Genomic DNA, 71,928 nt, shown 5'->3' with positions numbered 1-71,928 from the left:
ACCAGTCGTCTATTCTCAGGCACTTAAGTTGTTTTCAGATTCTGGCTATTATGAACAGTGCTACAATGAGCATACAGGTGCAAATGTCTTTTCTACTGTGCTTTTTTGCAAGGGGCAGGAAAATATTTTAAGAAAGCATGGCTGTACACGTCTCAAATTTACTGAAAGCACTAATCTACAAATCCAATAGCCCCAATTAATACCTGTAGGGAAAAATATTTTAAAATCCTCACTTAATCAAGTCCAGTGGTTTAAAGTAAAAAGAGAGATTTAATATTGAAAACTGTAAGAAACTTGAACTGCTGTAAAAACTTAAAGCTGCAAGAGAAAAATATATAGGGAGACACCAGTATGAATAATGACAAATTCTCAGAGAAACCAATGAAATGATGCTAAAAGAAACAATGTCAGCTGAGAATTCTTTAACTAGCAAAATTACTCTTAAAAATTAAAATGATAATCATTTTAAGGTAAATAGCAGGTATAACTCAAAAGACTGAAAAAATTAAAAGATAAAAAGTAATTTAAAAACAAAAGCATATATGCTTTCCTCATTCCTAAGAAGCATGATACTGAATGATTTTGATTTTGTTTTGTTTCAGGGCCATGCCCAGCTGTGTTCAGGACTTCCTCCTAGCTCTGTGCTTAGGAATCACTCCTGGCAGTTCCAGGGATCAAACTGGGTCAGCAGCTTGTTAAGTTAGAACTTGAACCCCTGTACTATCTGTGCAGCCTCATACTGAATGCTTTTAATAGCACAGAAAAAAAGAAAGGGCCCAGAAGATTACTCAGTGACTAAAGAAGTACTTGTTTATATGCAGAACAAAAAAGGGCCCAGCTTCAATTTCTGACATTTTCCACCAGATTCCCTATCAACTAAATTGTTTGCAAAGTCCTGGCTTCAGAGCTGAATAGAATAAACCTGCTATGCGGCTCACATCCCACTCCAGGAAAACAGAACCACTAAGTTCTGTTCAACCAGTGTTTTGAGAAGGCAGTAGACTTTCAGCCTACATTATACATAAAACAAAAGAGTAGAAATTAAATATCACATGATTTTCAACCAATGCAAGAAGGCAATAGTTCCAGATACAAAGTAGGAAGAAGAGAAATGACATTAGCCCACATTTGTACAGGAACTTAAAACTGGAGAAGGAAAAAATACCTCTGCTCCTGCCTAAATAAGCCAAGAAATTTAGAAGGGTTCTTCCAGATGAGTCAGATATTTATTCAACCTGAGTGTATAGTGAGCCTTGGAGACTCCTGTTTGCCAAATAAGGTGTTTTCCTCCAGACACCTTTCAAAAGCACATGATCCTTACTCAGGACCACACACAAAAGTTCCTAAAGAAGGACATAGACATCTCAAAGACTCACAGTGATACAGGTGCTGCTGGCTGGTCACTCTATTTTCCCCTGCCCTGTCTCTTCATTCCCGCAGAACCTAATGGGTCCCTGTGGCCATTTCCCAGCATTCTTTGCAATATTGTTGTAATATTGGTGACCTGCAATATTGTTCTACCCATGAAAGACTCATTAAGAATAGCCAGACTGGGGCTGGGGCGATAGCACGGCAGGTAGAGTGTTTGCCTTGCACGCGGCCTACCCAGGTTCGATTCCCAGAATCCCATATGATCCCTGGAGCACCGCCAGGAGTAATTCCTGAGTGCATGAGCCAGGAGTAACCACCCCTGTGCAACGCTGGGTGTGACCAAAAAAGCCAAAAAAAAAAAAAAGAAAGAAAAGAAAAGAAAAAAGAATAGCTAGACTCTGGAAACAACCCAAGTACCCAAAACAGATGAGTCGACAAAAAAAAAAAAATCTATGGTACATCTACACAATCGAATACAGCACAGCCACTAAGAAAAATTAAGTCATGAAATTTGCTTAAATGTGGATGGACATGGAGTGATAGTACAGCGGTAGGGCGTTTGCCTTGCATGCATCCAACTTGGCTGACCCGAGTTCAATTCCTCTGCCCCTCTCGGAGAGCCCAGCAAGCTACCGAGAGTATCTCGCTCGCATGGTAGAGCCTGGCAAGCTACCCGTGATGTATTTGATATGCCAAACACAGTAACAACAAAAGTCTCCAAGGGAGATGTTACTGGGCCTGCTTGAGCAAATCGATGAACAACGGGAGGACAGTGACAGTGGATGGACATGGAGAGGACCATCCTGGGTGAAATGAGTCAGAGGAAGAGGGACATATATAGAATGATTGAATTAATTTTCAGGATATGAAAATACATAGTATGAGACTAATATGCAAAGACAGTAAAAATGAGGGCCAGGAGAACTGGCTCACAGTTGGAAGTTTGCCACACTTGTGTGTCGGGAGGGGCAGGGCAGTTAGGATAGAAAAGGGACCACTATGACAATGATAATTGAAAATGATCACTCTGGACAGGAACTGAGTGATGAAAGGAAGTAAAGGGATATACATGATAACCTTTCAGTACCTGAATTGCAAACCACCATGCGAGAGAGAGAGAGAGAGAAAGAGAGAGAGAGAGAGAGAGAGAGAGAGAGAGAGAGAGAGAGAGAGAAAGTGTCTGCCATAAAGCATAAAGGCAGCTGGATAGGAATGGGAGGGAAACTTGTGGTGGCAATTGTACACTGGCATAGGAACAGGTGTTGGAACGTTGTATGACTGAAAACCAATTGTTCACGATTTTGTAATTGTGTATCTCATGGTGATTCAATTAAAAAAAGTTTTTTTTTGTAGGAGTACTGCTATTTATTCAGCCACTGATTAGGCTGATTGAATTGTGCGTGAATTCCACATAAAATTTTTTTTTAAATTAAAAATTAGAAAAGGAAAACAAAGGCACCCATGTTCTATCCATAAAAAAAGTTACGTTTTTTTCTTTTCCCAAGCAATTACTCTTTGTCTGTTGTCACATGGCTGATAACAATAGGCATTTTTATCTCCAACCTTTATCTTCTTTCTGTCTGAGATATGAATATGCTTTCTGGAAGCTATCCTGTGAGCCCAAGGGAGAAAGGAGTGCCACACACAGTGGCTCTGCCTGTCTGCCTCGGGCCTTCTTACTCCCTCTACATATTGCTCAGAGAAGAATATTATCACGGCAACTTCTGTAGCCTGTGTTCTCGATAGTATGGTTACTGCAAGAGCAAGGCAAACAAGAGGCCCATTCTTAGAAAGCTCATTATTCTTCAACAAATGTTGAGACAATTGGCTCTCTGGCTCTCTGTATGCAAAAGAAAAAACAGACACCTATAACTATATAAAAATTAACATCAAATGAATTATAATGTAAAAGTAAAATCAAAAACTACAAAATTTCTAGGGGCTGGAGCAATAGCACAGCAGGTAAGGCGTTTGCCTTGCATGCAGCCGACTGGGGTTCGATTCCCAGCATCCCATATGGTCCCCTGAGCACCACCAGGGGTAACTCCTGAGCACAGAGCCAGGAGTAACCCCTGTGCATTGCCGGGTGTGACCCAAAAACAAAAACAAAAACAAAAAAAAACCTACAAAATTTCTAGAAAAAAACATTGCAGAAAATCTTTGGGACCTTGGTAAACAGTTCTTAGATATAGTACAGAACAAAAAAACACAGTATGATACCAACGGAAGTAATTAATAAATTTGGATCCATCACAATTAATACCTTTTGCTCCTTAAAAGGTACTATTAAGAAAATAAAAAGGGTGGTGGAGAAGAACCTTAGAGAGAGCTAACTCTGGTGGTGAGTTCAGTGTAGGAACATTGTATATTTGGAACTTCATTAGTAACAGCCTTATAAGTTGTGGATGAGTAAATAAAAATTATTTTTTAAAGAAAAGAAAAAGACAAAAGTCCATAAAGAAAATACTTGCAAATCTATGTTTGATAAAAGATTTATATGGAGAATATATATGAAACATTTATAATTCAATAACAAAGACCAAACAACTCAATTTTAAAGTGAACTAAAATAGATATTTCACCAAAGAAGGTATTCAAATAACTAATAAGTACATGAAAACATATGTCATGCAGGGGCTGGAGAGATAGCACAGTGGGTAGGGCGTTTGCCTTGCACGCGGCCGACCCGGGTTCGATTCCCAGCATCCCATATGGTCCCCTGAGCACCGCCAGGAGTAACTCCTGAGTTCAGAGCCAGGAGTAACCCCTGTGCATCACCAGGTGTGACACAAAAAGCAAAAAAAAAAAAAAAAAGAAAGAAAAAAGTAAAAGAAAACATATGTCATGCAAAGACATCTGTGTTTATAAATAGTGGGGCCTTGGGGGCTGACTATGACCCTGTTCTTGCTTCGAGAATTTTCTGACACAGAAGAAGATATTTGAATTACTTTCTGTGCTTGAATTGATCTACAATGCACATACCAAATCAATCATAAAAAAATAGAGCAACGATGATGGGAATAACCCTATTATGTGATATATGCCTTGCTGGCAGCCTGGTGCTCTGTCCAAATATGGGTACATTGATGATCAAGGCACATGAACAGCCACTATGTTATCTGTGCTTTCCTCTGTGGGTAAAATTCTCTCCCCAAGACTGCCTGCCTTGCTGGGATAGAGAAGGGATCACTAAGTCTGTGATGGTTGGAGGGATCGTTCGGGATGGGAGATGAGTGCTGAAAGTAGATAAAGGACCAAACATGATGGCCTCTCAGTAACTGTATTGCAAACTAATGCCCTAAGGATAGAGAGAGAGAGAGAGAGAGAGAGAGAGAGAGAGAGAGAGAGAGAGAGAGAGAGAAGAAAGAAATTGTCTGCCATAGAGGCAGGGGTGGAGTAGGACAGGGGAAGAAGCGGAGGGTGGGGGATGGGGGAGGGAGGGATACTGGGGACTTTGGTGATAGAAAATGTACATTGGTGGAGGAATGGGTGTTCAATCATTGTTTGACTGAAACTCAAATGAGAGCTTTGTAACTGTAGCTCACGGTGATTTAATAAATACATAAATAAATAAAAATTTTTAAAAAAGACTGACTTGTCCTGACCACCTAGAAATCAGTTCTACTGGGTCATCTAGGTACCTCTTCACAACACAACTATAACCCTGAGGGTGATGGCCTGAGCTCTCTGATCTGTGATTCCTAACAGGCTGCATTTTGCTGGTTAAAACTGAGAAGTCTTATTCTCTGGATCCCTACCGCTTTGAAACAAAAAAGATCTGACATGTCTTATAACGAAAAGTAAGAAAAGAGAAATGAGGGCATCGAATACGACTGAGCACCATTTCTGGGACAAAAAAAAATAATAGTAATAAAAACTCAAACCACAGTAGTCAAGGAAGGAGAAATGTGGTTTACTGAGCTCTGCTGAAAAGAAGGAATTTCTCTCGTGGGACAATTTGCTTGGAAATAGAAGGAGCTAAAGTTTAGACATGTGATTCTTGTTACCAGCTACATCTTTTCAAACAGGAGGTAGATATAATTGGATCCGTTTCTATTTTAATTGCAATTCCTCGGCTTTAAAGAAATTGCCAGTGGAAATTCGCAAGTCACCACAAACACCGCCATTTCAAATTCCCTGGATTTTACTGCGGCCTGGCTTCCCTTCAGCAGGGCTGAGGCCACTGCCACGGCGGAGGTTTATGGTTACAACCCTAAAGTTTTTCCCAAAGATGAACTGATCCCCCTGCCCCATCTCCCTTCGCACCTCCCTCCTTGTTCTAGTTTTCCTTTTGAAGAAAGGACATGAGGGATCTTTCATATTCTGCCAATCGCTCCCCCACAAAATAATAGATGGAAGAAAGGCGGCCCTTCATGTCGAATGGCAGTAGGGCTCATGCAAACAGAACTGGGAACTATCATTTCCCCAGCAATGCACTGGGGCTCTCCAGCGTTTTGAGAGCCTCAGATTCAGAAAAACGTACAAGTCCTGAGAAGTTCTTAAAATTCCCTACAGGCTTCTCACAGAGTCAAACAACACAACCAAGATTTGTGAAGTCCCAGCAATAGTCAGCTGCCCGAGCCACTTCCCATTCATTTTGTTCCCTTCAGTCTTGGTTTCTAAGACATTCTTGGCAGAGTAAGAAAGGATCCTTGGCAAGATCAAATCCAAGGGTAAGGTAAGTGCTAACGGCTGGGGTGAGGTGCCATGTAGCATCCAAGGCCCTGAGAAAAGAGAAGGCAGGATGTCAGGGTCCCTCTGCCTACCATTTGACATTGGGGCCATGAGTGGTCGGCCACCAATGAACACTGCCTGCACTGGACTAAGGTTTTACTCATCTTTCTCCTGAAACTGACCAAAGAAAAGAAGCCCAATTGATGCTGTAGCCACAGTTTTGTTTCTAACTAAAGTTCCGTTAAAATGAGTGTTCTGCTCCAATGTTCTGCTTTTTCAAATTTACCCTATACTCAAATCGTTTGTTCAAATTCATGATAACATAATTTACAAGACTTAAAAAATCACTTTAGCATATAAGCAGCACAGTGTTTGGTGGGTTTCTTGGTTAACTGGTTGGTTCTTTTATACTCATATGCAAATAAGTGGTTACAGACATACATGCATCTCATGAAACACAAATAGCAGAACAGTGCTACTAATAAAATAAATGAGGATTTATTATTGTTTACACACATCCCAGGAAACACAAATAGCAGAACAGTGCTACTTAATTAAACAAATGAGGATTTATTATTGTTATGACCACATTAATAATATAATTTCAGAAAGAATTTGAGTGAGAAATATTAAAGTGTAAATATTTGGAAATGGTTTCCAAATTAACCTCACAATCAAGAAATATTAGCCAATGAGCAGAAGCTCTGTTGTGTGAGTGTGCACATACCAGTAATTTCTGAGAGGGCTAGAGTGATGATACAATGGGTAGGGCTTTTGCCTTGCACACAGCCAACCAAAATTCAATCCCTGGCATCCCACATGATTCCCTAAACACTTCCAGGAGTAATTCCTGAGTGCAGAGCAAGGAGTAACTCCTGAGTATGGCCAGATGTGGTACCCAAACCAAAAATAATAGTAATATTGATGATAATAATAATTTCTGAAAGTTTTATTTGTTTGTCATGATTTTGGCTTGAGGGCCACACCCAGCAGTGCTCGGGGCATACTCCTGAACTGACTGAGCTCAGGAATCACTCCTGATCACAGCCTTACCCACTGTATCATCTCTTGAGTCTCACAATCAGTTATCTTAAAGCAAGGAAGGCTTGGAGGTCAAAATTGTCTGACAAAAATTCAGCCAATGCTTAGAAACTATATCCAAGGGAGAGATGTAAGCCAACAAGGAGAGGATTTTTTTCTTGTTTTTTTTTTGTTGTTGTTGTTGTTTTAGTTTTCCCCTCTTCCATATAACCTCTAATAAATCTGAGCAAACCAAGTCTGGCATTTTCGAATGTTTCAAAAGAGAAGTTTGAGATATAAAATATGTTGTTCAGTCGTGTTCTTTTCTTGGACTTGTGTTCATGCTACACCCGCTGCTTTTATTACATCCACGTCCCAGAGTTCACTTTCATCCTGATGGCCCCAAACCTTTTTGGCAAAGCAGATCAGCAGAGACTGCCAGCACCTCACTGATGGGCCACGAACGGCTCATCAGCATCATCACTGCTTTATATTCCTATAACTATAAAACAGGCCTCGGTGGTCTCTCCAAAAATAAAGCCCTCTTTAGAATAAGAAAATTCCTGTTTGGAGAAAAGGGCTTCCGCAAACAAGACCAGATACAACATCAGCTGGTAAATCGGGCAACGGAATTTCTCAGTTTTCCTTGGCTCTCTCCCAGCAGCTTCTGTCTCTTTTCCTCATAACAGGAAGACTGAAATGTTTCTTATTCTTCTCTGTTGGCTGTCCAAACTTTTCCAGGTCCTCTTCAAAGGAGATATTTTATTCTAAATAGGCTCTAAGGTATTTTTCAACTGTTTTATTTACAGTTCAGCTTATGAGACTCCATTATTTACATTGCCGGTGCGGGAAAGGCTTTCTGGGGCTCTGGATTCTTGATGTTGATGCTTTTCCTAGACAAGAATGAAGAACCTCATGCAGGCTGTGCTCATCTGTTCTTTGTCTTCCTCTCTGACTCCCGCAGCCGGGCAATGAGGACAGTCAGTTGGGGTCCCCCATGGTCAGTCATTCCCAGCATCCCATATGATCCCCTGAGCACCGCCAGGGGTAAAATTCCTGAGTGCAGAGCCAGGAGTGACCCCTGTGCATCACTGGGTGTGACTTAAAAAGAAGAAAAAATTTAAGAGCATAGTTGATCACTTACATGAAAATAAAAAGGGACTTATAAATAAAATTTATGTCAATATATATATACAGAGGGACAGAGAGATGAAAGTATACTATAGTAAGTTTTTTGTATATTAAGTAGTGTAATATTACTTGATACATTATAGATACTCTTAAGCCTAAAACACATGGAAAAGTGCACTTCTACACATACTTCACACTGTATACAAATATATTCAAAATGACCTGTGGTATGAAACAGAATTATGTTCCTGAAGGAGAAACTTTTTGTGTGTAGAATGGGGGGTGAATTTGGACCCACCCAGTGGTACTCAGGGGTTACTCCTAGTGGTGTTTGCTTCTGGTGCCAGGGATCTAACTGCTTTGGTTGCATGTAACTTACAATTTTACTACTTTAAGATTCTATGATTCTATGACCTGATCCCCGGGCATGTGAATAGGTTGCATAGCTAAAGGAACTTATAATTTGGGGGGGGGGGGGCGCAGGGGAGTAAGGGGGCACACCCACTAGTGCCCAGGACTTACTTCCAGCCTTGCATTCAGGGATCACTCTTGGCAGGATCAGGGACCACATGGGGTTCTGAGAATTGAACTCAGGTCAGTCACGTGCAAAGGCAAGCACCCTACTAGCTGTACTATCTGTCCAGCCTCAACTAAAGGAAATTTTATAGTTAGAATTAAGTTTATTAACCAGTGGTCATAAAAGTGCTAAATTGCCCTAGATTATACATATGGTCTCAACATGATTACAGGAATCTTTAAAGGACAAGACAAAGAGCAAAGGGAAGTAAAGAGATTCAAAGTATGAGAAGGAATCAAAACCCCATTATGAGGTGATTAAGATGTAAGAGCAAGGGTGGTTTTCATTTTAATTTTCCCAATTGTTGTGATATCGAGAACCTTTACATATATTTGATGAAAATCCAAAGATTCTCTTTGGTTTTGATTCAATTTGGGGGGCTATTCCCAGCTGTGCTCAGAAATTGCTCCAGGCAGTCTCAGGTGGATCATGTGATTTGGGGATTGATTTGGAACTGTTGCCTGTGAAGTATGTTGAAGTATGTGCCCCACTCCTCTGAGCCATCGTCCTTTTTCAAAAGCTGAGAATTCTTAAAGGAAATAGATTACAAACTAAAGAATATCAGGACATTCACTGAGGCATATACTGGGAAATTGAGTGTTTCAGTTCAGTAAGTCAGGTGATAGACTCCTAAACTCACAATGCCATTGATGTGATTTCCTAAATGCAACTGTAATGAATATTTAAATGTAAAGCAACATCGTAAATTCAAAATACTTATTAATTTAAGATAAATATAAATTAAACACCAAATACATAAAGGTTAGACTGGGAGAGGGAAAATAGGAATGATACTCTGAGGTGAGGAAAACGCAAAGCCAAGTGGGACTCAGATAGACTGAGACCATATGATTTATAAGGAGTATCTTCCTAAAAACAGAGAAGGAAGCAAAAACTATATGGAAACAGAAAGTACAAGAATACAACTTAAAGAAGCATGGTGTTTAGAAGAAGAGAAAATAAATCAAAAGTTCAGCCACATGGAAACTACTTTATTTGCCCCCTTTCTTCTTCATTTACTGTCTCTCTCTGACTCCAGTGGAACAAGACTAAGAGGAAATGAGATTTGTTGCAATTGGATTCTTGGAAAAACATTAATTCAATATTTCCTCTCAAGGGAGTATAAAAGCACAGTGCAGATTGAAGCAGGCACTTATCTCAATTTTATTTCACTCACAGTAAAATAGCAAGAAGGAGTATGATTTATGCCTGTATCAAGAAAATGTAAGATGGGGAGCAGCATGGTATCCTACCAAGAACTTAGGCAGGAGTGCCACAAAAACACTTTCAGTATTTCCCATAGACCGGAGAATGACATCACTCACCAACATGTTCCTGCTGACCTTTTCTAGACTCAATTTCCATCCCACCCTAGGTAACAGAGCTCAGCTTCACCCAAACATACCGACTCATTGTTCCCCCAATACACCTTGAATTCCTAGCCAACCCCTCCTGCAAAACATCCCTTTTAATGTTTCTTCAGTGACCTACACAATCCTTAGCCATTGCCTGTGAGTTGTTCATTTATTTCTTGTCTTAAATAAGTGTTTCATTCATGCTAAGAATCTTTGTTGTCCACCCAAAAGGAGAGAGAGAACAAAAGGGAATGCCCTGCCACAGTGGCAGGGGGGGATGGGGGGATGGGGAGATGGGGGGGGGAGGGATATTATCCTGGTGGTGGAAAATGGGCACTGGTGGAGGGATGGGTATTTGATCGTGGTATGACCGAGATCCAAGCACAAAAATTTGTAAATCTACAACTGTACCTCATGGTGTTTCACTAATAATAAAAAAAAAAAAAGAATCTTTGTTGTCTAACCATTCATAGGCTGTACCATTGTCATTTTCATTTAAATTTTGGAATACATCATTCCATTGTCTTCTAAGCTCCATTGTTTAAGAAGTCTGCTATAAATTTATTGTTTAGTATGTCTAAATAACTTTTGAAAATTCTCAACTAATATCTTTTCAGACACTGCCTCTCTATCATGTATTCTTTCCTCTCCAAAGGGACTTCTTCCTTTCATGCTTTTGTCTCTTCTGTTTTTATTTTTTATTTTTTTAATCAAAACTAAATTGTGGCTGTTGTTTTCTAATTCATAAAAAATAAAAAGTTATCCTTTTGAGGCCAGAGCAATAGCACAGCAGATAGGGCGCTATCCTTACACACAACTGACCCGGGTTTAATCCCTAGCATTCCATTGGTCCCCCAAGTCCCACCAGGAATGATACCTGAGGGTAGAGCCAGGAGTAATCCCTGAGCACTACTGGTGGAACCCAAAAACTCAAAAATGTTTAAGTCATTCTCTCCTCAGCTATTGCTTCTGCTGTTCATCCACTGAGTTACTAATTTTGAGTATTTTAGTTTAGAATTTATAGTTTAGTTATTTATAGTTTTGAATTTCCCATGGCTTTTTAAAAATATTTTTTCTGTCATAATACTCAGATTTAAATTCCATCTTTCAGTGAAATGACAAGCATACTTATTTCAAAGTTTAAGTTTTATCATTTCACTCTTGAGAAAAAAGAGTGTGTCTCCACTTTTTATTGGTTGTTATTTATATTGTGCTATTCCCTTGTGTACCTGACTAGTCTTTTTTCCATATGAAATTCACATGCCATCAAAATAACCACTTTAAAATGTGTGTTTCAGTGAAGTTTAGTATATTCACACTTTTCTAGCATTCCCTCTATCTAGTTTCAGAAAGTTTTCTTTACTCAAAACAAAACTAAAACACTGTGTTCCCAATAAGTATCTGCTTCCTAATTCCCCTCTCCTAGTTCCTTCTCCCAGAGAAGAAAAATTATTTTTATTTCTGTCTGTAGTTTTGTGTTCACATTGGAATGGATTTGCCTATAACCTATTTAGCAAGACGCACTGTAATCCCAGTTGGGTTTTGCAGTGCTTGAATCTCTGTCCTTTTACTTCATATTATCTGACACATTTCAAAACAGAGCCAATGCATTTCTTTTTGATGTCTGGTTTCTTGAAAACCATTGTTCTATGGATTGTATTCATTTTTCTTTTCTTTTTCTTTTTTTTGATTGTTATATATGGCCATATAAATATGACCCTGTTACCCCATATTAATTAGGAGAATCTTTTAAAACATAAAATCAAAAAGTAAATCTCAGGGCCAGACCTATTGTACAGCAGGTAGGGCCCTTGCCTTGCATACAGCTGGCCAGGGTTCAATCCCCAGTACCAAATATGGTTCCCAGAGCCTTGCCAGAAGTGATTCCTGTGTGCAGAGCCAGGAGTAAGCTTTGAGCACAGCCGAGTGTGACCTCCTTTTTTTTTCCTTTTTGGGTCATACCCAGCGATGCACAGGGGTTACTCCTGGCTCTGCACTCAGGAATTACCCCTGGCGGTGCTCAGGGGACCATATGGGATGCTGGAAATCGAGCCTGGGTTGGCCCCGTACAAGGCAAACACCCTACCCACTGTGCTATTGCTCCAGCCCCATTAAAAGGACAAAGTAAAAAAAATAGCAACAATTTGACATAACAACTTTTAAATGTATAATTATTATACATTCATTTAGTGGTTAATGTGTTTTATTTTATTTTTATTTTAGTATTTTTGAGGCATGTCTTTTTTTTTTTTTTTTTTTTTTTTTGCTTTTTGTGTCACACCCGGCGATGCTCAGGGGTTACTCCTGGCTCACACACTCAGAAATCACTCCTGGCGGTGCTCAGGGGACCATATGGGATGCTGGGAATCGAACCTGTGTCGGTCATGTTGACTGCGTGCAAGGGAAACGCCCTACCTGCTGTGCTATTGCTCCAGCCCTGAGGCATGTCTTTTTTTTTTTTTTATTACATTTTAACCGAGACACTCACCATCCTAAAATTTTTTCCTGACAGTTTGTACTGTATAAAAGATGCCCATGTCTTTTTTTAAAACTTTGATTATTTGGGTGTCTTGGGAGCTGCACCCAGCTGTACTCAGGGCTTACTCCTCACTCTGTGCTCAGGGATCACTCCTGCTGTGAGATACCTATTTCTTTCAAATAAATCTCCTTCTCCTATAATCAGCAAGAGCCCAGCTCTCTTTGCTCTGAGAACTGGTGCAAGCTGTCCATTTAGGAACTGCTGAAAGTGTCTGCCACTCTCCAATACTCTAATGAGAGCCACTTTTGCTCTGATTGCTGGGCGTATGCCCAACGCCCCTGCATGTGCACAAAACCTTTGGACTCCCGACAAGTCTCTTTGAGCTCTGAGGTTTTCATATTTGTTTATATTTCCAAAATATTTAACTTTTAGGTCAGAAGATCTTTTATTTAGCCATAAGCTATATTCACAATTTTTAGCAATTTTTCTAATTCTCATCCTCTTTCTCAGAATATATATTTTTCTTCTATCACCCTGTAGCATTGTCTGATGTGGCTGCAGTCAGCTCCCCAATCCAGGCTTTTTCTGGGGTGCAACATGAACAGTGATGCTGTATTTCAGATGTGATCAGGTACCTTCAGTCTTGTCTGAGGCAGATCTGAGAGTCCTTATGACCGAGATACTGCATCCATTAAATACCCTTAAAATGGGGGGGAGGGGAGCCTCGACAGTGCTCCCAATGCCTGAGGGTCACTCCAGGCTCGAAATTCAGTGCTTGAGCTCAATGGTGCTGTTCTTATCTGGCCCCGTGGTACTAGGGTCCACCAAAGCTATATCCAGTGGCGATGGAGGACCCAGTGCTGAGGCTGAGGATCAAACCTAAGGCAAAGTGCACGCAAGACAAGTGCTCCAGCCCTTTGAGGGACTCCCCGGCTCTAAATATACAAGAAACTCAGGTTGCTACAACTAAAGGACATTTAAACACAAAACGGACTTTTTTTTGCCATGCTCACTCCTCACCCTGCATCAAAGCACCCTTCTCACAGTTCTTGCCTCAGCCCTCCCTGCCCGTTCGCAGCCAGGCTGCTGAAGACAAGTATCTGCACTTGTTCCCTCACGCCTGGCCCCACTGCAGCCTGGGCTCTGCCTGAGCACTGTGACCAGCTCCCAAGATGCCCACCCCGCCCTTCAGCTCTCATCCTTCTTGCCCAGGCAGCCCCACCCTGCTCTCCCCCTTCCTCCCTGCCACCCCCCTCCCCTCTGTGCCCTCACTTCGTGCCCTCCCAGAACTGACAGTCCTGGCGGCTTTACCTGCCATCTTCCCTCTTTTGCCAGAAGAATCCATGTGCTCTCTGGCTCCCCAGACCCGTGGAGAGTTGGCGACAGACCAAGACAGATAAGACTTTCTGAAAGACTTTGTTCCCAGCCTGCGTGTTCCCGGAGGAGAGCTGAGGCAGCTGCTGCGCAGGTGGGAACGCTAAGGGCCTGGCTGCTGCTTCCAGGTGTGGCGGCTCAAACTGATGAGTCAGTGTCACCTGTGAATCCTCTTGGAAGAGGAGAGACGGAGCACACGTGGGAGGAAGTCCCACAGACAATTCTTTAGCCCTGCTCATGCCAGGCCGATCCAGTTTCATTATCTCCAGCTGAAACTCCCGCTGCAGGGATCAAGAACCATTCCCACGGGTTTGTTGCCTTTTGCTTGACACGTGTGTTTGACAAACCCGACTATGACGGGGGCAAACACAGTGAGCCACGGTCATGTCCACGTGCCAGCCTCCCTCCATCCTAAGTCACCTTCCTGGCTGAGCGAGCAACTGCCTTTGCCAGAAAGCCTCCCCCCCCCCCCCACCCCCTTGGCCCTTGCACATGAACTTGTAAGCTGTTCATGCCTCCTTCTGCCCTGGAAGCTTCACACAAATCCGTCTTCGTCAGCCAGTCTGCAGGCTGGGCCTGAAGCCTGAAGCATCCCACTGAGCCCCCACCTCGCCCATGCACTTGGTGTGTGTGACTCGGTCGAGACAGCCTGAAAATACCCCCTGGAGGGCAGGGCATGTGATGCTCACGCCACCAGCCCCAGAGCCGCTGGAGGATTCCGATGGCTGCATGGCAGCCCCTCAGTCGGGGCAATAGTCCTCTACCCTGAATGGCGAGGCGGGCAGAGGGAAGGCGCTGGGCGCATCCCCGTCTCACTCTGCAGTACTCAAGTTCTATCCCTGACCTCAACTGTCCTACTCAGTTCCCCTGCCTGCTCAGAGAGCGATCTGCGCATCCAGCTGACCTGTCCCCTGCACCCTGCTCCTGGGGCTTCTTGAGTGGGTGAAGCGTCAGTCCTTCACCATCTCAGGACCATCCTCTCCTCCTCCAGAGGCTGCTGCCCAAGCCTCGTCCCAGAAATAGGTGCTGCCTTCAGGCTTGCTCAGGAGCCTGCTGTCCCTGCACCCCCAAACCCCGCGCTCTCCTTTCTGCAGAACCCCATCTCGGATCATGGACTCAGAGGTGTCCGCAGAGCCAGCGTCTCCTGTCTGGCTCCTCCGCCTGAGACTTTGTGGATGCCACACAAGCCCGTGACCTCTGATCTTCTTACTACCTCATGGCACTTTCTTTCCACAGGGAGAAAAGCCCAGTGTTGGTGAATGAGAGCCCTCTGACCCCCAGGCCTGAGGGGCAAGTACCAAACGGACAGACAGGGCTGTCACCACTGGGAAGACTCCTCACAGGTCCCCAGTGAGCGCCAGCCCTGGGGCCAGGCTCACCACACTCCTTGGACCAATCCTATCACTTTAACTCCATTTCACACCCTCTCCCTTTTTCTTCCCCTTTCTCCTCTTTCCCCTCTCAGGCCTTCAGAGAACGAACTCTTCTGGGGGGGATACCTCTGCTCCTGGGGGCCCCAGGAACTCGTTGGACTCAGAATCCTGCACCAGAGAGAGCCCAAAGCTGCTATAGTAACTCCAGGCCACCCAGGAGCGCTTGACCCTGGCATAGGCCTCCCCTGGCCCAGCCTTCACGTGGATGACCTCCTGGAGAGAGACCTCCTGGAGAGAGACCTCCTGGAGAGAGGCTGTCAGAGAAGCATCCTCCCCTCCAGGGGCCCCTGTTCTCCCGGCCCGGAAGAGGAAATTAGGCAGCCCCCATGACTGCTCTGATAATGTGTTGAGTAACCAAACCTGGGTACTCAAAGTCCCATCATTAACGTGTGGCTAATGGTAAACCAGACCATGAGCACTCTCCTCCCCGAGGCTTCTGCTGTGATTCCCTCCTCTGCTCCCCTCCTCCACCCTCTTTCATAATTCCTGCTCCTCCCTTTTCGTGGTTCTGACCGCACCCAGGGTGGAGGTGGTGAGGTGAGGTGGAGCCTTCTCACCCCCCTGGGAAGCTGGAGGATAAGGCAGCCGACTCCCTGAAGCAAGCATGTCTGTCCTGGCAGCCCTGGGGTGGGGTTTGCCAAGATCTTGGAATCTCTGGGGCTCTCTTGCCCATCATCACTCAATCTGCCTTTCTCTGCCTTGACGTGTATGTGTGACGGGGCCTTACTTGGCTGTGGCATCTAACTTGGCTAGCGGCCTTATGAGTCAGAATGTGAACTGACCTCACATCAGCTTTCTCTCTGGAGTTGTCCAAACCTGGGACTTGTCTTTGCTCCTGTAAACCTGGGAGCATAGACCCATCATTTGCAACCTCTTACTCCCCCAACACACACACACACATGCGCGTGCGCGCGCACACACACACACACACACGCGCGCGCGCACACACCTCAGTTCTTTCTCCACAACCCAAGCTAAGATCCATCATAGCTTTCTCTCTCCAAAATCCCCTCTCAGTTTGAGTCTTTAAAACTTCTTCCCTGGGCCACAGGTAGCTCAGCCAGGGGCATAGAACCGATTTCCAGAAGCCTCCTTTGGAGGGTCCAGTTGACCACCACTTAGGCACACCTGTCATCCAGCTGGAACTGGGCGAACTGGAACTTCTTTTGCAAATCCTGCTATGCACAGGTGCATGGTAAAGCAGAGTTGATTCGTGGCTGCTGCTGTTGTAAAGTAGGAAGGCAGCAAAATCAGACAAGGGTCGTGTCCTAAAGGGGTCTGGTTCATCCAATCTGTTTCACATTGGTGAAAGAGTGGCCTGCCCTTGTCCAGAAAACCTGCTTACCCCTTACAGGCTTGACGAGATTTGGCTCCAGAACAGAAATGAGTGTGTTTACCTAAACTGAATGGACAGAATCTTTGGCCCGTGTTAGTACTTAGAAACCTGATTACAAGCAGAAGTGCCAGTGACTCCTCTGGTTTGACCTAGGTGGCCCCACCTGTCGGTGACAGGTCCCTCTTAGATAAAGAAGCCTCTGTACCCGGAATGGAAACCACTCGATCGTCTAAGCAGAATAAATGTTGTGCACAGAGCTATTTACCAAGGTGTTGCAATGTCTGGGCTGGGTTGGGCTGGGTTGGGGTTGCCAGAGGAAAAGAAAAACAGATGAGGAAAACTATAAGGATTGAGTTATAAAACATGACTAGCATATAGAGGAAGAAAACTCAAAGGAGGGACTAAAGAGATAGTACAGCAAGTAAGGTGCTTGCCTTACATGGAGCTAATGTAGATTGGATCACCAGCATCCCATAGGGACCCCTGAGCCTCACAAAGAGTAATCCCTGAGCAGAGAGCCAGGAGTAAGCTCTCAGTACTGCCAGGTGTGGCCCCAAAATCTAAAAATATAAATAACTCAAAGGAGTCTCTTTGGAGATCACTCAGTCCTTCCTTGGCAATTTTACTGAGTTTTATAGGTACAGAAATGATCATTAAAATGGGGGTAAAGAAATAATAACAATATAATAACTTCATTATTCAATTTTCCCTTTCAGTGTAAAGAATGTAGCCAGAGACATAATGAGAAGGCGCTTGCCTCGCATGCAGCCAACCTGGGTACAATCCCTGGCATCCCATATGGTTCCCTGAGTCCCACCAGAAGTAACTCCAGAGTGCAGAGCCAGGACTAGTGCCTGAGCATTGCTGGGTATGGCCCAAAATAAAAATTTCCTGGACACTAAGAAACACTACCTCATTTATTACCTTATTTATTTCCCAAGACAATCCGATGAGGCAATTACTGTCAGCGTCTTCATCTTACAAGTGAGACACTGAGCATACGTTCACTCGTCCCCAGATGCCCTGGTCAGGCAGGGCCACACCAAGAAAAGAGCCCATGTGTCATGCCCTCTGGTCCAGTGTGTAGCTGCCAGGGCACCATTACAGCCCAGCAGACACTGTCAAAGAGCCAGGTTTAAGACCTGCTAGGGGAGTACACACCTTCCCACTGTCCAGATCACTGTGAGCTTAACCTCTGCTTCACAAGCTCTGTGGGGTGGAAAAGGAACGCTGAGCACAGAGCGTGAATACCAAATACAAGAAAAATGTGGAGGCAGCTGGGAAGGTGAGGCTCAGTGACAAAGCGCCTCTCTGTGTGAGAGGCCTCAGATTAGACAGCCAGCCATCACCACCCAAGCACAATAAAACAAAACAGAAAACAGTAGAGGCTGCAAAACAGTGTCAGAATTCATGAGCGTTTCGGGGGTCCTGGGCCATTTCTGAGAGAGGACAACTGGTCAGGCCATGCATGTGGGCGTGTGGGAAAGTGTGTGGGAGAGGTTGGATCCCACAGAAGAAGAGGGGCCTCATGGGTGGAGGTCGGGTTGGGGGGCTCCCCTCGGGAGGCTCAAGAGAAGAAACAGGCATACACCATGGAGAAAAATGGGTGAGAGGAGTTTCAGAGTCCTAGCCGAGAAGGCAGCCCATGCTTGAGACAGTGAGGGGAGCCGAGAGAGAAAATACTAGTCCGAGAGAAAGGGGCATGAAGGCCTGGAGAAAGTCAGGGTGGGGTGCCAATAAGGGAACAGAACAGGCTACAAAGAGTGAAGAAGGAAGAAATAAAGTATTCAGTGAATTCAAAGGGGAGGTTCAAGAATTTAGGGGAAAGCTGAGCAGGCAGCTATCTTGCAGGCAGGGTGCTCATAAGAAACTTTCCCTCGGGGTTGAAGCGATAGCACAGTGGGTAGGGTGTTTGCCTTGCACGCGGCCCACCCGGGTTCAATTCTCAGCATCCCATATGGTCCCCCCTGAGCACCTCCAGGAGTAACCCCTGTGCATCACCAGGTGTGACCCAAAAAGCAAAAATAAATAAATAAATAAACCTTCCCTCTTTCATTGCCAGTCCCCACTCCTGCAGGGACCACTTTCCAGTGTTCCCCAGGCCACCCTGGGCCTCAGTGCCCCCACAATAGCTCCCACCAGGTACAATCTGTCCACTCCTTCCTGAATGCCACTGACACTGCCATTGAGCCCCTAACCCACGCCGAATCCCATCTCCTTACCCTCCCAGCATATCTGCAGGGCCACCCCACTTAATTAGTTGAGGATCCCTCAGGCCCATCGAGAGTGATTCTTGCTCTTTCAGTGATCCCCTTGATTGCCGGTATTTGAATCACATTTTTATTCTGGGTATCCCTTGAAAAGTGTCCTTGGGGCTGGAGCGATAGCACAGTGGGTAGGGCGTTTGCCTTGCACGCGGCCCACCCGAGTTCGATTCCCAGCATCCCATATGATCTCCTGAGCACCGCCAGGAGTGAATCCTGAGTGCAGAGCCAGGAGTCAGCCCTGAGCATTGCCGGGTGTGACCCAAAAAGCAAAAAAAAAAAAAAAAAAAAAAAAGTGTCCTGGATCTCAAAAAAAAAGGTTGTTTTGAGATGTTTTGAAGGACGTTCACAGCAGCTTGTCTACTCTACCTAGTGGTAATTTGGTGGTAGCCGAAAGCAAGCTCTGAAACTATTGAGTTGAAAATCTTATTCGTCTTGCGCCCTCTTGTGGAAAAGAGACAAAGTTAGATGAGGATTTAATTTTTGCTCACCACCCACCTATTTCTCTAAATATTACATTATATTAATAAATTTTAATAATTGTGGGTAGTGTTATAATTTTTAATATTAGTATATATTAAAAACAAATAAAATATAATAATATTAAATGTTTATGATTTATGATCTTGTGAATACAGTTCACAGATGAACCAGGAAGTATTTTCAATAGTATTTTATTTGGCTTCATGCTTCATGGACTTCAGATCTCAGCCTGGGCTCTTGTGTTTGGTTTATGGGCTGCACTGGTGGGGCTTACGTGTCACTCCTAGTGGTGCTGGGTGGGGAGGAGGCATGTGGTGTCAGGGATTGGAGGTGGGGCCGCAGCATGCAGAGCATGTGTTCCTCCCGTTTCACCCATCTCCCCAGCCTCCCCTCATACTCATCAAATTATTAGCCTTCTGTTTCTTAGTTCACTCCCAAAATACCACTGCAAGTGGAAAATTGACGCTTTTAAAATATATTCCTCTTCTTCCCTTACTTATGTATTAATGGAATGTGAATTTAAATAGGGCTGGAGCGATAGCACAGCGGGTAGGGCGTTTGCCTTGTATGCAGCCAACATGGCCCTGAGTTCGATTCCTCCGCCCCTCAAGCTACCGAGCCCGGCAAGCTACCAAGAGTATCTCGCCTGCACGGCAAAGCCTGGCAAGCTACCCGTGACTTATTCGATATGCCAAACGCATTAACAACAAAGTCTCACAAAGAAGATGTTACTGGGCCCGCTCGAGAAAATCGATGAACCACGGGAGGACAGTGACAGTGACAGTGAATTTAAATAAATATCAGTGTGCCAGCCTGCATAAAGGAAGCCAGGGACAGAGAGATCATAAAGATGAATGAGATGCAGACCCTGGGTGATCAAGTATATGAGTGAAATAGTTGTATCTTGGAAGATCTCAGATTTCTTCTGGGGGAAATGGGTGGATGGTGGTGCTGATCCAAGAGATAAATAGGGGAAATAAAAGGTGAGTGCAGGGGAATAAGGAGTAACTTATTTTATCAATTACTGTGATGTACCTGTGGGAACAAAGTACTAGTGTTTTGTTAGCAGCCATATCTAAAAGTAGGAGACTCAAGGAAAAAATTGTAGCACTGTCCTTCCGTTGTTCATCGATTTGCATGAGCGGGCACCAGTAACGTCTCAACAAATTGTGAGATTTGTTGTGACTGTTTTTGGCATTTCGAATAAGTCACAGCGAGCTTGCCAGGCTTTGCCCTGCAGACGAGATACTCTCGGTAGCTTGCCGGGCTCTCTGAGAGGGGCGGAAGAATCAAACCTGGGTCTGTCGCGTGTAAGGCAAACGCCTTACCCACCGTGCTATTTGACTCAAGATATCAATTTGAACTGATTAGTTTAGACATGGTAAAGCCAGGGCCAGAGAGATGGTACAGCAGATACGGTGCTTCCTTGCATGTGACCAAACCAGTTTGTTCAATCCCTAAATCTCAAATAGTCCCCCAAGATCTACCAGGGGTATTCTCTGAGCTCAGAACTAGGACTAAACCCTGAGTCCTACCGGGTGTGGCAAAGAAAGAAAGAAAAACATAGAGAAAGTCTTTTAGATGGCAATAGATGGACTACCCCATCTTTGATTCCTGCAGAAGGAACCAAATTGGAGAATGGAGAACACTTTTAATTTGTGGGATTTGAAATAGGACGAAGACCTGAAGAAAGTAATGAAAATGAAACACAGTGTTTAAAAGGGAAAGCCTGAAGTTAGTGCAGTAATAAAAATGAGGGGCAAATAGTTCAAAGTGGTAGAAGTACCATTGTTAATAATGTGAAATGCTGAGAAGGTAAGGACTAACACAAGTGAATTAGATTTGACAATAGGGAAGACACATAAAGGGGTAAGAGTGAAGTCTTAAACGGGTGTGAAGAAAAATGGGGAAGTATAATTATTGTTTAATAGCTATAATTGACCTTATTATACAACTGACTGAGAAACCAAATTGGTCAGTAAGCTCTAACTTAAGTAAAAGTAACAACTTTTTCATCAAATTCTGTATCTACTTTCAACTTTTATAGCTGATCCTATGGGGGATTACCATACTTAAAATTTTTATAAATCTGTTACTAAAGTTCTTTCTTTTTGCTATTTATTTTACATCTTATTAGTTTCATATTATGGAAGATAATGACCTTGTTTTCTTGTACAACTACCTCATCACTCAGAATTCTCAATCCTCATACCATCCTCCTAATATTCTTCTAACAATTTGGGTTTAGATTAGCATTCAATGTTTGCACTATGACTAAGAAAGTTTTATTATGATTAAGAAAATATTACACATAGCTACAAATTCTAATACACTTTAAGTACATCCTTTTGTTTACTTGGACATATGAGTATTGATTTTCCTCTCTACTCAGTCTTCCTATATGACTGTCACTATTTTTCCTCTTCCCTCCCCTTTTGTTGTGATTTAGACGGCTAAAGGTAGAAGACATGCTTGGTTGTGGTGCTTGCACACTTGGTTGCAGTAAGCACTGAGGATCCTGGATCTGGTTGTAGAGTTTGCATACACCACTGTCACACAACTGGCCGCGGTGCCTGCAAATTTTTAGCAGTAGTATTTGGTGGGGATCACACCCTCCAGTGCAGTGTTGCCATAAACCTGACTGCAACATGCTGCAGATCACACACTATTTTAATGCTGAGGGTCCGGAAAAGCAGTTCACTCAGCACATGTGGGTTGTGCCAGGGATCAAACCTGCAGTTTCACACAGACAAGGCAGGCAGAACCATTGCTGAGCTCAGTGTTACTAATTTTTCCAAGAATATAAACCCCCGTTCAAAATAGATATCATCTCAAAATTCCATCCACGAGATATTCTATCAAAATCACACACACACACACCCCGACAAATACACACACACACACACACACACACACACACACACACACACACGAAGGCATTTTTGAGCTCTCTCCATCCCTCCATCAACCCCAGTCTCTGTTTAATGCTGACACCATCACCAGGGATGTTCTCAGAAATTTTCATTATTCTCACTGTTGAATCTCCTTTCTGTGATTCCTTACTTGTTTTACTCTCTTTTGGACAGACTGGGAGCCTCCTGAGAAAATATGCCTGAGAAGGAACTTTTTTTTAATACTTACATATCTAAAAGTGTCTGTATTCTCACTTTGAATGACTAAGCAGGAATTTAACTGGAGATTACTTTTAAGATTTTGATGACATTGTATACTATCTTCTGGGAAGTCTAATGCCTGGTTATTTGTTTGTTTTAGTTTTTGGTTCACGGCTAGTTAAGTTTTGGGAGTTTTTTAGGATCTTCTGTTTGACTCATATTTGGAGAAAGTCCAGATGATACTGCATCTTCATTCCTTTTGTTGAGCTTGCAAGCCAAGGGCAAGCTGTCACATCTGTGGGATATCTTTCAATCTTGGGATAGTTTCGCAAAATTAAAAAAAATAATAACTTCATTTTTTCAAATCTTGCTTTCTACAACCCTTATTAGTAGGATATATATCTTGCGGCAATTCTTAAATTTCTTTGTTTTGTGCTCTCTGGAGAGTTAACTTGCTTTTCCGAATCTTCGGCTGAATTTTCCCTATCTTTTGCAGTGACACTACTTCCACTACCCAGCCGTCGCCACACTCCAGGACGCTTTCCGGACCCGCGCGGCAGCTCCGGCCGAGACCCACACACAACTGAAGACCCACAGAACAAGGTAAGCGGAACTCTCTGAGACCTTGGACTCCAGGCTCGGCGGACCCAGGGACAGAGCTTCTCTGCTTGCTCCCACCACCACAGGTGACAAAGGGATTCTGATCGGGAGCCCCACCCTACCCTGCCCTGTCTGCTTCCATCAACCACCCAGGGATCGAATTGTGCACAGGAGACCCACCCTGCCCAGATAAATACCCCACTGGCAGACTTCCACTCTCGACACTACTTCCACTACCCAGCCGTCGCCACACTCCAGGACGCTTTCCGGACCCGCGCGGCAGCTCCGGCCGAGACCCACACACAACTGAAGACCCACAGAACAAGGTAAGCGGAACTCTCTGAGACCTTGGACTCCAGGCTCGGCGGACCCAGGGACAGAGCTTCTCTGCTTGCTCCCACCACCACAGGTGACAAAGGGATTCTGATCGGGAGCCCCACCCTACCCTGCCCTGTCTGCTTCCATCAACCACCCAGGGATCGAATTGTGCACAGGAGACCCACCCTGCCCAGATAAATACCCCACTGGCAGACTTCCACTCTCGACACTACTTCCACTACCCAGCCGTCGCCACACTCCAGGACGCTTTCCGGACCCGCGCGGCAGCTCCGGCCGAGACCCACACACAACTGAAGACCCACAGAACAAGGTAAGCGGAACTCTCTGAGACCTTGGACTCCAGGCTCGGCGGACCCAGGGACAGAGCTTCTCTGCTTGCTCCCACCACCACAGGTGACAAAGGGATTCTGATCGGGAGCCCCACCCTACCCTGCCCTGTCTGCTTCCATCAACCACCCAGGGATCGAATTGTGCACAGGAGACCCACCCTGCCCAGATAAATACCCCACTGGCAGACTTCCACTCTCGACACTACTTCCACTACCCAGCCGTCGCCACACTCCAGGACGCTTTCCGGACCCGCGCGGCAGCTCCGGCCGAGACCCACACACAACTGAAGACCCACAGAACAAGGTAAGCGGAACTCTCTGAGACCTTGGACTCCAGGCTCGGCGGACCCAGGGACAGAGCTTCTCTGCTTGCTCCCACCACCACAGGTGACAAAGGGATTCTGATCGGGAGCCCCACCCTACCCTGCCCTGTCTGCTTCCATCAACCACCCAGGGATCGAATTGTGCACAGGAGACCCACCCTGCCCAGATAAATACCCCACTGGCAGACTTCCACTCTCGACACTACTTCCACTACCCAGCCGTCGCCACACTCCAGGACGCTTTCCGGACCCGCGCGGCCGCAAGCGGCCGCGCGACACATCATAGGACACTAAATACCCATCTTCTGGAATTGTCGTACCATATTTGATAGGGTTCAAATATGGTAACACCTACAAGGGTGATTAGAGGTCACCCCAAAAGCCTCTATACCTCTCGGAAAGACTGGCAAGCTACCGAGAGTATTCCGCCCGCACGGAAGAGCCTGGCAAGCTATCCGCTGTGTATTCGATATGCCAAAACCAGTAACTACAACTGGTCTCATTCACCGGACCCTGAAGGCTTCACCGACATGGCAGCACTGAGAAGGATGAGAAAGGAGAGGCCGACAAAATCTCAAGGCCGACCTAGGCTGCCACAACGAAGGAAGACAAAAATGATCGTCTGTACTTTCAATGCACGTACGCTAGCATCAGATGCATCCATCGAGGACCTGATGGTACAAGCGCGAATGATCAAGTACGACATCATTGGTCTGACCGAGACAAGAAGACACGAATCTCACCATGCCGTTTTCGACACTGGAGAAGAATTGTTCCTCGGAACATGCGATAAAAGAGGTGTTGGAGGCATCGGTGTCCTTATCAACACAAACTTGGCCAAGAGCATTGATTCATTCGAATGCCTAACAACCCAAATCGGACGTTTACATTTGAATAGATGTGGCTCACTGCCTGCAGTTTCTATCTTCGTTGTCTACGCACCAACATCTCATTATGATGAAAGAGAAATCGAGAAGTTCTACATGGAGCTAGAGAAATTCTATAAAGAAGACCACACCTTCTACAAGATCATTGTGGGTGATTTTAATGCCAAGATAGGACCGAGAAGATCAGCTGAAGAACTTCACATCGGAACCCATGGCCTAGAATGGAACGAACAGGGTGAGAGACTGTCTGAGTTCATCATGTCGACCAAGACCATTCATGGTAACTCACAATTCCAGAAGGCAGAATCTAAACGATGGACATGGGAGTCTCCCGGTGGACGATTCCACAACGAAATAGACCACATCATATTCAATCGACGGTTTTGCCTGACTGATGTCGCTGTTGTCCCAAAATTTCGAACGGGATCGGACCACCGTCTCCTTCGTGCAAAATTCTACTTCACAGAGCGGGGAGAAAGGGCTGCAAAGTTCAAAAAGAGAACTCCCAGAACGACCACCAACTGGGAACTCTTTGGTACTATTGCGGCAACATGGGAAGATGCCATTGTTGACAACATTGACGAGGAATACGATCGACTGGTTCAGCACCTCCATGAATGTGCGAGGAACGCCAAGAGAGAGATAGCCACAAAAAGTCGCCTATCTTCGAAAACTCTTGAGCTAATTCGCCAGCGTGGTTTGGCGCATGCCTCAGGCAACCGCAAGCTAACGTCCGAGCTTGCAAAGCAGTGCAGAGATGCGATCAAGGAAGACCTCAAAGAGAGAAGAGCAGAAGTACTGGTAGATGCGGCAGAAGCCGGGAAAAGTATTCGTAACGCCCGCCTGTCCTTCGCCAACTATAAGACCAAGATGACTGCCCTCCGACGTCCTGATGGATCCATCACATCCTCCAGAACGGCAATGGAGAAGATTATCCATGACTTCTACTCAAATCTCTTTGATAGCCATGTCCACTTGCCGACATACCAAATTCCACAGGATGGGTATGTCGTTCCCAACGTTCTCCCTTCCGAAATCCGACACGCCATTTCGTCAGTAAAGAAGCAAACAGCACCCGGCCCAGACAAAGTCAGACCTGAACACCTGAAGAACCTGCCGTCAGTACTCATCAATACACTGGCTCGGCTCTTCACTCGCTACCTGTCTGAATGCAAGGTTCCATCTCAATGGAAAACCAGCAGGACCGTACTACTGTTCAAGAAGGGAGACATCCATGACATTGGCAACTATCGCCCGATCTGCCTATTGTCTGTCATCTACAAGTTGTTCACTCGAGTCATCCTGAATAGGATTGGCAGAACACTAGATGAAGGACAACCATGTGAGCAAGCAGGGTTCCGCAAAGGATTCAGCACCATCGACCATATCCACACGATAACCAAGCTCATTGAGGTTTCTCGGGAGTTCAAGATGCCGCTCTGCTTAACGTTCATTGATTTAAAGAAGGCCTTTGATTCTGTTGAGACGGAAGCGGTCATTGAAGCCCTAGCCAATCAGGGCATTCAAGCCCAATACATCAGGATCCTCCGTGAGCTGTATTGCGGATTCACTACCAGGATCTCACCATTCTACAAAGAAGTGATCGTTGATGTCAAGAGAGGGGTGCGGCAGGGTGATACCATTTCACCAAAACTCTTCAGTGCCACCCTCGAGAACATCATGCGACGACTGGAATGGGAAGGAATGGGAGTGAGGATAGATGGTCGGCAACTACACCACCTCCGCTTTGCTGATGACATTGTTTTAATAACACCAAACATCAGCCAAGCGGCACAAATGCTGGCCGACTTTGACCGTGAGTGTGGAAAGGTAGGACTACAGCTGAATCTTACGAAGACAATGTTTATGAGAAACAGCCTTGTTCCTGACGCCCCATTCGCTCTCAATGGAACGACCATCTCCGAATGCAACAGCTATGTGTACCTAGGTCGAGAGGTCAACATGACAAATGACCTGGCACCCGAGCTGCGCAGGAGGAAGAGAGTGGCTTGGAACGCCTTCAAGAACGTCGAAGAAATAGCTAAGAGGACGAAGAACCTCCTGCTCCGGGCACATCTCTTTGATTCCACTGTTCTTCCTGCATTAACATATGCCTCAGAGACCTGGGCCCTACGCAAACAAGATGAGAACGCCATTCAGGTCTCCCAAAGAAGAATAGAAAGAGCTATGCTTGGAATATCACGTTTCACTCAAATGAGAGAACGAATCCGGAGTTCTGACATCCGTCGACGATCAAGGATCAGGGACGCTGTCTCATTTGCCAAGGTGTCGAAAATCAGATGGGCTGGTCACGTAATGAGATTTAAAGACGACCGTTGGACTAGAGCTGTTACTGATTGGATTCCACGGGATGTCAAGAGACCGCGTGGCCGCCCACCTACCAGATGGTCAGACTTCTTTGTCAAGGTCATGAACGATCGGTTTGAGGCCCTCCATGTTCCCGGAGCGAAGAGATGCCATTGGGCTACACTAGCACGCGACAGGGACAAATGGAGACGTTACTGGCGCCCGCTCGAGCAAATCGACGACTAACGGGAAGTTAAGTGATTAAGTGATTTGCAGTTTTAATTTTTAGGAAATCATTTTTATTTTCTAGATTTCTTCACTAAGTCCTCCAGGAACCGAAATTTTCTTTATTTTCTTTCCAGTAACTTAAATTTTTTTTTTAGTTGTCTTCAATTTCTTGTTTCCCTAAATTCCTTTATTGATTTATTTACACCCAACCATGTTCAGAGCTTACTCATGGCTCTGCACTCAGGGATCATTCTTGGTGGACTTGGGGGACTATAAGGGGTCCCAAAGATCGAACCCAGGTTGGCTACATGCAAGGCAAACACCCTAACCACCTATAATCTCTCTAGCCCCCACTTTACTTTTTAATTTAATTATTATTATTATTTTACTTTTTGGGTCACACCTGGCGATGCACAGGGGTTATTCATGACTCTGCACCTAGGAATTACGCCTGGTGGTGCTTGGGGGACCATATGGGATGCTGGGAATTGAATCTGGGTCAGTGACATACAAGGCAAACAACCTACCGGCTGTACTATCACTCCAGCCCCCCTTTCTTTCTCTTTTTTTTTTTTGTCTCTTTCATATTGGTGACATTTCTCAAACTAAGATCTACTGATCCCTTTCACTAAAAGCTGAGTGGAAGCTGGGCTGGGGTGGAGGCAGTGGGGTTGATTAGTAGAACTTCCAGAGAGTCATGTGCTCAGCCATATTTAATAATCTTCATCTCTTAGGAAGGTATGCCATTCCACCTAGTCTCATCTGGTAATAATATACAGAGCTACTGTAAGAATAAAGGGCTAGTGTTAGAATTAAGAAAAAAGACAGTAAAAATAATTGTGGCTGGTTATTTAACAGTGACTGATTTATAGAAAATTACCCTGTGAATGTGCTACTTTTATTTTTTAACCTTTGTTTTTGTTTTTTAGGTTTTTTTTTTTTTTAAGTTTTTGCACCACAGCCTGCTGTGCTCAGGGCTTACTCCTGGCTGTGCTTGAGGAATCTCTCCTGGCAGGGTTTTGAGGACTATATGTGGTGCCTGGGATGGAACCCAGGTCAACCGCGAGCAATGCAAGAGTCCTTCCCTCTGTACTGTCATTCAGCTCCCAAACCCTTTTTTAAACTTTATCAGATTACTTTTCAGTAGTGCCTTCACATGCTTTGCTCTCATAATTCTCTTCCCCATAAGCAACTGCAAACTCTGAAACATTGTGTGCAAGTGTGTTGGGGGTGGGAAGGGGATGGGGAGTCCCCATCTATTTTTTTCCCCATTGGATAAAATAGAAGTGGGTAAGAGAACAAGAAACTTTTTTTCTTTCCTTGTTTCAGATGAAGTTACTTTCATTACGAGGAAAAAATATTCTAAGCAGTTCCCGTGAAAAAGGACCGCATGAGTACGTTTCTGAGAGCAACTGGGAAAACATTTTTCTTGCTTGGAGGACAGTGAGACAGTAACCAGAGAAAACCAACTTGGAGAAAACAATACTCATGCAACAAGTATGGCACAAGGTTTAGTCAAACCCAGTCTTTATTTTATACCAGGGAACCATACAGGAGAAAAACCAAGAGGGCAGAAAGCCGTTAGCAGATCTCCCAACGTAGAAAGAAACTACGTGATAGAAGGAAAGACTTGGGGGGCTGGGAGGGGTAGCAACCCCGTAGTCAGAGCCTGACCCTTATTCAGCATCAGCCACGGACCCCACTGGGAACTGTCAGGATTGAAGGAATCTGTCCCAGTTTGGCTCTTCGTGATCACCACAGAATCCACATTGCGGGGGTGTGGGTCCGCCTCAACTTGTTTGAGAAAACGGTTTGTTCTGAGAATCTCAGGCGGTCTTTGTGTTAGAAACGTGGGCCCAGCGGTCAATTAAAAACATCTCCGCTCACAGCTGTGCTGTTCAAGGACGTGCTAATGTCTACAACTTCAGTATTAAAACTCAAAGAAGCTCTATTAAAATGTGGCTAGAAATCCCAGCTCCGTGGTACTCGGAGCAGAGCTCGTCGGGTGTCGCCGGTGTCCACCGGCCGCGGGAATTGGGCTGTCCGGGAAGGCGTTTCCAGACACGCCGCGCCACGGGGGTGGAGAGACGTCAGGAACCAGGTCCGACCGGTAGAGGCCGGCCTCGGCCTCCCAAGAGAGAAGGGGCCTCCTGAGGGGCCGGCGGTGAGGCGTCAGCGTGTCTAGCCTCAGCAGCTCAGGACCCATGGGAGGAAAACGCTTAGAAAGGGCTGGAATCTTAGTGACCTTGGGCAAAGTCCCTGGGCCACCGAGTTCATTTTCTGCAAAATGGGGAGACGTTTTTTTTTCTGGGTTCATGAGCGAATGCCTGAGATCCTGTGAGGAAAAGTGCCTGGGCACACAACGGCGGCGTAGCTGCGGCGGGACTGAGCCGCCGGGGTCTCCCAGCCCACCTCCTCCTCCTCTTCAGGCACCTAGGGGGAGCGCCGGCTCGTCTCCAAGGCAACCGCGCCCGGGCCCCGCCTCCGGCCCCGCCCCCAGGCCCGCCCGGACCGGAAGCAGCTGCCGGCGGGGCGCGAAGCTGGTGCGCCCCAGACGCCGCCGGGTCGCCTTCCCCCGCCGTGAGGTGAGAAGCGGCGTCCGCGAGCGCGAAGTGCGGGGGAGGGGCGCGGCCGAAGCGCCCCCTCTAGTCACAGCGCCCCTCTCAGTGCCCTCGCGGCGCTGCCTCCTGCAGGCGCCTCTCCCCAGAGAGCTCCCTGGGCTCAGGGCGTCCGCGCAGCTCTCGGGGTCCCGCCGAGTGGGGGCGTTGGGGGAGCAGTCGGGGGTGTGGAGTGGAGGGCGTCCGAGCGTCCCCTCTCTCTGCTTAGACCCCTGGATCGGGGTTCTGGGTGCAACCGCCCCTCCTGGGTGCAAACAGGATCCTCGGGAGTTGTTGGGGGGGGGGGGCGGGGGGGAACTGGTGCAGAAAAGGCTGAGCGCGTGCTCATCCCCGGGACTGCAGTGTTGGGTCCCTCAGTGTAAGCCCCCAGACCCCCAGCCCTCGCCAGACCCGCGGCTTCTCTCGTTCCTGTCCCAGGCTTCTCTCGTTCCTGTCCCATCCCTTAGCGCCCAGGTGTGTCCCGGGGCCCACCAGCCAACCGACCGTTGGGTGCTCGGCCGCCGGTGCTTGACCGGGCGCGGCCCCTATGCCATGGGTCTCGTTCCCAGAGCTCATTCAGAGCCGGTGCAGCCTTCCCGAAAATACCCTTAGCAGGCTGCTTTGTCTGTTTTTTAAGATTTAAGTGAGTTTTCATTTATTAAGGTGAAAAGAGCTAGACACCGCTCTACACTGCATATTCCTGCTGGACTATCCGCTAATTTTTTCAGTCGAAAAGATGAAAAAACGGGTGCAATCATTATGTGAAGCTTAAAAATAAAAACCACCTTGTGCCAGTATATTTAAAAACCGGGTGCTGCAGTTAGATTCAGTAGTGAAATGATGCTGCTGCTGCTGATGCTGTGAAATATGTAAATTGTCTTGTCTGCTGTTAACACTGCAGCATTGTATAAGGTTATCATTTTGCTTCCCACCCCTTGCTGAAGTGAAATGGAGGGGAAGGGGTTGGAGGTGGGAATGGTAGAACAGATAAAGCAAAAAGATAGAGGCCCCGTGTACGGTTTGTAAAGGTCCTCAGTTACTGCTGATGAATGAAAGTGGCACAAAGAAAAGTGGCTTTCCACCTTCTTCCTGCTACCAAGTTACTGCCTCAAGGAAAAATTGCCTTTCATAACTGATTGCTGGATACAATGAATTGTGAATTGATAATCAGGGATCTCTTCGAATAGTGTTTGGGGCACCAACTAGGGAGCTGGGGATCAAACTTGGGTCAGATACAATCAAGGCAAGCGTCCTACCTGCAGTACTCTCACTCCAATCTGAAACAATATTATACAGTAAAAATATAGTTAAGTAAGCATAGATGTTACAGATAGGAAGTATAAGTATGAAAATGTATAGGTAAATAAATTTAGATGAAGTGATATGCAATTACTTTTTATTAATGACTGGTTCCTTTAATATCAAAATAATTGTCAGAACAATTAGTAAATGCTTGTTTAAAAAGCCACACAAAAGTACTTCTGTCAGGAGACTCTTTCTTAGATCTCTTTGCAACAGGCTAGATAAAATTAATTAACTCTTTGAACCTACATTAGAGTCCTAGTTTTTTTCAGGCTCTCTTATTCTCCTGGAGCTCCTGTGTAGTCCTCCTGTGATCTCTTGTAAGGATAATTTTGAGGGAAAAAAATAGGAATTAACTACTGCATATGAATTAATGAGTCATGGCTCTTTGAGTCTCTTAAGGAAGTTTCCCTCGAAAGCGTGGTTTTTGTTAAAATTAAGGCTGTCCTTACTATTTATTTTTATGCTTTATGCTATTTATTTTTTATGTTTTTTTGAAAGCGTGGTTTTTGTTAAAAGTACGTCTGTCCTTACTATTTATTTTTATGCTTTATACTATTTATTTTTATGCTTCTAACTCTAGTTGTATCATTTTAAGTATTTGTCTTTCTACTTGTTTCTTTAATTGTATTTAAGGAGTGTTCATAGTGTTTCGCCTCCTTAAAGATTAAAATTCCCTGCTTCTGAGCGGTTCCCAATCAAGTATCCACAAAAGTGAGAGACTCACCAACTCTTCACCCACAAACTTCAGAGGATCCTGACAGTGCTCTGGTTGTGAAGATGGAGCAGGAAAAACAGACCTTTGAGCTGAACTCTAACCTCCGCTCAAGCCACTGCTATAGCCCAGAAACGTTTCGCCAGAGGTTCAGGAGGTTTGGCTACCGGGATTCTTCTGGGCCCCGTGAGGCCCTGAGTCGGCTCCGGGAGCTGTGTCATGGGTGGCTGAGGCCAGAGGCGCACAGCAAGGAGCAGATCCTGGAGCTGCTGGTGCTGGAACAGTTCTTGGCCATCCTTCCGGAGGAGCTGCAGGCCTGGCTGCTGGAGCAGCGGCCAGAGGATGCTGAGGAAGCCGTGAGTCTGCTGGAGGAGCTCGAACGGGAGCTGGATGAACCGAGTTCACAGGTAAGGAGCAGCCTGGGGCCTGGAGATTAGGCCGAGTCCCTACCACTGGCCTGCCTTTCTGGTAGAGTTCTCTCGCACTCTTCTCCTAATTAGCACCCCCAGATGTGTGAGGGGCCTGGTAAATGTGCTCCTTGCCATGCCAGAAAACTGGGTCCTGCTTCCCCCCTCCCGTATTGTTGTTGTTTTGTTTTTTGTTTGTTTGTTTGGTTTTGCTTTTTGGGTCACACCTGGCGATGCTCAGGGGTTAGTCCTGGCTCTGCACTCAGGAATTACTCCTGGTGGTGCTAGGGGGACCATATGGGATGCTGGGAATTGAACCCGTGTTGGCTGCGTGCAAGGCAAACACCCTACCCACTGTGCTGTCACTCCAGCTCCCATCTCACTCCCTTTTTCTGTGTTGCAGAGTGTTTTTCACAGTTTCTTCTTTGTTATTTTTCTCCTGAAGTCCCAACCCCACCTTTCTCTAGCCTCAGCTATACCTGTTTCTAGGTCATTTTGGGACAAAAAGAGGACATGCCTGCAGAGAAGCTATCACCTTGCAACTTAACTCTGGAGCTACCAGGCAGCCAGCTCAAGCCTGAAAAGGAGCAGCTGGGAGCATCCAAAGAGCTGCAGTCCTTAGGAGAAAATGGTGAGCTGGATTCAGTTTGGTGCTGGGTGGTGAACTATGCCTCACAGCCCACCACACTTCTTTTGGCTTCTTAGAAGTCTCACGTTTCCTCTCCTACCTTGTTCCCACAACAGTGGAAACTTCACTGAGGAATATTCTCAGTGTTTTCTTGTTTCTCATATTTTAAAAGAACCTTCAGGGACCAGAGCAATACGACAGCAAATAGGATGCTGCCTTGCACATAGCTGACCCAAGTTCAATCCCCAGCATTCCAAATGGTCCCCTGAGCCCTCCCAGGAGTGATCCCTGAGTGCAGAGCCAGGTTTAAGCCCTGAGCATTGCTAGATGTTACCAAAACAACAACATCAACAGCAGCAACAGCAAAACCCTTTAGATTTTAACATTTTTTACATAACCTTCAAGAGGATTTGTCATTACTACAAACCATTGAAAGAAAACTCATATGACTGAAGCAGAAACAGTTCAGTCCACTATGACTTCCTCTCAGCCTTAGTCCCACCTGTTACCTTTATGTAGCATTTCAGTTCCTTCTGAGAAACCCTACTGATCTCCATTATTATTTTCTGTTAAGTCTTGTTCAGTTACTCAGGAGGATCTGTTTTCAGTATCACCTATATTGTATGCATAAGCTCTCATGGTGCATTAAGTATGTTTGTGTAAGTTTTGCTACTCTGTCCCATTCAAAATTGACTTCTGTTGCTCTTAGCATCACTTTTATAGGATTCCAGATGGCTGACATAACAATTGCTCCCATATTAAAAATTCAAAATAACAATGATAAATACTATGGGGGAAAAGTAAAGCAGAGTAAGGGTGAGAGAGAGGGACAGTCCTTATCAATTAGAGTGGTAGTAAAGGTCTCAGGAACGTTACATTTGAGCTAAAAATGTTTAGGATCTTTCTGGATAGAATGTGAACCAGTGATGAAGAGGAAAATTAACTCCAGTTGAGAGAATTTTTCTTGACTATTTCATCATTCCAGGATCACGGGAAAAAGAAAGAGAATACAAAAATTTAGAGAGCGTTTTTAGATTTTAGAAAATAGGCTCTTTGCATTTATGGGCTCTTTAGAAATGATTTCTCACTCTAGGCAAATATATTTCTCTAGGAGGCTTGTACTGGGCACTTAACACCTCCAATATAATAGATAATTTCTGAGTTAGAGGGCAAGTGAGTCTTTTCACATGCTACCAAGAAAGGGATGAAAAATGTCCCAGCCTCAGAAACTGTGTAGTGGTGACAGCAGAATTGATAAGTGACCTCAAATCCTGGTACTGGGCTCCAGGTGCTGGTGAGATCCATGTTCACCCTGTGAATGTACTCACATAAGTTTTCCTGGGTATTTTTTTGTCTGTTTTGTTTTGGGGCCACACTTGGGTGTGCTCAGCTCTTACTCCTGGTTCTGTGCTCCTGGCTCTGTGCTCAGAGATCACTCCTGATGGGGCTTAGGGGACCATATGTGGTGTGGGGTATCAAATCAGAGTGGGCTTCTTACAAGGCAAAAACCTAACCTCCATGTACTCTCTGTCCCCTTGCTCTACCTTTTTAAAATTTTTTTTAATTAAAGAACTGATTTACAAGGTTGATAGTTGAGTTTTAGGCATATGATATTTCAACATCACCACCAGTGTCAACTTCCCTCCAGCAGTATTCCCATATTCCTTCCTCACCCCCAAACTCTGCCCAATCCTACCTGCCAGTTTGACAGACACATTACAAAGTTCCAGTGTTTTCAGCTTAGATCTCATGTTTGCAGTGTTGTTGAGCCTGTATTTTGGATAGATGACTATATTACATACATCAGGATCCTTCGTGAGCTCTATTGCGGATTCACTACCAAGATCTCACCATTCTACAAAGAAATAATCATCCATATCAAGAGAGGGGTTCGGCAGGGTGATACCATTTCACCAAAACTCTTCAGTGCCACCCTCGAGAACATCATGCGACGACTGGAATGGGAAAGCATGGGAGTGAAGATAGATGGTCGGCAACTACACCACCTCCGCTTTGCTGATGACATCATTCTAATAACACCAAACATCAGCCAAGCGGCACAAATGCTGAACGACTTTAACCATGAATGTGGAAAGGTCGGACTACAGCTGAATCTTATGAAGACAATGTTTATGAGAAACAGCCTTGTTCCTGACGCTCCATTCACTCTCAATGGAACCACCATCTCCGAATGCAACAGTTATATATACCTAGGTCGAGAAATCAACATGATGAATGACCTGGCACCTGAGTTACGCAGGAGGAAGAGAGCAACTTGGACTGCCTTCAAGAACGTTGAAGAAATAACTAAAAGGACAAAGAACCTCCAGCTACGAGCACATCTCTTTGATTCCACTATTCTTCCTGCATTAACATATGCCTCAGAGACCTGGACCCTACGAAAACAGGATGAGAACGCTATTCGGGTCTCTCAAAGAGGAATCGAAAGAGCTATGCTTGGAATATCACGATTCACTCAAATGAGAGATAGAATCCGGAGTTCTGATCTTCGTCAATGCTCAAGAATCAGGGACGCTGTCTCATTTGCCAAGACATCAAAAATCAAATGGGCTGGACACGTAATGAGGTTTACAGACAACCACTGGACTAGAGCCATTACTGATTGGATTCCACGGGACATCAAAAGATCACATGGACGCCCACCTACAAGATGGTCAGACTTCTTCATCAAGACCCTGAATGATCGGTTTGAGGCTCTGCATGTTCCTAGAACGAACAGATACCATTGGGCTATGCTAGCACGCAACCGGGATGAATGGAGACGTTACTGGCACCTGCTCGAGTAAATCGATGAATAATGGGGATTAAGTGATTAAGTGATTAAGTGACTATATTACTCTCCCATATTATCAGTATAACTGAAGCCCTGATGCCTGTTCACCCATTACTTTCCATTCTCTTCTCGCGCCACCCCCCCTTGATTTTTTTCCTCCTCTGCCCTTCTCTAAACACCAGGTCAAGGGTGATCTAGGCATCCCTCCTTTACTATAATATATTTCCTCATCCAGTATTCTATATACTACATATAAGTGAAATCATCCTATGTTTGTCTTTCTTCTTCTGGCTTACTTCACTCAATATGATATCTTCCAGTTCCATCCAGGTTTCAGCAAGTTGTGTGACTTCATCATTCTTTGCAGCTGTATAGTATTCCACCGTGTATATGTACAGCATCTTCCTACTCCATTCATCTATCATTGGACACGTAGGTTGATTCCACATCTTAATTGTACTGAGTATAGCAGTGAGTAATGGTGTGTGTATATGTCCTTTTGAGAGAGTGTTTTTATGTCCTGGGGCTAGAAACCCAGAATTTCTGGGTCATATGACAGTTCAATTTAAAGTTTACTGAGAACTCCACATACTGTTTTTCGCAAGGGTTGTACCAGGTGATATTACAACCATCAGTGGATGAGTTTTCACCACATCCCCACCAGCACGGATTGATCCTACTATTTTTGATATATGCCATTCTTACTGGTGTGAGGTGGTATCTCATTGTCCTCTTGATTTGTATTTCTCTGATGATGAGTGATGCTGAGTACTTTTTTCTACTTTTTCTAGGAAGATGTGCCTACCAGCCATCTTCTTATTTCCTCTGAGAAGTAACTATTCATTTTCTCTCCCTATTGCCTGGTAGTTTTTTTTTTAATTTCTTTTTTGTGGATCTTTGTGAATGTTTTATATATCCTAGATATTAAACTTTTATCTGATGTGTTCAATACAAACATTTTTTCCAATTCAGATAGCTGCCTTTTAGTATTAACCCATGTGTCTTGGTGGGTTTTGGGTTTTTTTTTGGGGGGGGGAATGGGTTGCCATGCACAAACTTTTAATTTAATGTAGTCCCGTGTTGTACGAACGTTTGGTTAGGCAGTCTGAGGCACTGAGACAATGAATGCCAGAGAAATTATTTTTCATGGAGGATCACAGGACTCATTCAGATCTTGTGACCAATATTATTGACTTTTCTAGAGCCTGGAAGAGTGTTGTCTGAATTTGGATGGGGAATGCATTGAATATACATAATAGTTTAGGTGGGATAATCATTTTAGTAATATTTTTTTTCCAATCCGTGAGTGTGGGATATTTTTCCATTTCCTAAGATGGTCTCCTTTCCCTTTCTTGAGTGATTTAAAGTTAAAGTTTAAACTTCTTAAAGTTATGGTACAGATCACTCACATCTTTTGTTAAGCCAATTCTAAAATTCTACATCTTTTGTTAAGCTGATTCCAAGATATTTGGGGAAACTATTTTAAATGGGATAGACTCCTTGATTGCTTTTTCCTCTGATTCATTCATTGTACATAAAAATGTGACCTATTTTTGTGTATTGACTTTATAGCTGCCCACTTTGCTATACCGGCTTATTGTTTCTAGGGGCTTTTTTGCAGACTCTTTAGGGTCTTCTATGTATATCATCATGTCATCTGCAAATCATGATAATTTGAGTTCTTTTTCAATTTGAATTACTCTGATTTGTTTTTCTTGTCTGATTGCTGTAGTGAGAGCTCCTAATATTATGTTGAATAAAAATGTACAGAGTGAACATCCACGCCTTATACTTCATCTTAACCATTAAGAATGATATTGGTATAGTCTTATTGTAGATGTCCATTATCTTGAGGAAAGTTCCTTCCACCCCTCTCTTGTTGATAGTTTTTATCATTAATGGATGTTGGATCTTGTCAAAGACTTTCTCTGCATCAATTGATATGATCCTATGATTTTTATCATTCTTTTTACTAATGTAGTGTATTACATTAATTGATTTGCATATATTGAAGTATCCTTGCATCCCTTAGATGAATCTCATTTGATCAGGGTGTATGATTTTTTTTTTCTGATATGTTGTTAGATTCGGTTAGCTAAGATTTTGTTAAGGATTTTTACATTGATATTGATCAGGGAGATTGGTCTGAAATTTTCTTTTCTGGAAGTGTCTGTCTGCTTTGGGTATTAGTGTAATGTTAACTTCAGAGAAGAATTCCTGTGTCTTTAATATTTTGTAAGAGTTTAAGGAGTAAGGGGAGTAAATCTTATTTGAAGGTTTTATAGAACTCATTGGTGAAGCCATCTGCACCAAGACTTTTATTCTTCGGGGGGAGATTCTTAATTACTGTGTTAATTTCATTACTTGTGATAGGCTGGTTTAAACTATTTCCTTCTCACTCAGCTTTGGAAGATTCTGTAACTCTAAGAATCTACCCATTTCTTCTTGGTTCTCCAACTTAAGAGCAAAAAGTTGTTCATAGTAACCTCACTATATTTTATTTTATTTATTTATTTTTTAAGTAAACAGATTTTATTTAGAGGGTTTTTGAAGGGAAGGAGGAAAGGGAAAGTGGGAGAGAGTGGAGAGTAAGAGAGACTGAGCAACGCGCTCAAGAGAGAATGTGGGCTCCTCCAACGGTGAAGAGAGCCCCTATACATACCCCAGCATTAGAAAGGAAGGCAAAAAAGTACAGAGCTCAAGAGGGGAGTTACGGGTGACACATGTGCTCAGGCACCGTCTGTGCTTGGCCACGTGGGTGCAAGCAGCACATGGGCTCGGGCGGCACATGTGCCACCCTCACTATATTTTAAATTTCTGAAGGATCCGTTGTAATTTCTCCCCTTTCATCTGATCCAATTTATATGAACATTATTTTTCCTTGTGAATCTAACTAAAGGTTAATCTCTCATTTATTTCTTTCAGAGAAGGAGCTTCTGGTTTTATTGATTCTTTGAATTGCTGTCTGGGTTTCTGTGTTGTTGATTTCTGCTCTTGTTTTTACTATTTCTCTCCTTTGGATTTGTTTATTGTTCCTTCTCCAGATTTTCAAGATGTGTGATTTGTGTTGATTTGGACTTTTCCTTCTCTCTTGATGTAGGCCTACATTATGTGAATTTCCACCTTACTACAGACAAGTTTTGCTATATCCCATAGATTTTGGTAGCTTATGTCTTTATTTTCATTATTTTCAAAGAATCTTTTAATTTCTTCCTTGATTTCCTCTCCTTCTGTATGTGTTAAAAAGATGCATAGGAGTATGAAAACAGAAAGCAGTCAGGAATCTACAGTAGAAAACAGAATGAGGATAATATGTAAGGAAACATGGTCATTTCTATGGCTGTTACATGGTTTTTGTGCTACTGTGACCATGTCCTGTCAAAGCTTCTGCAGCTCGTGACCTTGGTCTCTTTTTGATAATAATGATTAGACATTGGGATGACTTTAGAGTTTGAGTTCACAAAAAATGAAATTGTGGAGAATTTGTGTTTTAATAATAAAATTTTAAATATGATAATAGAATTTATAAAATAAATGAATTTGTGTATGATATGATGGGTTTGATCCCTGATGTAGTAGTACTGTACTGTACTGTCCTCCCATTGTTCATCTATTTGCTCGAGCAGGCTCCAGTAATGTCTTCATTGTGAGACTTGTTACTGTTTTTGGCATGTTGAATATGCTATGGGGAGCTTGCCAGGCTCTCCAAGAGGGACAGAGGAATCAAACCTGGATCGGCTGCGTGCAAGGCAAACGCCCTACCCGCTATGCTGTAGCTCCAGTCCTTGACCCCTGATACCACCACCAAAAAAAAAAAAAAAAGCACTGTAGCACTGTCCTCCTGTTGTTCATCAAGTTGCTCGAGCAGGCCCAATAACATCTCCATTGTGTGACTTGTTACTGTTTTTGGCATATTGAATATGTCATGGGTAGCTTATCAGGCTTTACCATGTGGGCAAGATAATTTGAGACAGAATCCCTACCATATACATGTAATTATTTCTACTTAAAACATGAATAACGTCATACAACTAGTAAAGTACATGGAAGAGAAGTTTTTCAATACCTGGCAATACATAACAGAGAACCAGGAGTCAGTCCAGAGCACTGCTGCGTGTGGTCCAAAAATACAACAGAACAACGGTCTTCCCATCGTTCATCAATTTGCTCGAGCAGGCCCAGAAACGTCTCCATCATGAGACTTGTTGTTACTGTGTTTGGCATATCAAATACGTCACGGGTAGCTTGCCAGGCTCTGCCGTGCGGGCAAGATACTCTCGGTAGCTTGCTGGGCTCTCCGAGAGGGGTGGAGGAATTGAACTCGAGTCGGCCATGTTGGCCGCTTGTAAGGCAAATGACCTACTGCTGTGCTAAAGAACAGATTTTTTTTTAATATGAGGTATTTTGCTGCCATTAGTTGACATGTTAGTTGGCCTAATCTATAATTCTGCCTTTTTTTTTCCTTTTTGGCTTTTTTGTGTCACACCCAGCAGTGATGCTCAGGGGATACTCCTGGTGTTGCTCCAGGAGCCATATGGAATGCTGAGGATCAAACCTGGGTTGGCTGTGTGCAATGCAGATGCCCTATTCATTGTAACATTGCTCTGCCCCCCCTCCTTTTTTCTTTAGTGATGCTTTTGTACTGAATTTCGTTTACTACTTCTAGGTTTTGTTTCTCTCCTTTCTGTTGTTCCTCTGCTGCTCCACTCATTTTTCATCTTTATAAACCTTTTCCCCAGACTTTTAAAATTCTTTGGTATACTTTGTACCCCTGCTCACCATTCTGTCTTATTCTTTGATTCTTTTCATCTTTGTAGTTAATTAACTTCTTGGTATATACACCTTTCTCTTTTGCCTCGTGATCATCTAAATGTTTTCTGCTTTATCCTCTATCCTCTTCATTTTGGCACTATTTGGAAACAGACCACCCTCTAATATCATTTGAGTCATTCTGAACAGACAACTGGTGACACTTTACTTACTATGTATTATTTCAGATAAAGACAGAACCATCAATGAGAAATCCCCTTTAAGACAAAAGGATTCTTCAGGCATAGAACTACATTATGTGTCTACCACCCTTCATAAGAATACTTCTCAGAATTTCACAGATAGAAGAATCTGTGAACAAAATGGCAGGTTTGAAAGAAGACAAGGAACCACTACTCGAAAAAAACAACACAAGTGTGATGAATGTGGTAAAATCTTTAGTCAGAGCTCAGCCCTTATCCTACATCGGAGAATCCACAGTGGAGAAAAGCCTTATGCATGTGATGAGTGTGCAAAGGCTTTTAGCCGAAGTGCAAGCCTGATTCAGCATCGAAGAATTCACACTGGGGAAAAACCTTACAAGTGTCATGACTGCGGGAAAGCATTTAGCCAAAGCTCAAATCTTTTCAGACATAGAAAAAGACATAATAGAGAAAAGGTCCCATCAGTGCAGTGAGGTAATGATAGCATTTACTCAGAGCTTCTTTGACAAGAAATAAGATCCATGAAACAAACTGTAGTATAAATCAGTGGTTCCAATGGGAACCAGTTTTCTTTCAAGGGTTATAAGAGCCACAGGAAAGAATGTCAAATATCTTGTCTGCATTGTTTTGCTTTTCATCTTACCGATGCAGTGTCAATAAAAGTGCTCAAGATTCTAAAGCTTAGTTCAGATTTCCATCCTGAGGGCAGCTCTTGAAAATAATTCTGACATTTTCTACTATTTCTATTATTAATATAAAAATGAAGTAATATATTCCCTTTTCGACAAATATATTTTCCTCCTTGAGGAAAGTGAGAGTTGCTTAGTATGAAAAGGGTTATTGCTTTCATTTCATAACCTGAGCATTGAAGTTCTCAGATTAAAAGTTAAACCACTTTTTAAAGTTTCCCATTTTTTTTCTGTTGTCCCATTAAAAATTTGAGATTGGGGAGTTGGAATTTCAAAAGAATATGGGCCTCACGATTTAGGGTGAAATGTTCTTATCAGGGAGCAGGTGAATAAAGGGACTCAATCTCATGAAAATTCACAAGAGCATACACTTATTGATGAAGTTAAGTAATTTCCCTTTTAGGGGAAAAGGAGTCTCCTTCACAACGTGATTTGGAAATAATTCGGTAAGAACATTACATCTACATGTCTTCAGAAAGTTGCCTAAACACAGGAATGTTCTCATAATTAATAATATCTGTGAGCTTACATAAGACTTTAAGTAAGACTGGAATACAATTATTGACAAGGGTAGTGTGTAATGGAGACATTTATATGAAAAAGGAAACTCATAATAGCTAATAAATATCCTTCAGTGTTGTCATGGTCCCTTTTCTGTTATATATCGTCTGAATATGTCTCAGGCAACACAGGACAATCTATCAGATATTAAGCTTTCATGATAACACTAGATTTCTAGTCAGTCACCTGAGATTGGATTTCAGTGGTCTTGTACAAATGAGGCAATGATTGAATATAAGGGATCCTCCAAAAGTTTACCCCTACTTAACTCAGTCAGACCCCTTGGTTACATGTAAAATGCCTGGTTTGTATATTAAAATTATTCAGATGATGTGCAGCATAAGGTTTCCTTTTCCAGTGATTCTTAATAAAAAACAGTACAAAACTCTCAGTTACTTGTTTCCCATGTGACTACAATTGGTTAACTACTACTAGTTAACCAATCACTGTCACTGTCACTGTCCTCCTGTTGTTCATCGATTTGCTTGAGCGGGCTCAGTAACATTGTGAGTCTTATTGTTACTGTGTTTGGTATATCGAGTATGTCACGGGTAGCTTGCCAGGCTTTGCTGTGCAGGCGAGATACTCTTGGTAGCTTGCCGGGCTCTCCAAGAGGGGCGGAGGAATCGAACTCGGGTGAGCCATGTTGGCTGTGTGCAAGGCAAACGCCCTACCCACTGTGTTACCCCTCCAGCCCAGTTAACCATTATGGAGGCAAAAACCAGAAGTGAAAAAATTGGAAGGAGGAGGGGAGAGGATACTCATAGTAAATACTCATAGAGGATACTCAAACTCTTTGATTGAGCTCCTCATGAAGTGTAAACATTTCATTAACAGAAAATCCAACCATATCTAGTGCTTAGAATAATTTCAAAAACATATGTATGTGGGATTATCATGCCTAGTATGTTGATAAATATAAGATTAGTGGGGGAGAACTGAATGCCAATTTTAATTATAGTTTTCTGATAGTAATTACGGCTTGTAGTTCTAATGCATATGCATGTATATTGGGTTTTGTAGATCTTCAGTTATTAAAAATGAATGGGTCTTTATTTGAACTCATTCTCTTTGTAATTAAAGAGAGGAACAAGCCATCTATTTAAAAGAGCAAATGCCTCAGAAATACGTGTATTATGAATTACTGCTTAATTATGGAAAGAGATTTTCTTAGGTAACGTGAATAAGATGACAAGTACTAAATCAAGTATTCTTAGGGAAGCAAACTCTCTTGGTGCTGCTATAAACTTTGCAAGATTGCATTTTCTGGACCCAGTGGCTTGGAATGCCTGCCCTGCAAATGTAAATTCAGGAGGTCCATTACGTTGCAGCCACCTGTGCCAAGCAACCCTTATTGCTCTGCTCTCTGATTTAGGCTATACAAGTTATTTCTTATCACACTGCAGCCAAGTGTGTGTGAGCATTATAACCAAGGGTGCAGCCTCTGGTGGTCATCACTGAAAGATATGTGAGTGATCAACTACAGAGTGTGTCATTCACAGGTGTTCAAGCATCACAAACTGATGTGCAGACTTGGTGAGGGCAGCCAAACGTATAAGCACCACAGCCAGGGATGTTTTTGTGTGTGTACCTCGGGTTATTGAAACAACAAAGCTAAGGTGGGAAAAATTGCATTTTCTTCATTCAGTAAATAATCTGAATTTCTCCACCAGAAATTTGCTTGAATGTTACCTTCCACACGCCTGATGGATCTCAGATAGTGATGCTTATCTAAAAGAATTCTAATACCTGAGTCCACTTGGTGAACATTTGCATGATATGAACGCTCCGGTTAGATTCATTCCCACAGATAGCACATACTCCGAAATGAAATTGGTATCTTTTAAGTTAAATTTTATTTCACGAGAGCCTTTAATAGTATCTGTAATCTTACGTGTTTCTTTACCGCTCTTCGATTCTTCTCAAAGATCAGGTCAGGAGCTGTGGGATAGAGTTCATGCCTGGCTTGAGCAAAGCATAGAATTTAACATCTGGCAAGGATTCCTGAGTGTTTGTTTTCACCTTTACGCCCCTGAGAACCACCAGGTGGCCCTGAAGGTCCCCACTACTGCCAAATCCTCAACACTGCTGGGTGCATAGATATAATTATTGACTGACAGTTATTTCCACCAACTGAAAAGTAACTGGTCTGGCTGGTGTCTTTTCCCTTTTTTGGCCCTTTCCACATGCTTGTTTTCTCATATACTTGAGAGCTGTCTCCCCTTCGGGGATACTATCTGAGGTCCCATTGAAAGAAGGAGGGGAACACCAGGTTTAGGTGATTTAATAGGAAAGGTGAAAACTTTCCAAGAATCTCCAGCAGTATTCTGCTGGTTTTCCTGTTGCTTTGTGTGGTAGCAAGCATTTTCAAGTTCTAGGGGGAAGGAGCAGGGCAGAGGGGATTGGATAGTAGTGTGGCATCAGCCAACAACATTTAGCATGCAGTTGTTTTCCTTCTCTTCCACTCCAACCTCCAGTTATGATACACCAAAGTGGCAGGGGCAACAACTCAGTGACAGCAGAGATCACAGGAAGGGGCTTTAAATAGAGAATGGGGACCCCTTCACTCTCAGAAGAAGAGCCCTGATCCCAAGAATCTGGGGCAAATCCCCATTGTTTGTATTCTTTTTTTTGTGGGGGGGGGGGGGGTCACACCCGGCGATGCTCAGGGGTTACTCCTGGCTCTGCACTCAGGAATCACTCCTGGCGGTGCTTGGGGGACCATATGGGATGCTGAGAATCGAACCTGAGTCGGCCGCGTGCAAGGCAAACGCCCTCCCCGCTGTGCTATCGCTCCAGCCCCATTCTTTTGTGCCCTCTTCACTGCGTGGACAAATGCAGATGTGGTTGTTGAGTAAAACTGCAGAGTGGGGAGACTAAAGTACTGGAGTACTTAGGAAGGACTCAGGTTTCTGGAGAGTGTTAGGCTTATTTTAAGGAAGAGGGAGATCCAGCAAGACTCCTAACAGCATATGAGCTCTATATATTGTTCATTTGTTCAGCTCTGAATTATGCATGACCCCAATTGCTGCAGACATTGAGAGGTGAGCTTCTAGGTAAGATAACAGCTCAGCATTCAGACTGGCCACTAGGTGGCGCGCACAAAGGTTAGCTCCAAATGGCAGGGGAAGGTGGGTTTTCCCCTCACTCCCCACCTCCACTTTATTTCAACACTATGGTTTACAAAGTTGTTCATGATAATTTGCCACAGGCATTCAATATTCCACATCAGTCCCACCACCACTGTCACCGTCCCTCCACCATTGTCTACATTTTCCCAACCACCCCTCAAGCCTGCCCACACAGCAGGCCCACAATAATTGATTTTATATTGCTTGTTACAACTAACTGGCTAATGATCAAAAAGTACTTCGATAAAAGAAAATTTGTGAAAATTGATGTATCTCATCAAGGGGACATTAAGTTCTTGCTTGAGGGTTTACTGAACTAGTCAAGCCCTCTGTGTTAATGGGTTTTTTTGGTTTGTTTGTTTGTTTGTTTGTTTGTTTGCTTTTTGGGTCATACTTGTGCACTCAGGAATTACTCCTGGCGGTGCTCGTGTGCAAGGCAAACGCCCTACCTGCTGTGTAGCGCTCCAGCCCCTGTGTTAATGTTTTTGTTAGTCCAGATTAGTTGGCTTCAGTGTGACATTTCCAAACAATTTGTGCTATTACTGAGATGTTACTATTGTAGAGTTTGGATATGTTGCAGCTGTGTGCTCTAGAAAATCCAGAATATTTAACTGGGTAGTCTGGAGGCGTGGAGGCTGCTGTTGGGTTGTGAGTGCAGCTGCTGGTGCTTTGATAGAGCAGGAACTTGGCCCACTCCCTTCTCAAGGCCACATCAGGCATCTCAGCAGGGATTGGGTATCCGAGAAATTTTTGCAACTAGTTGATCTCTTTAGAGATTTAATTATTAGTCTCTGTATCAGGTCCCATAGGTGAGCTGTCATAGCTGCAGCAGTGGGATGTGGGTGTGGTGGGAGAGAGGGAGAGTGGAGGCTTCCAGGCATTTGGGGAGGTGGGGGAATGTCACCCATTTGGACTCCGAAAAGGCCCAGCCCCCCCAAACCCTGTATACCTGAAATTTTTGGCAGATTGGCATCTCTGTAGAGCTCACTCATGAGCCAGTGGAGTCTGGCCAGAGACTTGGTGGCAGCTGTTGGGGTGTGAGTGCATCAAGGAAGTTTTGAAAACAGAACTTCTGTTGGAACCACAGTCCACACAAGAGGGCAGAAGTTGTGGCCTAATCTAGCTTGGGAGACAAGAACAAAAATTTCACATCCTCCTGGAGGTCTTAGGGATAACAAAAATCTGATATAATATTCAAAAACATATATCAAATATCAGTAGGTATAGGAAAGAAACAGGACCCTTGGAGCAAAATCAAATGCTACTAATCTCTGGGTAATGTTTTATAATTATTTTAAAAAAGACTTTAAATAGGCATTATAACCATACTATTAAATGAAAATTTTAGAGTTGAAAAATAAAAGTACCAAGATTAAACTTTTCACTAGATGAACTCAATGAAAAAAATGTAGCAGACAGAGGAAATAGCTGTAGATGAATAGTAAGCATCCAATCTAAAAAGCATAGAGAATAAAAGAGGAAAAAAAAAGAGAACTGATAACAAAATAAATTAAAAATCCTTTGATCATGGGCACAGAAATTCTCAACAAAATAACATCAAGTTGAATCAGCAGTGTATAAAAAGAATGAAACATCTGAGCCAGGCAGGGTTTAATCCCAGGACTATAATACTGTTTCAGTAATGAAAACTCCAAGTATACTATCAGGTTAATAGTTCCAAAAAGAAAAATGGCACGATCATATCAATTGATACCAAAAAAATCTATATTCAGCATTCACTTAAGCTAAAAATAGAGGGGTCTTGCTCTCATATGAGATTTTAATTATTAACTATATTGATCAAGTATGTGGTCTGAACAGAGAGATAGATGCATAGCTCAATATAATAGATTAAAAGTTTCCAAAGAGACCCATAAATAGGGTCAATTGACTATAAAGATGCAAAGGGAGTTCGATGAAAATAAATTTTCATCATATGTAACAATTGTATATCTATATGCAAACCCCACACACAAAAATCTTGAACTATAATGCACTTTAGTCACATTAATACATGCAAATTAATCTAATATTGCATGCAAAAATATGAAACTTTTAGAAGATGACATTAGAGAACATCTTCATGTCCTGGTATAAATATTATTGGGGAGTGTTGTGTTTGGGATTCGCCCTGCAGTTTTCTGACTACCCTGAGCTATTTTTTTTGTTTTTTTGGGGGGGGAGTCACACCCAACAATGCACAGGGGTCACTCCTGGCTCTGCACTCAGGAATTACCCCTGGCGGTACTCAGGGGACCATATGGGATGCTGGGAATCGAACCTGGGTCGGCTGTGTGCAAGGCAAACGCTCTACCCCCTGTGCTATCGCTCCAGCCCCATACCCTGAGCTTTTTTTATTTCATTTTTTATATTAGTCACAGCTGGTTTTTATAGTCTCTGAGTCTTGGCCGCTGATGGGATTACACGGCGCCAGGGGGCCAGTTGGTGGGTGTGACCCCCGCCTACTGGAATTTGGAGGATCTGGGTGGAGGATGCTCGGCCCCAATCCGAATAGCCTTGGAGAGAAGAGAACAGCTTCCGGAAGAGAACAGTGCAGTCTCCTGCCCCCGCACCTGGCTGTCCTCGCCGGGACTTGTTGGAGGGGAGCGGGTTGAGCTCTCCTTCCCACCCCCCCACCCCCCCACCAGATCTCCAGCAACCGAAGATCTCCAGGACCAGCCACCACAATGCTGAGACCACTCTCCGCACACATGAAGGTACTGGCAGAGGGACAAAGCCACGCGGGTTCTGGGGCCGAGATCTCCAAGCCTACTCGGATTGGGGCCGAGCATCCTCCACCCAGATCCTCCAAATTCCAGTAGGCGGGGGGTCACACCCACCAACTGGCCCCCTGGCGCCGTGTAATCCCATCAGCGGCCAAGACTCTGAGACTATAAAAACCAGCTCCCGGAAGAGAACAGTGCAGTCTCCTGCCCCCGCGCCTGGCTGTCCATGACATCTTATTATGACATCTTATTATCTCATTCCTACTTTGGACAAACTAGCAGGCTACCGAATGTAACCTACCCACACGGCAGAGTCTGGCAAACTCCCCGTGGCGTACCCAATATGCCAAATACCAGTAACAATGATGGGTCTCATTCTCCTAAAGAGCCTTGAATATAGTCTCAGGGCTAGGATGAAGGAGACGTTACTGGGGCCTGCTCGAAGCAATCGACGAATAACAGGATGATTTGTGATTGTGTGATTGTGGTATTAGTCACAATTAAATTACAAAGTTATTCATGATTGTGTTCCAAGCATACATATTTCAGCACCAACCGCTTCATCAGTGCCTGCTTCCCTCCACCAATTTCCTCCATCCCCCCAATTTGCCCCTTCCCACCAGTCTGCCTCTACAAGGGGCACTTTCTTGTAAATAATGTTTTTGCATCATAGTTTACTGTACTGTTGCCCATAGGGTTTCATACATAACACTTTACCACCTTTGCTCGCTCCCTGCCCTATCTCCAGCCCCCTCAAGTGGTATGTATCCTACTGATTACAACTTCTGTGTTCTGTTTCCATTATCTTTGGGCATTCATTATTCCCTCCTTACATCCTTATACACGGCAGGTGAGAGAGATTATTCTGTGTTGGTCTCTCCCTCAGACTAACTTTATTCAGCATGATACTTTCCAGGTCCCTCCATGTAGCTGAAAATTGTGTGACTTTAATCTTTTCTTATAGCCAAGTAGTATTTCACTGTGTGTACCAGAGTTATCTTGTCCAGTCATGTATTCTTAGACACGGGTTGTTTCCAGATTTTGTCTATTATGGATAACGTTGCAAGGAACATAAGGATGCAGATGTCTTTTTTCCATTTTGTTTTAGGGCCCATGGGGTATATTCCAAGAAGTGGGGTTACTAAGCCAAATGGAATCTCAATTCCTAGATTTTTTTAAAGTATATTCTTATTATTTAGAAATGTCCACATTATTTTCCAAAAAGCCAACATACCCACCAGCAGTGAATGCCCTTTCTTCTGCATCCACACCAGAACTGGTTGTTCTTGTATTTTTTTCTTTTTGGGTCACTCCTGGCGATGCTCAGGGGTTACTCCTAGCTCTGCACTCAGGAATTACTCCTGGGAGTGTTCAGGAGACCATACGGGATGCTGGGGATTGAACTCAGGTCAGTCACATGCAAGGCAAATGCCCCATCTGCTATATTATCACTGTGGCCTGTTCTTGTTATTCTTTTTGTTCTTGTCTCTGTGATGTAAAAGGATTCTTCATTGTTGTTTTGATTTGCATCTCCCTGATGATTAATGATACAGAACACTTTTTTATGTGTCATTTGGCCATTTCTATTTTTTTTTTTTTAGGAAGTTTCTGTTTATCTCTTCTCCCTATGGATTTTTTTTGTAGGAGTACTGCTATTTATTCAGCCACTGATTAGCTGATTGAATTGTGCATGAACGCCACCTTACTTTTTTTTTCATTTTTTATAATTTTATTTATTGAATCACCGTGAGAGCAGTTACAAAGCTTTTGGGTCTAAGTCTCGGTCATACAATGAAACACCCGTACCTTCACCAGTGCCCATTCTCCACCACCAAAACCCCCAGTATACCCCCATCCCACACCTTCCCCCTACCTGTGGGGCAGATGATTTCCACATTACTCTCTCTCTACTTTGATTACATTCAATATTTTGACACCAGACCCACCATTACTATTTGTGATTTTACCCCAACACTCAGATCTGCTGAAAAGGCAACAGTAAACAATTTGTTTTCTATTGCTGGTTATGAATGACATATGATGTCGCGTGGCTGCAGTAGTGGCCGGGGGATTTTGAAATTCCGAGATTTTAACACTTAAATCTGGAGGGATTTCTGCCAAAAGCCACTGGGTTTCAAGATCTGCTCCTGAGTCTCTGGGGTCATGGCCGTTGAGCAGCTTGATGAGGAGCCAGAGAGGCCATTCGTGGGCGATGACTTGAGGTTTGTTGGGGTGGGGAGGACAGGCCCGGCTCCACCCCATCCCGTGAGGCCCAACAAGTTTCGTCACTGCGGGCCCAAGCCTGACTATCCAATGGCCTCTGGAGGATGATGGACACCAAGCTGCCAAGAGGGAGCAGGCGGAGGGACAACACCCTTTCCTCCCTGGGGTGGCCAGGCGACAGTAACGTACTGTGGGGTCCGGACGCATTTCTGCCAGAAGCCACTGGGTTTTGAGATTTGTTTCTGAGTCTCTGGGATCATGACCGTTAAGCAGTTTGATCAGGAGCCAGAGAGGCTGTTCGTGGGCGATGACTTGGGGTCTCGTTGGGGTGGGGAGGACAAGCCCGGCTCCACCCCCATCCCGTGAGGCCCTGTGTGTCTCGTCACTGGGGGCCCAAATCTGACTATCCAGTGGCCTCTGAAGGATGGCGGCTACTGGGCCGTCAGGGGAAACAAGCCAAGGCAAGAAACCTATTCCCACCTGGGTTGGCCCAGCACCGGTAGCCTACTGCAGGGACCGGACGCATTTCTACCTAAAGCCGCTGGTTTCCAAGATTCATTTCTGAGTCTCTGGGATCATGGCCATTAAGCAGTTCAATCAGGAACCAGAGGCCTTGCCTCCAATTATATAGCTGAGCCGGAGGTGGTTTGTGGGTGTGTTTCCCACATACCTAACTTTTGGCCATTTACTTTCTTTTTTTCTTTTTTTTTTTAATTAATTAATTAATTAATTAATTTATTGAATCACCGTGGGAAAGGTTACAAAGCTTTCAGGTTTAGGTCTCAGTCATGCAAATATCAAACACATTTCCCTTTACCAATACTTTTTTTTTTTACCATGAAGAACCCCAATAAAACCCCACCCCCCACCCCTCCCAGTTCCTGTGGGGCAGATGAATTCTAGTTAACACTCTATCTGCTTTGATTAGATTCATTGTTTCAATAAAAGATTCACCACTATTATTTAGAGTTTACCCCCCCCCCAAATCAGACATGCTGAAAAAGCATTGTGACGTGATTTGCTTTCTACAGCTGGGTTCAAGAATTAAATGTTGGTTTTGGATTTCTGCTATTTTACTTATTGACCCTGGAAGTATTTATACTGAAAGTCAGATAGTTAAGAAATTGGTTTCTGTGCTCTGGAGTCGTGGCCGTGCTGGAGAGCCGCTAGTGGGGGGCAACTGGTGGCCTCGGTAGGGCGTGAAGGGCGGATCGAAACGCCCCCCTTCCCATGAGGTTTTAGTCGCCCCCACACCCCCGGCTCATACCTGCTGTCCACAAGGCTCCCATGTGGCCGACACCTTTCTTTCCAGAGGGAGGAGGGCAGAAGGGACCAACACCCTTTCCCCTCCGGGCAGACTTGGCCATTTACTTTCTTGGTAAACTTTGCCCCAAGTTTTTGGGGTCTGGCCAAAGGCACAGCAGCAATTTTAGGGTATCTGGAAGTCTGAAGGCGCCATGAGGCTGCTGATGCACTCGCCTCACAGGTACAGATTGACCTGCTGGCAGCACCATACCCCCAGGGGTTGGATTTTTTTTCTTGTAAAGTTTTATCAGTACTTTGTATATCTTGGATATTAATCCTTCATCAGATGAGTGTTAGGTAAATGCCACTCCCAGCTCTGTGCTCAAGGATTGAAATTCATGCAAGGCAAGCGCCTTAACCCCTATGCTAACTCTCTGGCAGTGCTGTAGATATTCTTATCAATAACATCAAAAGCACTGTATGTAAAAGGATAAATTGAAGTTCATCAAGATTAACATTTTCTCTGTGAAACACTCTATTAAGAGAGTAAAAAAATAATTGCAAATCACCAATCACACACAATGAGAATATATAGAGGACTAATTTCTAGAATGTAATGAGAACTAAATTTAATTGTTAGGGGCTGGTGAGATAGTACAGTGGGTAGGGTGCTTGCCTTGCACTTGCTGACTTGCATTCAATCTCTGGCATCACATATGGTTCCCTAAGCCCCACCACAAGTGATCTCTGAGCACCACTGTGTATGGCTCAAAAACAAACAAAAATTCAACTGTTAGAAAAAGAAAACATTTAAAACATGAGGGGAGGGAGGGAAGAGTGAGGATTTGAAAGGCTACTTCAAAGAAGAGTATTATGGATGGGGAAAATGCAAATGAAAAGCTGCTCGACATCATTAACCTTTAGAGAAAGGCAAATTGAAAACCATGCTGAGATATGACTATAAACACGTTAGACTAAACAACAATCACTCACTGCGAAAGATGATACCATGTGTTTGAGTTTGTGGAGCACATAGAACATTCATACTTTGCTGGTGGGAATATAGTAACATGTGGGAACTCTATAATAACAGTTTGGCTGTTTTCTATCAAGCTAAACATTTATTTACCGTATACATTAGTCAGGACAATTGGCACAAGATACTACAGACTTGCTGGCTGAAATAACAGGAATTTGTTTCTAACTTGTGGAGATTAGGAAGTAAAAATCAAGGTGCCCACTGGTTGAATTTTCAGGTGTTGGCTAGAGAGTAGGTACAAACTGTGTCTCTTATCAGGCACTAATTCTATCATTGTGGCCCCAGCTTCATAACCTCAAGTAAACCTAACTGCCTTCTAAAGTGCCCATCTTTCTGGATCTGAGAGAGACAGTGATTCAAGGGTTACTGCTCATTCCTCTATGGAGCTGACCTTGCGTCAGTCCCTAGAACCACATGATTCTCTGAGCTGAGTGCCACTGGAGTGACCAGGTCCTGAGCTGCACTGCATTCTCAAGTTCTTCCACTGAACTCCTGGCCCAGTTGACCAAGAAGCCCTGGGAAGAAGCCTTGGGTGTCCTGAAAACCACTTGGGAGCCCCCCAGCCTGGAAAAGGATCTATCTTCAAATACCACTAGTTTGGGCCTAAGGCTTCAATGTATCAACTGGAGTTGTAAACACATTTAGTCTGTAATCCTGGGAGAGGAAGCCGCAGTTCCCTCTTGCCAGCTGCTCTATCTCTCCCCCATGGACCTAACCACATACTTCATCCCCAAGGTCCTGTCTTGACATTCCAGGAATTCCCCAGGACCTTAAAATTCTGCCCTGGAGTTTAGGTTCACAGGGAGCCCGCAATGCCTGAGGCAAATGACTAGAAAGAAAAACCAGTAACTTCCTTACATCCTCTGTAACATTTGTCAATTGATCAGAAATTCAATTGATCAGAAAGCCTTTCAAAGGCTTACAAAAACCCCCCTTGCTTTTAACTTGGTCCTATACTAAGTTCCTCCCCACTTAGGGAGCTCCTTTTCTTTTCTACTTTCGAAAAAACTTTTCTACTCTCCAACGCTGAGCCTGAGCATCTTTATTTGAAAATACTGAAGAACCTGGGAATCGTGAATGAACAGAGACCCGCAGTCACAGCTCCAGCCGTGTCTGCATCAGTATCAGTACTTATGAGCCAGCAGTCCCACTTCTACATATTTATTCAAGAGGGATAAGTTCACACAAAAGACTGTTCATGGGCATTTATAGTAGCCTTTTTATAATCACCAACGACCAGAAACAACCCAAAAGTTCCTCAATGGTTGAATGGATAAACAAATGTGATACCTACTGTAAAATAGTGTTCAGCCGTACAATGAAATGAAGTGTAGCATGCAGCAACAGGAACAAATCTCAAAGGCATTATGCAGAATGGAAGGTATGTAAAAGGTTATGTACTTTAGGATTCTGTTTATATTACATTCTGGAAAAGTCAAAGCCGTTTTAATGGGTAATAAATCAATAGTTTAACAGGTTAGGGATCTAGGAAAGTTGTATATATGTTCAGAGAGACTTTATGAAATGATGAAAGTATTCTATGTTGTGATTTTGGTGATAATTTCACAGTTCTGTGTGTTAAAACTCAGATATATGTTAAAACGTTTTGCCATATATTACTTTTTTTTTCTTTTTGATCACACCCGGTGGTGCACAGGTTACTCCTGGCTCTGCCTCAGGAATTACTCCTGGGACTATATGGAATGCTGGGGATCAAACCCAGGTCAGCTGAGTGCAAGGCAGATGCCCTACCCACTGTACTATAGCCGTAGACCCTATATTACTTTTTTAAAGAAGCAAGACTACAAAATAGAGAACAAATCATAAAGCAAATAGACAAAGACAATTTATTCTTTGCAAAATTATAAAATTGTAAATGTCAAGCAAAAATGACAAGGACAATGGAAATAGAAATTACTAATTTCAGGAATGAAAGCAGGAACAGTTTAACAGTTCCTAATGGCACTTAAAGGGGTACTTAGAAAATAATGCGAATAATTTTATCTAATAAATGTGACCATTTGCTTGACTTAGATACACTTCTTGAAAGACAGATGTTTCTTCCCCTTACACTGGCAGAAGGGAATCCTGTGATCATTTCCAGCAGCCAGGAAGGTAAAATGAGGATGTGACAAAGGGAGATAGAACGGTGTGGAGAGCTTACCTCCCTCACAATGCATTACCTATGAAGAGATACATTACTGCCCTCTGAAATGAAAAAAAAAAGGGGGGGAGGGGCTTTATTAGATGTCAAGGGAATGGAGTGCATTGTGTAGAAAGGTGTGGACATGTGCCACAGTTAGGTTTTTACTCACTTGCAATCAAGACTCGATGCAGTGCATTTATTAGCCAAAATGAAGTGTTTTAAAAATCAAGGTGCCCCCCAGTGGTACTTGGAGGTCACATCCTGCAGTGTCTGGAATGAGAAGTTTGCACCATCTAGGATCAAACTGAGCCTATTGTTTAAACTCTCTCCCCAAACTCCCAAAATAAGCATTGCACCTAAGTGCCCAGAGGGAGATTTTTTTTAATTGAATCACCGTGAATTATAAAGTTACAAAGATATTTATGATTGAGTTTCATGCATCTATTGTTCCAAAACCAGTTCCTTCACTAGTGCCCACTACTGTCCACCAATGTCCCCAGTTTCCCGCTTGCTGCCCAGCTTGACTCCGGCCAGCACTTTTCTCTGCTCCCATTGTCCTAGCGTTCCCCTCCCTGTCTCATCCCCTGCCCCATGCCCCAGTGTCAAACTTCCTACTGAACGCCAGTTCTCCTGGTCCTCTTTCTATTGCGAAGTTCCCCTATAACATTTCTTCATATCCCACATATGAGAGATCATTCTGAGTCTGTTCCTCTCCCTTTGGTTTCACTCATAATATTCTCCAGATCCAGAGGGAGATATTTTTTAGCTGAACAGGAGAACAGAGAGTCCAAGAGCATTTGCTAGAGGGCTGGAGAGATAGCACAGGAGGTAAAGCGGTTGCCTTCTATGCAGCCAACTATGGTTTTGAACCCCAGCACTGCATATGGTACCCCATACCCCGCCAGGAGTGATCCCTGAACAGAGAGCCAGGAGTAAGCCCTAAGCACTGTCAGGTGTGGCTCTAAAACCATAACTGTATCACCGTCATCCTGTTGTTCATCGATTTCCTCTAGCTGGCACCAGTAATATCTCCATTCGTCCTAGCCCTGAGGTTTTAGCATGTGCCACGTTTGAGGCTCTTTCAGGGTCAGGGGAATGAGATCCATCATTGTTACTGGGTTTTGGCATATCTAGTATGCCATGGGGAGTTTGCCAGACTCTGCCGTGCAGGCAGGATACTCTTCAGTAGCCTGCCGGGTTCTCCAAGAGTAAGAACTAGATAATAGGATGTTGAGCAATTAGTGGCCACTCGCTTCTGGGAGCTGGGTTTTATAGTCTCTGGGTCTTGGCCATTGATGGGATAACCCGGCGCTGGGGGCAGTTGGTGGGTGTAACATCTACCTACTGGAAGATGGGGATCTGGGTGGAGGAGGCCCAGTCCCGATCCGAGCAGGCTTAGAGATCTCAGCCCCTGGTCCTGCATGCCTGTGTTCTTCTGCCGGTTCCTTCATGTGTGAAGCTAGTCCAAACCATAACAATAATAATAATAAATAAATATTAAAGAAAATCCTAGAAAAGATGATCCTTGGATGCAATCTGGTAATACCAAATCCAATGTGATTTCTTTATAATGTGAAAACTCTTCTTCCTCTTCCTTAGGGTATCCAACTCTCCCCTTTGGCAAACTTAGGTGCTCCAATAAGTTCTTTCCCCATGCCTTGTAGTACTTGTTATTTTTTCTATTCCCTTATGGATGATATTGTTGAAATGACATTGATATTGTTGATACTGAATTCAGTCAATGTTTGTTGGATAAATGAATCGTGTGCTGGTCATATTGCTATGTCACATGTTAGACATCAGAAACCACACAAAAGGGTCCAATTGTTAACATCAATGTCAAAGATTCAGGCCCAGCCTTGTAGAAATGTTCTAAGATCCTCAGGCTTTGGCTTCCTACTAAAGACCAGTTTTCCCATTCTCTGTTTCTATTGCCTTTTTGTAGTCTGCTGCTGTGGCATAAGCGGGGAAGGCAAAAAGCTTCACCAAAGCCCGGGAAACAATAAAAACTGTTTCAGACAGCCTCCTGGGAAGACAGGAAACAGCGGTGGCAAAATGGCCTAAGAACATCACGTCACAAATGTCTCATGTTCCCACATCTACAGAGCACAACATGTGTGTTTTGTGAAGACTGAGACCAGTAGTGCCGTAGGCCTGGCCACAGGAGACTTGTACTGGGTACTCTGTAGCTAGTCCCAACACTTGGGTGCCCGGAGGAACCCAGTGCTGTCTCTGGACTATTAACTCTAAGAGGACAACAGGGCTACCAGAAGGATTGAGATCCAAAGTGGTTGCGCTTGGTCCCTGACTTCCAAAGAGTAAGCTAGGAAGAAAACATCAGTGTGTCTTCCATCTCCGCTCTTAGAAAGTATAATAAAACAGAATTCTAGGTAAAGGGATTTCTGAAAATTTCAGTGTTGAACTTCTTTGTATTGCTTACCTTCTCCCTCTCCCCAAATAAACTAGCCTTAAAATCTTGAAATGGAACAAAATAAAACACTGCCTTAAACTAGCCTTTAGGATCAGAAAAGACAAGGAAGAGCTGCCAAGTTTGCCTGTGGCAGTAAACAAGTAGGTGAGTGAAAGGCTGAAGAGCTGGATTTCTAGAGCCTCTTAAATGAAAAGGGAAGAAGGGGCTGGGGAGGGAGATACTACAGCAATAGGGCTCTTGCTTTGTACACCACCAACCTGGGGTTCGATCCCTGGCACCACAAATGGTCCCCTGAACACCACCAGGAGTTATCTGTGAGCCACAGAGCTAGGAGTAAGCCCTGAGCACAGCGGGATGTGGCCCCAAAACAAAACATAAAAATGGAAGCAGCATCAGAACATTACTAGGGGATTTGGGGAGACCCAGTTACTTCAAGAGTCTAGGGGAGTGTTATACCATTAGCCCTTCACCTCACTGGCCCTCTCATTCAGAATACAACAGAGGTTGAAGCCCTCCTTTCTCCAACTCCCCAAAGCAGGCCCCAAAGGGCACTTTACTGAAAGAGGTAAAAAGCCAAAGCCTGAGGATCTTAGAACACTTCTGCAAGGCTGGGCCTGTGCCTTTGACATCGATGTTAAACAACAGGACTCCTTTGTGTGGTTTCTGACGCCTAACATGTGACCTAGCAATGTGACTGGCACACAATTCATTTATTCAACAAACATTGACCGAGTTCTCTATGTACCAGGCATTTGGCATTCAAGGACTAGGTGGGGGATTCTGTGGTGAACAAGACAAAGTCCCTGCCCTTGTAGAATTACGGAACAAAACCCAACTAAGCTAGGGAGCCAAAAAAGTGAGAAGAATGTCTCTGAATGCTTCTAAGGGTGTTTAGACTTGCGGGAGAAAAGGCAAGTCAGTCAGGCTGATGATCCCAGGCCACAGTATTCTAGAGAGCTGACCGCAGGGGCCCCGCAGGCCCATTTAAAGAGCTTTTAGGTCTTCAGGTAGGGAGAGCCATCAAAGCCTTTAAATGAAATGCTTATATTGACTATAACCTCCCCCCCCCCGCCCCATTATCACCTTTACAGCAGTTTTGATAAAATGTAAAGTCAAATGCAGAAGATGAACACACAGTCTGCATATACACTCAAAGGTCATTCTTTGTTAAAAAAAATAGAAGGATAATATCCATGGTCAGGGAAACCAGGGGTAGGATTGGTCAGTGGTTGGACTGACAAGTATGTTGGGCTGAGAGTAGGTAAGATAGAGAAGAGACCAATATGACAATAGCTGGGAATGATCACGCTGGACAAAATCTGAGGGTTAAAAGTAAGTAAGGGATATTCTTGATACCCGTTCAGTATCAGTATTGCAAACCATAATGCCTAAAAGGAGAAGGGGGGGGAGAGGGAGGGAGAGGAGAGAGAGGGGGGGTGGGGGGGAGAGAGAGAGAGAGAGAGAGAGTGCCTGTCATAGAGGCAGGTGAGGTGGGGTGGGGGGTGATGGGAGGGAACCTGGGGTGCTGGGAAAGGTACACTGGTGGAGAGATGGGTGTTGACACACTGTGTGACTGAAATCCAATCATGCACAGCTTTGTAATGGTCTATCTCACAGTGATTGAATTAAAAGTTAAAAAGAAAAAAAAGTTTTAAAAAATCTTGGTTCTGGCCTCGACAGGGTTCGAGCTGCTGGAGTGCAGGCTCTACAGAACACAGAGGCCAGCTTCCATCAGGACACCGCAGGGTCAGTGAGCCTCTGAGCACCACCTGGTGTGACCTAAAGCAAACAGCCATTCCCCACAGCAGATGACGGGTCACAGTAAAGCTCTGCATTATAGCTAACACCTTGGTTTCAAATCCACCCACTCAGTTATGGGCTTTTGGGCAAGTTGCCTGTGCCTCAATGATTTCGACTGGAAAATGGGGATGAAAGAAAAGCTCCAACTTCATAGGGTCGCTGCGAAAATGAAGCACGCCAGTGCATGGCCCAATCCAGTGAACGAAGTTCTTATCACTTCTTCCCATCATTACGGTGCAGGGGGGCGGGGGAATCCTTTGAGCTAATGCTCGGCGTGGGAGGGGAGGGGGCTTGTGAAACCACAGGACCCTTATCTCCGGGGCAGAATTCTCCCTTTCTTTCTTTCCCTCGTCGTTTAAGCGGAACACAGGACACTGTGCTCTCGGAAAGCGGCGCCGGGCCAAAGCGCCGGCTCAAAGGCGGTCATTGTGGCCCGGCCGCCCCTCCCCCGGCCCGGAGCGCGTCTCCATGGCAACGCGGGGGCTTCGCCTCTCCCCGCCTCCCGGGGCCGCGGACCGGAAGCAGTCCGCGCCGGGGCTTTCTGGGAAACGGGGCTCGCGAGCGGCGTTCCTGCGTCGGCCGCGGACAGCGCAGCGGCGGCGGTGCCCGGCCCGGAGGTTTGCGCCGGGTGTGTGCGGGGGTGAGGAGGGCGGGGAGAGGCAGAGGCGTGAGGAGGCCGCTGAGGCTCGGGGGGTTGAGGCGAGCGCCGGAGCCGAGCAGGGCCTTTGGGTGGGCTGCTCGGGGGCGCGCGCGGGGGGCGGGGAAGGGGGGAAGAGGAAAGGGCAGTGGGGGCCGCGCCGGGCCTCGGGGAACCGAGACGTGGCCGGCCGGACGCCAGCTGCCGCCCTCGGCGCCCCCCCCGCGGCCCGTGGCCGCCCCCTCCCCCACCGGCCGTTTTGTTCTATTTCGAGGCGCCGGCGTCTCGCGGAGGGTTGTGGGACGCGCTGCGGCGGGCGAGGGCGGGCCTCGCGCCGCGCGGCCGGAAGTGCCGGCTCGGGGGGCGGCCGCGCCGGGGCGGGGGGCGGTCAGCAGCCCGGGGTGGACGTCGCCCGCGACGACGCGGCCCACCCGAGCTGCCCTTCAGCGCGGGGGGTGGCGCGGCCCGCACCTCTTTCCCACGGCCCCCCCTCGCCCCGCGCAGGGTGCTGGGTGCGGGTGTCGACGTGGGCAGGAGGAGCGCCCCCTCTTCTGCGTGGGTGCTTGAGGGGGACCCCGGGACGCGGCCGTCCGCGGGGCGCCGCCTCCTCCTCGCCCGGCCTTTGGCCAGCCCTGCCTTTCCCATGCCGGCCTCGCTGGGCATCTGACTCGTGCGGGTGAGGGGCAAGGACTTGGGGTCCGGGTGCCGGACCCCCGAGTTGGTAGAAGTCGGTGCGTGACTTATTTCGAAGAAATGTTCGTCAGCAGTGGCCCTGGGCATGACGGTGCAGATCCTGAGGCTCAGGAGCAGCCCAGGGGTTCCCTGCAAGATAGAAGCCGGGCGAGGAGTGACTCATCCCAAGTCAGGGTGAGGGGGCTGCCGCTGTGAGTAGCCTTTTCGCAGAACTGCCTGTGATTCATGCCTGTTGTTAGGTGGTTAAGGTGGGGCCGGTGGCTGAACAGTATTTGCTTTGTATTGCATCCAAGGGTTGTGTGTGTGTGTGTGTATGTGTGTGTGTCCTGCTCTCCCCCCCTCATACTATGGCCCCTGTGACGGAGCCAGTGAATTTTTTTTTAAAGGTGTATTTTAATTTTAGGTAGTTCTCAATCGTATTGAAAATACTGTGCACTTTTAAAAAAGTCCTGTTAATTTTTTTCTTTACGCTGATAAGTAGGAAGCGCCTAATCTTGAACTGACCTAAACTTCAGGAAGCACCAGTCCTAAACTGTGGGGCATGCATTCCAGGGTCAGATGGCGTTTTCGCAAAAACCTGGTTTGGGCAGGCTTTTACCAGTCTTGTGATTCCTGGAATGGGGTTTGTGGAGTTTGCAGGTCTTAGATGGCAAGGCCCTTTTCTGCAACCGGGCCAGAAAGCAAATATTTTTCAAGTCTTATTTTTCCGTTGCAGCCATTCAACTCAGCCTGAACCATGGACAAGTAAATAAAACTATAAAGACAGATCTTGAATTCCATATCGTTTTCATGTCTGGAATATTGATGGTGTTCGCCTCTCACCCCCACCCCTTGCCCCCCAGTTGTGTAAAAAGAAGTGTGAAAACTAGTAGGAGTATTGTGTACAAACAGGCGTCAGGCCTGGTTTCGCCCTGAACAGTTGCTTACCATTTTTGGTATAGGTTGTTGATTAGAATTTTTTTGTTTTGGGGCTTCACCATGCTTATTCCTGACTCTGTGCTCAGGGATCACTTCTGGAGGGCTTGGGGGACCATAGATAGGGGTGGTACATAGTTCCTGTGGCACGCAAGTGCCCTACCTGATATACTGTCTGGCCCCTTGATTGGAATACTTAACCCAGTAAAATAAAAAGCAGATTTTTTTTCACTTTTGTCAGAATATAGCCAAATTCATCCAATATTTGATCTTTTGTTTCTTCCTGTAATGCCTTAGGAGTCCCTAAGAAGATAACAGGATAGTTCCCTGAGGCCTATATCTGTCCTTGGCTTTCTTTTTTTGAAGTACTATATATCAGGATGTCTGCACAGTCAGGGGAAGAAGATTCAATACTTATCATCCCCACTCCAGATGAAGAGGAGAAAATCCTGCGAGTAAAGTTGGAGGAAGATCCTGATGTAGAAGAGGGATCAAGTGTTCCCTGGAACCATCTCCCTGAGCCAGAGGTGTTTCGGCAGCGGTTCCGGCAGTTTGGATACCAGGATTCACCTGGGCCTCGGGAAGCTGTGAGCCAGCTAAGAGAACTCTGCCGTCTGTGGCTCCGGCCAGAGAGACACACAAAAGAACAGATCTTGGAGTTGGTAGTACTGGAGCAGTTTGTTGCCATCCTGCCCAAGGAGTTGCAGACTTGGGTTCGAGAGCATCATCCAGAGAATGGAGAGGAAGCAGTGACAGTGCTGGAGGACTTAGAGAGTGAACTCGATGACCCCGGACAGCCGGTGAGCCTGCTTGTGTCACTTTCTGAGTCAAGCAGTAGGCAGGCATAAGGAGTGGGCAAAGCTGAATTCCTGCTACATGGTTAAAATAGAATTTCATTTGTCTTTTCTATGCCCACCACTGCTTGCCATTATCTGGATTTCTTTACAGTGTTCTTGTATGGTGTTTATTGTGTATATACTTAGTTCTCACATCAAAGTCCTTTGGCTGAGCCAACTTTGTCATTTACAGGTTTCTCTTCGTCGACGAAAACGGGAAGTGCTAGTAGAGGAGATCGTTTCTCAGGAAGAAGCTCAGGGATTACCAAATTCTGAGCTTGATGCTGTGGAAAACCAGCTCAAGTGGGCATCCTGGGAGCTCCACTCCCTGCGGCACTGTGGTGAGAATGGGAACTCCATATGGAACTTACTTTCTCTCAGAAACTTTGTTTTTGGGTAGTATTCACCTTTTTTTCTTTCTTTCTTTTTTTTTTTTTTGCTTTTAGGTCACACCTGACAATGCTCAGGGGTTTCTCCTGGCTCATGCACTCAGGAATTACTCCTGGCAGTGCTCAGGGGACCATATGGGATGCTGGGAATCGAACCCGGGTTGGCCGCGTGCAAGGCAAACGCCCTACCCTCTGTGTTATTGCTCCAGTCCCAGCATTCACCTTTTTAAAAAGCTATTCATAAGAAATAGGTTTCCTAGCTATTAAAGCTTTGAATACATAGATATTTGTTTTTCCCAGTATATTGGCAATTGATGCCATATATTTTTTGGTGTGCTTTGATATAATCTGGTATATCCCTTAAACTGGATTCTTTCATATGTAAAAAGGTAAAGGTAAAGGCCCTCCCGTTGATCGTCGATTTGCTCGAGCGGGCCCAGTAACGTCTCCATTGGAGACTTTGTTGTTACTGTGTCTGGCATATCGAATACTCTCGGTAGCTTGCCGGGCTCTCCGAGAGGGGCGGAGGAATCGAACTCGGGTCGGCCATGTTGGCCGCTTGTAAGGCGAACGCCTTACCCGCTGTGCTATCGCTCCAGCCCTTATAATAAAATTTGAGACTAGTAGTTGAAGATATTGTTCGCATGCCCCAGTTGGAGTTTGCAGGAACTTTTTTTGTTTTGTTTTTGTTTTGGGGCTGCACCTAGTGATACTCAGGGGTTACTCCTGGTACTGCATCAGGAATTAACTCCTGGTGGGCTTGGGGGATCATATGGGATGCTCAGGATCAAACCTTGGTCAGCTGTGTGCAAGGCCTTCCCCAGTGTACTATTGCTCCAGCCCTGAGTAGGAACTCCTGGCCTGGGGTTGAAGTCTTTTCAAACCTGAATTAGGTTTCATAGGACATACTTCTATAGCATTAAGTTTAAGAACCACTGTTTTGGTCTTCGGAGATGGTATTTTTTGAGTAGAAAATGTCTTTCCTGCATGAATTTTAGAATAATTTTCACTTATTAACAGTTTTCTTATACCATATGGGTTATTTTTCCTGTGCCATTTGTCCCCACTTTCATACTGATCTTTTTCAAATATGTATACCTCACTAGTATTCCCTAGCCCTTCAAATTGTTTATAGTTTTCTCTCCTGATTACTTTATCACTGACTATAAGCTAGCTTATAATTTACAACTTAAGAAATTTTTTTATATATTTTTTTGGTTTGGGGCTACACCCAGCAGCGCTTAGCAATCACTCCTGGCAGTGGTTGGGTACCATATTGAGTGCCAGAAATGAACCTAGGTTGACCACAGTTAAGGCAAGTGCACTACCCACTTTACTGTTGCTCTGGCCCTCATTTACCACTTTTTCAGTGCTGCTATCCTCATCCTTGCATATTTGTTCTTACATGTCAAGGCTGGAAGTTTCAGGAGAGTCTTAAGACTTGCACATACTTCTACCTGCTGATCATTCAGGGTGTTCTTTCATGATAAAGATAACAATTTATAATTGTCAGGATAAATACCAAATAATGACACATGGTTTTTACAGGAAAACTATTATAAATAATAAATTAAGGACATGATGAATTTGTAGGTGTCATACCCTGGGTAGTTATAGGATGACTCCCACCTTTTCTTTAGACCTCTCATCATGTGGTCTCTGTGTTCTGCTTTGGGTCTAAACATGCTAGTGAATCTCCCTTGTCTTGCTCATTTCATCAGTAGCCATTTCCTGACAGATTGTTGATTTGGTTTGAGGGCCATACCTGGTAGTGTTCAAGGCTTTCTCCTGACTCAGTACTCAGGGATCATTCCTAGAAGTGCTCAGGGGATCGTACTGAAATGCCTGAAATTAAACTGGTTTTGGCTGCATGCCAGACAAGTGCCTTAATCCCTGTACTGTCTGTCTAGCCCCCTTGCTGGGGGAGGGGGATTCAGGTCACATCTGGTATTGCTCAGGGCTTACTCTTGGCTCCACTCATAGATTACTTTTCTGCTAATGACCAAGCTTGTTTGATTTTTCTCTTAACAAAATTTTATCCAGGTCTTGCTGTATCACTTTATTTCTCTAACTTAGTTCTGCTATCTTTCTGCCTTTTGTTTTCTGACTACTGTTACATAACCCACAAAGTTACATAACCACTTGACGCTTAAAATATTTGGATATGACTTTTAATCCCTTATTGTATGATTATGACATTTTCTCTTTAGATTCATATACTTGATATACAGATACATATACTTCATGTTATCTGTTTCTCTTTGGAGGATAGGGAGCCTCACGACCAGTATTCAGAACTGTTAAAGAGATGTAGCCAAGCTCTTTACTTTGATGAATTTTATTTAAGATTTTTTTTCTTTGGGGTTCTTTCAGATCATGAAATGAATGACATTGAGCTTGCTTTTTATTTCAGAGGATGATGCTAGGACTGAAAATGGAGCCCTAGCCCCAAAACAAGAGATTTCTTCAGCTGTAGAATCTCAGGAAGTTCCTGGCACACTCAATATAGATGTTCCTCAAATTTTCAAATATGGAGAAGCATGTTTCCCCAAGGGCCGGTTTGAAAGAAAGAGAAATCCTTCTCGAAAGAAACAGCATATATGTGATGAATGTGGAAAACACTTCAGTCAGGGCTCAGCCCTTATTCTTCATCAAAGGATCCACAGTGGGGAGAAACCCTATGGATGTGTTGAATGTGGAAAAGCATTCAGCAGAAGTTCCATTCTTGTGCAGCACCAGAGAGTCCACACTGGAGAAAAACCTTACAAATGCCTTGAATGTGGAAAAGCCTTTAGCCAGAATTCTGGGCTTATTAATCACCAGAGAATCCATACCGGGGAGAAACCTTACGAATGTGTTCAGTGTGGGAAATCCTATAGTCAAAGCTCAAATCTTTTTAGACATCAGCGAAGACACAATGCAGAAAAACTTCTGAATGTTGTGAAAGTTTAAGAAATTACAAAAATTATCAGCGCTCAGGTCTTTTTCTTCAGAAATGAAGACAAAATTAAAAACAAGATGAGTCATAATTTTGTTTTCCTATAGACTGCTAGAAAATTCACTGGGAAATGTAAAAAACTGTCACTGACCATTATTATTTTGTCTTGAAAGAAATGGTGTCATACCTTAGCATTGAAATTTTCAACTTAATTCAGGTATTAATACCTAAATCTTCTTTGTGATATTTGTATTATTTTTTCCAAATAATGAACTACCTAATTCTTTGTCCCTTTCCTAAAAGTTTCCTTTTTAGACAGATATTTCTGTGTTGAGAATTGAAATGTTCTTTGTAAGGATATATTCCCTTTTACATTAAAAGGCAAATTAGGAATTCTAATGAATGAAAATCTGAAACCGTCTTTTTAAACTGTCCCCTTCTGTTTCCTCTTATGTAATTTGAGAGTGTATTTCAGGAAATCGAAAATACAGGATAACTAAAAGCCTCAAAATAAAAAGAGCCTTAAAACTCGAAAACAAAGTGATATAGATTAAATATCGACACTGAATGGGATAACTAAATTGGGGAAGATACACCAATATTTTGGCTCAAAGAACTGAAGTGTATCAAGAATTTACCTAATTATCTGCCTACAGGAAACTCTAAAATAGCTCATTTTATGTTACTTGGAGACACCCATTATTGAAAATAATATTCTCTTCATTTGGAAGTGGACTAGCAGAAATTGACTGTCATTAGAGAATAATCCTTAGTGAAAGACCACTGATACAGGGCAAATGTAAGTGTAAGAGTAATGGTCCTGGCTTTTAGGAAACAAAAGATTACTATTTGCCTTCATTTTTGTTAAAGACAAAAAATCCATGATAGGTGGGCAAAAAATAATCAGGTTTGCTATTTTATTTTTGGTACAAAAGGGTTGAACACCAGACTAACAAAGCAGTCACACATTTATTGTTAAACTTTTTATACCGATAAAGGCACTGTGCTAGGTACTGTAAGCCTACCATTAGGTAGGTAGGTAGGTAGGTATTTCTTCCACTGTAAATCATTAGGTTGACACGTAACTATTTATGTGTTAGCCTCTTCCCCCTGTCAAAGCATCCTGGGGGAGGACACCTCTGAGGTTACCAGAGCCATAGTTTAGTTCTCTTACCAGGGTGTTGTAGTTGGGGAAAGGAAGACTCCGTTTAGAGAGCTAACCAGATAGCTCGCCAGTATTCAGAGGTGAGTCCGAGATACTCTCACTTTGGAGCTTTGTGGGTCTTTAAAAAAAAAAAAAAACAACTAATCAATATCTAGTAGCATTGACATTATACTTACATGTTAAGTTGAATGGATTGTTCTATTTTTTAAAAACTAGTTTATTAATTATCAGAATTGATTCAACTTTTTTTTATTTTCAGTTTTAACACTTAAAAATGTATAAAAGGTAATACATTAGAGTAGTAGAATTATATACTCCTTGGCTGAGAATCCCAAGAACTGTGGTTTGCCTATTTAGTGGAAAACTCTGGAAGTTAAAATATAGACTATGAGAAAAGACTTTTTCATAGAAGCATCATGTGGAGATATTTCTGATTTCCAGAGATTTTGGTTACATCAGGTGCTTGGATCAAATTAAAAAAATGGAGGGTGAGACTTGCATGAGCCTCTTAAAAAGCATAATAATAAATGCAAGGCCAGCTGGTGGAGAAGTGAGGCAGTACGGAGCTTGTTCATAGGTTTTCTGATAACAATTATAAGAAATGTGCTTTATAGATTAAGATTTATTGAAGTATAAATATGTAGTAATGTTATAATGTATTTTAAGTTATACAAGAAAATGTAGGGACTTTTGTTTGGGTCTTTTCTCTTTATGGCTAAGAGGAAACAAGTCACTGTCCAATAAAGCTATAAACACCTCTACTCTAAGATAAAATGACCTTGAGTTGATTGATTTATTTATAACTGACTTCTTTCCATGTAGGTTTTGAGGTGGTATATTTGAAATAACTGCTAGGATGACAGTTCTTCATGTCAGAGTAGGTAAGATGGGGAGTTGCCTCTTGGTGGCTAGAATTCGTGCTTTTTAGATCCTGTATCTTCCTGTATACAAAGAAAGAAGCTTTCCCAAGGTGTAGATTTGTCTTAAATGCCAAAGATTTTTGGTATGAGCTTAAAAAAAGTAGTATTGGTGTTGGCAGATAAAAGTGTTTATCTTGTCAGCTCTGATTATACTTACCTGTGCATTGTTTAGAATGGACTCTGAAGCTCAGGCAAGGATTTGTGGGGAGAATGGTCTGGACCCAAAAAGATTGATGGCACACAGGAAAGGAATTAGTGGTCTGTGTGCTAATCTCTCATAGACTAAGCCCCCACTAGACAAATTGATTTAAAGTAATTTTAAGTGGTTTTTTCATCCAGACTTTCAATTGTACCTACAGAGATAATCATTGTGATTTTGGGGAGTGCCTGGCCTTTGATTAGCAAAAGAGCAGTTGCTGTTTATAGTACACAGACAGTATTTATTCAGTGGACTTTGATTTTGCTTATTGCTAAATTTTCTGGTTTTTTTGGAGGTTCAATGCTCCACATTCACACCCAGGTATTTGGCTCTTGATTGTTTAATAGCAATATGTCTTACCACTTTTATATACGTTGAAGGGAGGGTTTTGCGTGTTTGGAATAATCTGCATGCCAGATACTGTATTAGACACTAAACCTGTCCCTCTTAGGTTTGTAGACTAACAGTATGATTCAGAGATTGTGTGATTTGCATGAGGCCAGTTAACTAAACCTCAAATCTAGTTCTGTGAACTTCTGGGACATGTTTTTTCACTACATGAATGATAGACCGTTAAACCTTGATTAATCAGTTTTATGCTTTTGTCTTTTGTAATTATATTTGAGTTTTCTACAATACAGAAACAAAATGAAAAAAAGAACATTCCGTCTCTCTTAGTCTTACTCAATAATTACATGGTTTCTTCTTCTTCCAGACCTAGGTATGTATGTATTTAAGCGAAAATGTGTTAATAGTTAACACTTGTGGTCACAGTATACAGACACTGAGGCTCTTTACCATGGATTAACTCCAAATCCTTGTAGTGACCATGTGAGGTAGGTACACCATTCCCACTTTAGATATACTACAGTGAAAGTTTTCTCCCCTTCTTCCCTCTTTGATACACAATTGTTTTTCATGGCTACTTACATGACTACATCCATTGCATGAATATACTGTCATTTATTCAGCACTTAAAGTGGAAAATTTGTGGTTTTTATTTTTGGGGGGGTGTTTGTTTTTTGTTGATTTTTTTTTTTTTTGGTCTTTATATATATATGTAAAGTTTATAGGTAAAATTCTTGTACATATATTTAGCTTCCAGTGTGGGAATTTCTATAGGCTAAATTGATACATGTATGTTTATTGGGTCAGAGAATGAGCACATTTAACCTTGTGGGAAATAGCATCAAAAAGATTGTTATAACTCCATCAACAGAGTGTCTGTTTGCTTTCACTCCCACCAACATTGAGTGCTACCACTCATAGTTTTGCCCATTAATAGGTAAATTCATCTTTTATTTCACTAATAAAACATTTTCTCATGTTTTGCCATTTGATTTTCCAGATTTAAAAATTATAAAGCTAGAAGGCCTTTGTACAAAACTCAAATGAAATACAAGAGCAAAAAGGCCCTTCAGTGTTTCCAATCACATTCCTCTGTCCACAGTTTTAATAGCCCACATTCCATACATTTCCTTGTGAATCTACATGCACATATCAAGGCTGTTTTCAAACAAATGGGATCATCTGCTTTCTGTAGGGTTTTCTATTTCTATTCTATTGGCCCTCCCGTTGATCGTCGATTTGCTCGAGCGGGCCCAGTAACGTCTCCATTGGAGACTTTGTTGTTACTGTGTCTGGCATATCGAATACTCTCGGTAGCTTGCCGGGCTCTCCGAGAGGGGCGGAGGAATCGAACTCGGGTCGGCCATGTTGACCGCTTGTAAGGCGAACGCCCTACCCGCTAGTGGTGTTTTTTTGTTTGTTTAAAAACAAACAATTTAAAAATTGGTCTCAATATTTTATGATCTTCAGATTTCCTTAATGGTAGAATAGGATTCAATACTACAAATAGGCTTTTTGATCATGCATTCTCTTACATTGCCAAATAAGCTTGAGTTGTTTGTTTTTTCCCTATCATTGTGCATGTGTATTTTTTTAGGATGGAGTCATGTAAGTTAAGTGGATTGTTGGATCAAAGCAATGGCTCTTTCAAGGGCATTCATTTCTAACTTATTTTCACCAACTATATGCAAAGTGCTCATTTTCCCATATAGCCTTACCTACACTTGATAGTTTTTATCTAAAGTACAAAAAAATCCTTATTTCACATTAATGGTGAGATTGAGATTATATTTATTGGCCATTTATAGTTTTACCATGGATTGTTCATATTCTGTACCTGCATTATGTGTGGGTATGTATTGTTTCTGTCTTTCCCCATCTTCTGATAACAGAACCCTTATTTATTGTGGGGAACTGATTCCCTGTGGATTAGGTGAATTCATGACCAGGCCTGGCCTTCCTGAGTTCCACAGCACCCTAGCCACAGTGATTGAAGAATGGGCATGTAACTGAAGCCAGACTAAAGAGCCTTCAACAGAACTACTGGAACTACTGGAAAAAGGCTCTACGGAGATTCCATGAACTAAGGACTATGTAACCCTGAATCTGTACTTGGTGCAAAGAGACTGAGGAACATCTCAGGCTAGCAGAAAGGAAAGAGAACTAAGTTCAGATGTCATTTTTCTGGAGGCCCTAGATCCAGCTGTGCCTAAAGCCTGCCCTACCTCTGGACTTTAAAGTTTTGTGAGCCAATAAAGTCCCTTTCTTGTTTAAAATAATTGAATTGGGTTTCTGTCCAGATTAATATGTTATTTGTATTTTCTTATTGATTTGTAGAAAACCTTTGTAATTATAAATTCTAGACATATACTTTATGCGCTATATAGGTTTAATAAAATTAGCATGGCCATCCACGTTTTTGGCCTCTGTCAACATTTGCCATTTGTTGCTATACTCTGCACTGCGTAACACCTTATGTTCCAACAATAGGCATTGGTGTTGGGGAATGCTTCTAAATGTAAAGCTTTTCGTAAAAGTGACCCCCATGACATGTCTCCATCCTTCTTTAGATTCATTAGACACTGGGGTTTGCATCAGTGACTCTGCTGTGCCCCCTTTTCACCACTGTTCATTGTTCTTGGGCACTCCCTGCAGACACTCTGATGTGGAGCCCATCTTCATGACCTCCATTCCCCAGTTCTCCCCAGCATGGTTCTGAGTTCCTAATTTTAAGCCTGTTGTAGTTAAACTGCTGGTCCAACATTGTTTTGGGTTGGAGCCAGTTGCTTCTGTGTGGAAACAATGCACGGTAGGAAAGAGAAAAACATGTCATAAACAGAAAGGGAAAAATAAATTGGGGAAGATGGTAAAACAACAGAGGAAAGATACTGCAGCTTAGGTTACCCATGGAAGGCTTCATTGAGAAAATGAAAACTGAGGTGAGTTCTTGTAAGGAAGAGTCCAAGTTAAGATTGGAGGATGTTCCAGGAAAGGAAGCAGCACAAAGAACTTGATGGTGGGGGGAGGGGGGGGGTGGAGGAGGAGGGATAGAGGTCATGGGAAGGGGTGATAATTTTTGATTTGTTCAAGGAACAGCAAGCTGGCTGGAGGTGAAATGAACATGATGGAAAATTGGATGAGACCAGAGTGAGAAATAGATGAGCTTGACAGCCACATCACAGAAGACTGGTTAGTCGTTGGTAGGACCAGGATATTTGAATGAGATGGGAAACCATTAGAGGATTTGGGCAAGGGAATACATGTATGGGTGGTGTTAGAAAATAATTTGCTTTTGTGCCACACCTGGCAGTGCTTAGGGCTTACTCCTGGCTCTGCTCAGGGATCACTTCTAGAAGACTCAGGACAATATGGTGTGCCGGGGATCGAACCCAAGTCAGCTTCATGCAAGAGAAGTCCCCTACCCACTCTACTATCTTTCCAGCCCCAGGAAAGAATTTTTTAAAAAATACCCAGCTATCTTTTATTTCCACACACACATACATTCAGCATCTATATATATATATATATATATATATATATATATATATATATATATACTCCAGATAGCAAATGTGATTCTAGTGATCATACCAGGTCTGCCACATGCAAAGCAACCACCTTACCCCTGTACTCTCTGGCCCTGATTAGTTTTTAAAATGTTTGTGTTCTGGGGCCAGATAAATAGTTAAAGGGCTTGCCCTGTGCAAGGTATCATAGGCCAGCACTGCCTATGATAGTCTGAGTCCCAGGAGTGAACCTTGATTATAGCCAAGTGAGACCATAAAACCAAAAAAAAAAAAAGTTCAGACAACATTAAAAAGTAACCCATGAAGCCATAACAATAGTACACCGTGTAGG

At 43.9% G+C, this 71,928-nt stretch overlaps 2 protein-coding genes across 2 annotated transcripts; both read left to right on the top strand.

Moving 5' to 3' along the window:
• Positions 1–29,938: 29,938 nt before the first annotated feature.
• LOC130045529 (zinc finger protein 396-like) lies at positions 29,939–41,546 on the top strand. Its single transcript, XM_056138451.1, has 4 exons — positions 29,939–30,235; positions 32,276–32,644; positions 33,134–33,275; positions 41,064–41,546. The coding sequence occupies exons 1-4, from the start codon at positions 29,939–29,941 to the stop codon at positions 41,510–41,512; spliced, it is 1,257 nt and encodes a 418-aa protein (XP_055994426.1). The 3' UTR covers positions 41,513–41,546.
• A 17,988-nt stretch (positions 41,547–59,534) lies between these two features.
• Positions 59,535–66,747, top strand: LOC130045389 (zinc finger protein 24). Its single transcript, XM_056138233.1, has 4 exons — positions 59,535–59,658; positions 61,573–62,075; positions 62,305–62,452; positions 64,914–66,747. Exons 2-4 carry the CDS (start codon positions 61,656–61,658, stop codon positions 65,450–65,452), a joined length of 1,107 nt encoding a protein of 368 aa, XP_055994208.1. The 5' UTR covers positions 59,535–59,658; positions 61,573–61,655; the 3' UTR covers positions 65,453–66,747.
• The last annotated feature ends 5,181 nt before the right edge of the window (positions 66,748–71,928 follow it).

Source organism: Sorex fumeus, unplaced genomic scaffold (genome assembly GCF_029834395.1).
Source record: "Sorex fumeus unplaced genomic scaffold, SorFum_2.1 ptg000128l, whole genome shotgun sequence".
NCBI lineage: Eukaryota > Metazoa > Chordata > Mammalia > Eulipotyphla > Soricidae > Sorex > Sorex fumeus.
This window is presented reverse-complemented; position numbering and strand designations above follow the sequence as displayed.

What these genes read in the sequence shown, in the direction of transcription:
- LOC130045529 (XM_056138451.1), top strand. Translation starts at nt 29,939, where the DNA reads ATGAGCGAATGCCTGAGATCCTGTGAGGAAAAGTGCCTGGGCACACAA. An exon ending in GCGGCGTCCGCGAGCGCGAA is followed by an intron (nt 30,236 to 32,275) that starts GTGCGGGGGAGG and finishes CAAACTTCAGAG; the next exon opens with GATCCTGACAGTGCTCTGGT. An exon ending in TGGATGAACCGAGTTCACAG is followed by an intron (nt 32,645 to 33,133) that starts GTAAGGAGCAGC and finishes ACCTGTTTCTAG; the next exon opens with GTCATTTTGGGACAAAAAGA.
- LOC130045389 (XM_056138233.1), top strand. Translation starts at nt 61,656, where the DNA reads ATGTCTGCACAGTCAGGGGAAGAAGATTCAATACTTATCATCCCCACT. An exon ending in TCGATGACCCCGGACAGCCG is followed by an intron (nt 62,076 to 62,304) that starts GTGAGCCTGCTT and finishes TGTCATTTACAG; the next exon opens with GTTTCTCTTCGTCGACGAAA. An exon ending in CCACTCCCTGCGGCACTGTG is followed by an intron (nt 62,453 to 64,913) that starts GTGAGAATGGGA and finishes TTTTTATTTCAG; the next exon opens with AGGATGATGCTAGGACTGAA.